The sequence below is a fragment of the Anticarsia gemmatalis genome, chromosome 24, assembly GCF_050436995.1.
Source record: "Anticarsia gemmatalis isolate Benzon Research Colony breed Stoneville strain chromosome 24, ilAntGemm2 primary, whole genome shotgun sequence".
Lineage (NCBI taxonomy): Eukaryota > Metazoa > Arthropoda > Insecta > Lepidoptera > Erebidae > Anticarsia > Anticarsia gemmatalis.
In genome coordinates, this window is record NC_134768.1 from 2,094,163 (window position 1) to 2,156,369 (window position 62,207).

At 34.5% G+C, this 62,207-nt stretch overlaps 1 protein-coding gene across 1 annotated transcript; it reads left to right on the plus strand.

The window, feature by feature from the left end:
* Positions 1-555: 555 nt before the first annotated feature.
* Positions 556-28,352, plus strand: LOC142983723 (homeobox protein Hmx-like). The gene is made up of 4 exons (XM_076130738.1): positions 556-700; positions 10,359-10,673; positions 22,264-22,370; positions 26,371-28,352. Exons 2-4 carry the CDS (start codon positions 10,387-10,389, stop codon positions 27,009-27,011), a joined length of 1,035 nt encoding a protein of 344 aa, XP_075986853.1. The 5' UTR covers positions 556-700; positions 10,359-10,386; the 3' UTR covers positions 27,012-28,352.
* Positions 28,353-62,207: the final 33,855 nt, after the last annotated feature.

Genomic DNA, 62,207 nt, shown 5'->3' on the forward strand with positions numbered 1-62,207 from the left:
TAAATATAATAAAAAAATATTTTATAATTAATAATCTCTTCAACGGTTAATGTAAACGAAATCATATTCAACAAATCAAATCTTCACTTATAACAAATCCAAACAGCAAACACGAAAAGCCCATTCCCATATCATTTAAAGTTAAATAGTTACGTTTATGTAACTAAATACTAATAAAATAGGTAACAGCCGCGCGGCCACATTCTCCATCAGCCATTATGAAGCAGAGTCCACCAAATTTAACAAAAACATGAGAACAGTTTCAACGATTTAAAAGCTAAGCGAGTACCCTTAATTGCGTTAGACACGGTTCTACCCGAGCTACTTGCGCGATCGATTATTTCCCTTAAAACCTACCCTTGTATATACATTTAGGTTCAACTTTACCACGCATGAATAAGAGTGAATTTTGAATGATACAAATAGGGGTTTATCTTTGTATTTTTGTACGAAAAGGATGGGTATAAGGCGTATGGTTGGCTGGTATAAGGGGAGGTACTTTCAAACAGTTACGCCCCAAATCCTAAGGGTAGTTTTGTCAGTAGTAGAGTTGAAGTCAGTGGTGGCTCGGGCACTGTGTGGGCTCGCGACGTGTGTGTTTTGATCCTTCGAGAGCCGGTGGACGGAGTGTCGTGTGTGATATAATGATAGTTCATGTACTGTGTCTGTGTTAAAGGACAAGCTGATATTTATTTAACAGGTATTGTAATTTTTCTGGCTTTTAATTAGTGCTTTTTTGGGAATTGAGGTTATTTTTTTTTTGTGAAAATTGTACCTACTTTAGATTTGATGGAAATTTTGGATTTATTGGTTAGCGTTAGCAAAGGCGGCCTTTTTTATTTTAAATATTAATTGATTTTAAATTTGGGGTTAATTATTTTTTATTTTAATTTATGATTTTTTTTATTATGCTTATTAATAGTTATTACATTTTTTTTTAAATAGCATTCGGCAGTCAAGCGAGTACATTTATTTTATTTATACCAACTATAATTTTAAACATAGCTATTTAGAAATCCGTCGGGTAAAAATCAAGTCTCTAGTTTGTAGGTTATTAATATTTTACACAATGATTGAACGCATATTTTACCATTTACGGTTTCCTATTAATAAAAGCCTAATTTATTAACACAAAAAAAACGAACAAAAAAAGTCTTTTAATAATGATCTGGCTTTATAATATGCTATTAAAATAAAATTTAATTAAAGATCTTATGGTTTGCGTATTACGTTAAGACGCATTTTTAACCTCAAACAAAAGAAATAAACAAAATATATTTCATAATTACATCTAAAGGGTTTAATTAATTTTAAGATCGTTTTTTATACCTCTATAATATTTCACAGACAGCTAAGATTCTTAAATACCTGTATAATATTTTTTTTCATTATAAAAAAAATATTCGTATCTGACGCCAAAAACCTTTTTCATCTATCTTATACCTACTATCCAAGAAGCGTCGGAAAAACTGTGTCGAGATGGACCAATGACATATAGTTAGCTATATGAGAAAGTATTTGACAATAGGGACACAGAATAACGAAGGCCTATGCTCTATAGTGAAGATAAACAAATAAATATCATTGGACAACTCACTCACGGCCATTTGATTCCAAACTAAGCAGAGCTTGTACGGTAACCAAATAACTGATAAACATACTTATATACTTCTAAATACATACTTACATATATAGATAAATTGACATCCAGGCTCAGAACAAGTACTCGTGCTCATCACACAAAGATTTGTCCCGGGTGGGATTCGAAATACTTTCTACTTTTAAAAAATATATAGAAATTAAAAAACTCACAGCATTTTTTTACGTAAGTCCTCGAGATTTACTGTCTTTATACATATAAATATCCAATACAGAGACTAAATTAAAAAAATTGAAACTAAAACTAATATTTTATTATAATATCTAAAAATGCCGCGACCACAACACTACTCCATTAAACAATATTAAAAAATAACTCCACCGATTTGTCAAACAATTAAATGTTGCTATAAATTAATTAATTACTTAAGTGTTAGTTGATAATTACTGTAAATGTCGTATGAGTGGTGTCATGGACTGTAATATACCGGCTCTAGGGACCAACGCGTTTTATTTCAAATAAATTATTCCTTACGGTAGCCATTATCATTTATATTAGTGCCATAGACTATCAATATTGACGTTTAGTAGTTTTTTTCGTCTAGACTGTCAGGCACAGGTACCTAATAGGCTGTTAAGTCTTACTTTTTTAAATAGGTCATTGTTTTGGCTGATGAAAAGAAGTTCTTTTTTTGGCCAGTTGTTTTTTTTTCATTAAGATTTGAAGTCATTTTATATAATAATTTGGACAGCAATGGTATTATATACATAAAATCACGCCTTCTTACCATAGGGGTAGGCAGAGACCAAAGCATATTATCACTAAATAATTTAAAGATAAAGCTACCCGTTGCGTTTGTCAGTTTTAAATTAAAACGCTACGGAAATAAATTTTATGCGATTCACACCTACAGACCGATAGATTAATAAGAAAGGTTTTGTGAAGACTGAAATATGATACCAGGCCTCCGAGTTTGAACTATCGGGCCCTACGCATTGTGTAAGTACCTAACTTAGTCACTTACTTATATACAGTTAACTGTGATATCTTTACTTTGTCATGGTGTCTTCACCACATTATTTAATTACAAATATGTTTAAGTTTAATGATAAAACTTTCATTAGTAAGATCACTTATGTTAAATTATAAAGCAAAGAATTTGAAATACGTAGGCGTCCCTATAGACGTTTGTTTAGATACTTACATTTATCACGTAGACTTTTAAAATATTGCATTTAAAAGAAAATACCCTGTTTATCCTAATTTATATAATAAACTCAAAACAAAATAAATAACGATTTTAAACTCTCGCGACTTGTACACATAATATTATAATGTAACGGGTCTTAAACGCGATTAAAAATTAAAGGTTAGGATACCTTATTTGTTTACCCGACATATCTATCAATGTAATTGCGACCTATGAAAATCTATATCGAATCAAAACTTATCACTAACTAGCTGACCCGCGCAACTTCGCTTGCGTCACATAAGAGAATCATAATTTTCCCCGGTTTTGTAACATTTTTCACTGGTACTCTGCTCCTATAGGTCGTAGCGTGATGATATATAGCCTATAGCCTTCCTCGATAAATGGGCTATCTAACACTGAAAGAATTTTTCAAATCGGGCCAGTAGTTCCCGAAATTAGCGCGTTCAAACAAACAAACAAACTCTTCAGCTTTATAATATTAGTAAGTATAGATCAGCAATAATAACAAGCATACAAAAAAAGAAAATAAACGTCCATTTAGACACATTACATCACTTCTCTTCATACTACGCAGTCGAGTAAAAACCTAGCGGTAATTTTCAACAACAAAATACGTAAACTATATTAGTTACAGTGTTTTTTAATTTATAAATGAGTTTTTAACAGTCGAGTCTGGTCATAAACTGTCATTACAAAGTATAATTTTATATCCCTACACTCACTGTAAGATGCGCAAGGGTGCGTGTCACACCGATACGTTAGGCATAAATTAGGTCGGGGAAAAAGTCTTTTCGCATTATAGTATGTATGTACTTGTAATAAAATCTTTCTCTACACAAAAAAGCTCGATATTTGGGTACCTCACGAGCTCACTGAAAGAAACCTAATGAATCGTGTATTCATTTGTGATTCTTGAAGCCAAAAAGATTTTATTACAAGTTCATACATACTATTATTATTGCGAAAAGACTCTTTTTTTCCCGACCTAATATATTCGGTTCGGCATTAATCACCGATAGCCGCGCGGCGAAACCGAATTTGTAGATGAAACCGATCGGCACAGGACAGCAAGTCAATTCGGTTTTGTTGTTCGGTTTTAAAATTACATTAAAATATCTTAAATAGTTTTGCGTGAAAGAATTTCAAACATCTGTCCAAAATTTAGGATTTATAATAATATTATTATTATTTACTTATACTTTTATGTAGTTTCTATGAAAGAAATTCATCATTACAATCTATAAGTAGTTTTTTTGTGAAAGACATTCATACATTCATCTATCATATTGAAAATGTTCTTAGGTACCATAATTACATGAGAAAATTTTAATACAATAGGTACATCTTTACATTTTCAGTTTACTTTGTCATCTATTTACCGACTCTTTATTCATCTAAGCATAGTTTAATAATACTAAACAATAATAAAGTCAAAGGGGTAACTTCTAATCTGTATAACCATCACAAAGACTAATTTAGCACGTTGACCAAATGTTCCACAAAAAATTAACCGAAAATCCTAATTCTAAAATGTTTTAGTAATCTAACCGAGCGATCGTTGAAACATTCGGTGTAAATTCGGTAGAATTAACACTCTACCGATTAGCATGCAAAGGGTTAGTTTACTACACACTCAGGTTAATGTCCGATGCTATCGGTACAAGTGACCATCTGCTAATCTTGTTACCAGTTTCGGGTTAAAATAGGTTAATACAGTTCAATGTATTAACGGTTTAGTTAGTTTGTTGTTAATTATTATTTATTATAATAATTCCTTTTTAAATAAAGAGCTCATGGCTTAGTTAACAACTGCCGCGCGGGTCGATCTTTGAGGCTAAGCCACGCTTGCCGAGGTTGAACTGTGGATGGGTGACCATCTTATTCATATCGAGTTCCTCCGTGTTTCGGAAGGCACGTTAAATTGTGGGTTCCCGCTGTCGTTTTCCAGTATCTTTGACAGTCGTTAACAGTCAGAAGCTTGAAAGTGACAACCAGTCTTACCGATGGGGATTGTGTTATAACCCAGGTATTGGGTTGTGGAGGTCAGTTAGGCAGTCGCTCCATGTAAAACACTGGTATTCAGCTGCGTCCGGTGAGACTGGAAGCCTACTCCAACATAGCTTGAAAGAAAGGCTAAGCTGATATATAAGTAATTGCTTTTTAAAGAAAATAGAGGCTTAAAGCTTGTTGCACACACCGGTCGGTAAACGATCTGTGGGAAGCAAACTTTGTCGTGGTAATTCGATAGATGGGTGAGACATTTATTGGTATTTGATTTCGTCAAAAGTCGGGTACGTTAAAAGTCGGTTCCGGCTGTTGTTAACTAAAGTAATAGTTGTTAAACCAGGTTAAACACCTTACAGGAGGCTTGAACTACTTTGCCACTGGGATGACCACACGTACCGATACCATAAGATTAAGTACTTAAAGCAAAATAAAATTAGATTTTACTTGACTTTATTGAACAACGATTGAAAGATAACCATGAAAAAAAGTTAAATATGCAAGTTCATCAAGTAAACAGTCGTTAATTAGATTATGGTATTTTGCTTCATGACAATGAAGATGTGTCACAGAATTAAAGACAAAAGGTCATACGATACTTTTAATCACAACACACAACGCAATGGCGGAAGTTATCAAAATAATAAAAAAAACACCAGCTTTGAACTCCCACACTATTATGACAACAGATTAAAAATGTTCAACGTAAACTTTTAATTAAAAAGTTAAAAAGGCGCGGGCGTAAACGCTAATCGATAAAAAGTATCGGTTACGCATCGATTCCGCGTGGTTGAATCGAGAACACCCGCTCTGATTTTATCTATTACGTATTTTGTTACACTAACCGAAATGTTTTACTTTCCCGTGTTTTTGTGTTGAAAACATTCAATTCTTTGGAGACAGCTGTCGCTGTAATCTACACACAGCCTTTCTATGCATATTGTTAAGTTAATAAATAACTTATAATTACATTTGAAATATTAAGAACTAATAAAATGAAATGGTTTCAAAAATATTGGGACATTTTTTATACACATTATTTTGATTTTGTACTAAATTGGTCTTCAAATAATAAAAAGCTGTATAGAAATAGATTATACTTAGTTTTTACGAGGATATTTTTAGTCCAATCATAAAATGAAACTGTAATTAGATACTAAATCCACTCTTTCACTCAAAATTTGATGATTTGAATTGGAGATTGAACAAATTCGACACACAGATACTTTATAACAAAAATTGGCACCAGGACTACTTTATACGAAAAAAAAAACGCTTGCTTGAAGTCGGAGACATAATCTAGTGTTGCATTGTTAAAAAAATAAGCTAACATTGTTAAAATAAATTTAACCTATTACTGTCCCACAGCTGGGTAAGGGTCTCATCCCGGAATCAGGGAGGAGCTAGGCCTTGAGTCCACCACGCTGGCCAAGTGCAGAGACTGGTTATTTGAAGTAAATATAATCATATACTGTTATATCACAATACATAGATATATTATCTCTGATTCATAGTGTTCAGTCATGCGTGCATTTGTATCACTCCATTTAATTATCTAATTACGGCAAACGTAGAGCTTATACACTGAAAATAACTAGTTATATAGGTAGATAGATTATAATAGAAGTTTTATATGATTTTATATTGATGTCAATAGTATTTTAAGTTTGAATAAGGCAGCTTTTTGTAATTATTAATATTTTTCATTTATCGAGTTTGTAGTGACGAGTTTAGTTCAAAATAATCTATACTAATATTATAAAGCTGAAGAGTTTGTTTGTTTGTTTGTTTGAACGCGCTAATCTCAGGAACTACTGGTCCGATTTGAAAAATTCTTTCAGTGTTAGATAGCCCATTTATCGAGGAAGGCTATAGGCTATATATCATCACGCTACGACCAATAGGAGCAGAGCAGCAGTAAAAAATGTTACAATAACGGGGAAAAATTTGACCCATTCTCTCTTACGTGACGCAAGCGAAGTTGCGCGGGTCAGCTAGTTTAATATAAAATGTTTTTTTGCAATTCTTACTTAATGATACACAAAAGAAAGTTGCTCAGCTTATTTAATTTTACGATTGAACGGCAGAGCAATTGTCTTGAAACTTCGCGAAAAGATATATTATATCCTAAAGAAAGACACAGAGTACAGAAATTACATCTTTGAAAAGGCGAAAGTAACTCTGTCCGTTACGCTTTCACGTCTAAACTACTGAACCGATTTGAATAAAATTTGGTACAGAGATAGACCTAACTTTGGGAAATAACATAGGCTACTTTTTATCGCGAAAAAAGGGGAGAAAGGACTAGAAGAGGGAATAAATGTTCACATGGAAATTCTGTCCTAACTTACTTAACCACGCGAACAAAGTCGCAGGAAAAAGTTAATAAGTAAATATAATAAACAATTCCCTAACACACATCGGCGGTAAACCATAAAGAGCTGTATTTACGAGCTGAAAGCGTGACCTACACCCGCCATTTTGTTAAAACGACTGTTTGACACGTTCGCTGTAACTAATTGTAATATTAATACAAGGTGTAAATTAATAAAGCCAGCCATTGTGTGTTTTAATTGTGAATTAGATCGATATCTGGGACTTTATGACAATATTAGGCAGGTTTGTGTTAAAAATTAAAGCAGAATAAAAAGACTTTGCCACGTTGTCGGTTGCACAGATTATAAAAGTAGTTAAAAGTCTTTAAATTATTTGTTTATGTAAGTCAAAGGTTGACGCTTACTATGATCGTCTAAGTTACTAAATAACTGCTTATTCGGAAGGTAGAGCTTATGAGAGAGGCTAGAAATTCTCGGACATTTTCTTTCTTCGCCGAGGACCTAGTTTTTATGGATCATGTGCTATGTCGTCCGCATTTTGCGTAATTGAAAAAGCGCCCTCACTAGATAACCTATAACTGTCAGGACAAGGTTTTAATGGGATCGACGGGATCAAAATTCCTACGGGTATGGGCGTGATAAAATAGTACTATATTCGGACGAAGTCCGGCTAGTCTGCTAGTTTATTTAATAAACAAATCATTGGTTTCTGAGGTCACTTTAGCGGTAGTTTATCTATTCAATAGTGTTTAAATTTATATAAAAATGACAGTTTGAATAGATAAACTACCGCTAAATGTGCCTCAGAAATTGGGCATTAGGCATTTGCTGAAATCACCGTGATAAGGTACCTAACAGTGTTAGAACCAAAGTGTTGTTTTATTAATAAATCCAGTATTTCAAGCAGCTAAAATGAATTATTTCAAGATTGCCAGAGCATACAGTGTAAAATAATTAAAATGGCAACTATTTGTGGGGCGGTGTGAAATTAAAATGCCTTCATTACTTATCGCAATCAGATCGGAACCGCGTGCCAGCGTTTAACTACCGCATACTGAGTTGTACTTTATGTATGTATGTATGTATGTATGTATGTATGTATGTATGTATGTTTGTAAACTGTAGTTATATTACGAAGATGTTTTGCGATGTAGAACAATATTGTAGGTACACATTAATGTGACATTTTGTGCAAATAGATGGATGTTTGTTACTGTTTTGAAGTATAGATAAAATGAATGGATTTGAAGAACATTTTATAGGTTATTTCACTTTTGCAAAGTGAATGAGGTCACAGGTAGAAGCTAGTTTAAATAAATCTTATTCTCAAATATATTGGCAGTTTATTATCCCGAGAAAACATAGAAAGTCTTTATTTGTTGTAATAATTCGGCCAAAATATAATTTAATTTAATCTATTATTATTGCGATAACTAGCAGTTAATGTTTAGATTCAAATATGGACGTAACTTAGAACTCTACAATACTTATCTTAAAGTATTTTATCAATCAGTTTTATCAACAGTTCTAGAAATTGTCTGCAACTATAATAAAACGGTCTCATAACAAATTAAACCAAAAAACCCTACTTTTAAATTACCACCAATAGCAAAAAAAAGCCAAACAACTCGTGTCACTGATGTAAATCTATCCGTAACACGTATTCCATCATTATCCGCGTCATTGTCCGGCGGCTACAAAAAGCCGAGTGAAATAAGCCGGTTGAACATAGGCTTCCATCGAATTGCCCGTTCTCTGCTGCGTTTATCATAAATTGATGTAAACATGTGTATTGCACGACTATTAGTTTTCATATTTCAAACGTTTTACCACAATTTTACAGCTTTTTGTGACGGATATTGGTTAGATAGTGATGTTGTATTGATGTTTTAGTAACGTGTTTGTAAGCTGGCCGGCTGTATGATGAAATAGAAGCTCATTCATTTCATCAATAATATAAAAAGTAAGAATAATATAAAAATGATTCCCATTTTTTTGCTAAGCGCAAACCTCAGGAGCAGTTGAACCAATTTCGCTATTTTTTTATGATATTGTTTTTTATGTTATTCCTTGAAGTACGGGAATGGCTCGCACGGAGAGAAAAAAAAAACGCAAAAAAAAAGTAGTAAAATCGACTGTAATCGGGTCAGCTAGTAACCATTAAGAACAAGCAGCTTTTTAAAAAAATAGTAATAGTAACAATTACTGAATCTACCACTAGCTCGGAATGCGGTAGAGCCTTATGAGAAGAGCTAGCGAGAAGCTCACGGCCACTCTTTTCAATCGCATCAAACAAAAAAGACGGTCCTCAAAATGCCATATTTAAATCCAAAACAAAACAATATCACCAAGCATTATACCATAAACCTATCATCCGAATAATGCTAACGCGATTACTTAAAACCTTTTTTTCCTATAATTCATAATTTATTCAGACAAGGGGGTTTCATCCCTCTGAATATTAGCCGGGGCTCGGGGGACTTGACGAAATAAGCCTAAGAACAATAACGCACTTAAATGTACTGAATTATATATAATATTAAACGTCTTAGAGGGACCAAGTTAACAAACTGCTCTTGTATGTATAAGTTATGTATAAGATAAGCTCTATATTTTGGGATATTGATCTTTAGCTACTTTAAATAGATGTGGACGTTATATTGATCGAGAAATGAAAGCTTTTACTGTAACATTCTTTGGTCTCTTCTTAAACCTTTAGCAAAAAGGTGTGATACTATGAATGAATGAAAACTTTAGAATTTAAGAACTATTTTAACTAAAACTAACTAACTTAACTATTCGGACAGATAACACTAATGTATGTATTTATTGACATTTAAATATTTATAATTTCAACAAATAAACACAGCGCGAGCTAAATAATGCTTTTCAATAAAAGAAAGCTTTCTACATTCTAATTGCACCTCATCAGTAAAAATACTTGAAAATTTGTGCCCATACGTTGTCCGTCTAATGCACCACCAACCGCGAAAGAACACATACATTTTAAACGCTGAAATACATACTTTAAATCTTATTTTGCAGTCCGTAATATAAAAAATAACCTACATTTCTTTCCTTACAAATATTCCTCTGCCTAATGCCAAATGAATCATCTGCAATAGATCGACACAGGCCAATGACGAGACATTTCTTAAAATAACTAAAAAGTCTTAACAATACTAATTTAAAACTCTTGTACCAGGCAAACAGAAAATGCAAGCGTGATCAAAATGGACTCGCCCGTGTCTTCGCAAGACGACAGAGACATCGAAGTGAACGTGGTTTCCGGAGCCAGCAGCCCTGACATCACCTCCTCACCTTCTAGAAAAGACCAGAAGAGTCCGTTCTTTGACTTAAAGAAGGATAAAGAAGAAAAGGCGACAGGCAGTGCTCCTTACACGAGTTTTTCAATCAGTTCTATTTTAAACAGAGCGGAACCGAGGAGAGAGTCGAATGTTCTAGAAGCAGCGTTGGCTGCTAATCATTTTGGAAGTGCCAATGATGCTATGCTTTCTAGGTAAGTCTTTTATTAACTTTTTGTGGTGTAAAGTATGTTTTATCCCTTGCTTTAACGGTGAAGGAACACATCGTTATAAAATCTTAAATGTGCTTAATACATTTATTGGGGGCATGCAAAGTCATCAACCCGCACTATGTTAGGACAGCGTGGTGTACTCAAGGCTTTACTCCTCCCTCGTTTGGTAATACCCTTGCCCAGCTAAAACATAGTATCGGCAAAAAAAAAGTATGTTTACTTAATAGTATCGATTTAGATTTGATGGTTTTTGAAATGGTCTGTTGGTTATTTATGAGTTACTTTTATACACGATATGAATCTTCTTAACTCTAGACTCTAAAATTACACTTGCGACCGACTGGCGACATTACCTGAGGTAGGACATTGGCTATTTGTGATAATTGACTCTCTTCTCCTTGTCTTAATAATTTAAGTTTAACTGTACGTAGAAGCAAAGATTATCGGAGCGTAGTTTCATGCATTTTTGTAGGAGGAAAACACAACTATCCTTAATCTCTTTAAAATAATCCATAGGACATCAAAATCAAGTCAACAATTACTAATATACAAATAGTACTAATTTAAAATCACGCATTGAAAAGTGAACCATCTTGAATGGTAGTACGTGGCGCATTGTAGTCACCTCGCCAGTGAGCGCCGGGCGAGTGAACTGGCCACTTCAGACGGTATAATGTCTGCATCGATCGGCGGTAGACCGCGCCGCACCGGGCTCCATTTCAATGCCGCGTTTATATTGGCTAACTACTTGACTTTACTGTCTGCTGGAATGGGCTAGTGGCTTTAAGGCATGTTGATTTCAAAGTTAAATGTAGTTTTGTATTTTAAGTCGGTTCAGATTAGGTTATGTGGAGGAGAGTGGGATTTTTAAAATGTAGTTTTGTTTGAGTTCGGACCTTATTGATATCGAATTCGAATCTAACACAATAGTGTAATGTACACGTACAAATAATTCGGGGATGTTTAGATTTACCATTTGATGCTCTAATATTCGCTACAACGAATCAACAGAACAATAAAAAAACAACAATGAAATAAAATTGGCTTGCTTAAAGTACCCACATATTTAACGTACATTTTTAAAGTCTTTTGACACTCGTTTTTTTTCCACTTTTAGGTACTTTAGCACTATATTATTAGCACTAACTGAAACTAAAAAACATCTAGTTGCCATGTAAACTTTAGCCCTAAGGCCGTTACAAACGTGCGAACTACGTCATATATAAAATAATCATAGGAATGTGACAATGTGTAGTGAACGAGAGACTCTATATAATGACTTACCCGTGTAAACTTTAGCACTGTAACTTGAACAAGAACTCACTAATTGATTGCTAGTTACTATCATAACTATTTTGGTTGAGTCAGCCTGGGACCACGGCGAGTGCAACCTGCGCCGAAACGTTAGGCATTTTAAGGTAAAATGCGTGTTCGCGTTAATTCCCGTATTCTATTATGCTAGTTACTAGCCAGTGTAAACGCAGCACATTCGGTAGTAAGATCGGTTTAAAGCCAGCCGAGGTAAGTAAGGCGAGTTTGTGGTAATATCCACGTATTAGCCTCTTTGCTGCAGTTAACGAGCTCCCAATCGTTCCGCGGCTTAACGCTTTTTGTTCAACTTGTTCAATCATTAGTGAAGTTATTTATAAGATCTTCATTAACTAGCTTTTATTCGTGACTCTGTTTAAATAGATTTCGTGGGTTAAAATGTATTCTTTGTGTTAGTATAGATACCGTAAAACGGGGTGAATAGAAACAATTTTCAACTTTGTCCTAAAAATTTGTAGCGAATAACTTGTTATTTTTATTGTCGGGTTATTTTATATCATGTCCGGCGCCATGAAGAAAGAGTTAAAACCATATTTGTCCAAAAATATGCATAATTTTACGATATTTTATTAAAAAAATGGTCAATTTCTATTCACCCAGCGATAGGGGTGAATCGAAACGACCAAAGGGGTGAATGGAAAAATTGTGTTTTAAAACGTTTTTTTAGTTAACAATATTGTATCTTTATAGATAAATATACACCTAAAGAGATAAACACTCCAAACAACTCATTAGAAAAGAAATTCCACTTTAAATCCAAAGTTTTGAAAAAAATTTATGGACCATTAAGGCATTCGAGGACGGTTGACTTTGAAGCAATTTTTTGGGTATAAATATCAATTTAAACATTTAAACAATTATGACACCGCAGAGAAGTAATATCGACGTGTAATCATTTCAAATATGAACAAAATTCTTAAACGAGGAGTACTCAAATATTGGGCTTCAAAACTTTCCTGATTTTTTTTCTATTCACCCCGCGAATTCTATTCACCCCGTTTTACGGTAATAAACTTTTCAATCATTAGTAAAGTTATTTATAAGATTTTATTAACTGGCTTCTTCCTGTGGCTGCGTTTGAATGGATTTCTCGGGGGTAAAATGTATTCTATTCTATGTGTTAGTATAGATAATAAACTGTATTGCGTGTACCAAATTTCTTGATTTCAAAAATTTACATACATAAATCTATTTATATTCACAAACTTTCGCATTTATAACATTAGTAAGATAGATAGATAGATAGATAGAAGGCTTAATAAATATGCTGGGTTCTTAGAAATTTTATTTTTCAGTCACGACGCAATGAAAACGGTACTTATATGCGTTTAGGTTTGTGCAAGCAGATATTATTATTTTTTACTAAAACTACTAGTTCAATTTTGATACAGTCTTCAGTGATTTCTGACACGATGCAAGATCGAATTTCAATAGAAATTTTCAAAACAAGCCTGTATTTTGATTACATCTAGACTTTCTAAAACAAACTTAGAGTGTTCATTAAAAAATAAATTGTTTTATAATAGACCGTGGTGTTTCAAGGGCAGATAAATAATCTTCCTACTTATCCCATAAACCAATCGTCATTACGAACATTACTCTCCGAAATCAAACAATTCAACCCTCTACACCACAAAACTACCCTCACATCATTAGGAAACAACCCCAAACAAGTATAAAACGAAAAGAAACCTTTTAATACAAACAAAATTACCCCATCTAATCAACTGTCTTACAAGAATCTTCCCCTTTTACGCCCTAAACCCTCGAAATGGGGTAAAACAGGGTAAAATTGGGCTAAAATAGGGGTAAAGTGGGGTAATATGGACAGATTACCAAGATGGACGATGTTTGACATGACGTGCGACCGTTGTTTTGTTTGTAAATGCTGATGTTTGCACAAATTTGTTTATTTTAATTAGTTTATATTGTGATTGATTTGTGAAAGTTAAGTTTGGTAGACAAAATGACAAATAATGCAATTTGCGATTTGAAGTGAGAATGTGATCATAATAATTGTTTGAATGTTACTTAAAGTTAGGTTACTTTGAGTTAAACATTTAAAACTGGCCATGATTCCTGAAACCCAAGTACTTTGAACCTTTCTTTGTTTAGGATCACAACGATTCAAAATGCTTCAAAATCACAGCTCGCTCCGTTATAATATCACTAGCCCTTCACAAAGAACATAAAACCCCCAAAAATAAGAAGTAATTATCTCGAAATCTCCTTTCGCTATAAAAGTGAAATAAAACCCATCTCCGTAATCAACAACAAAGAAACGGACACCATAAACTCAACATTTGTTACACTAAGCATTTATTCTCACTTTTTCCTGCTTTCCCGCCTTAATTTACAGTGGCGGGACATTTTGTATCTGTGTAAACGATCTGTCACTGCCGCCATCTTGTTCTTAACTTTTTTTATTCTTTTTTTTATTCGTAATTCGTGTTCATCCTTGTTTTGACAGCCAGCTAATTAAGTAAAAAAAGTTTTTAATTCAAAAGATTAGATTAGATGAATTAGGGTGATTTTTTGTGTCGTTACTAATTAAGTAAATGGTTTTCATGTTAATTGGAGGTTTTACTTGATATGAATATTAATATGGCCTAGTTTTGGAGTGCTTTTGATTTAAATGTGCGTTAGTTTTTAATGGTTTGTTTATGCAAATGAATTGTTAAGCACATTGTAAAAATCTAATAATCTAGCTTAAAAACGTTGTTATTTTTATTTCAACCTTGAAATGATTTATTTAATACGGCTTTTTCAGTCATTTATCACATTTACTGTTTTTTAGCAAATAATTTAAAAGCGAACTCCAGCACTAAAATTTACTCTTGTGTTGCGGGGACTTTTAACAAACATACAAACAACGAACACAAAATACAATCAAACACGAAACAACCATTTATAGATCGCGGGTTACAATTGAAGTTTTTTCCTGAAATTCATCGTGTTAGGAGCCTGTGTGTCGTCGGCGACATATTGAATATTGTCGCCGGCTCCTGAGCACAGACCCCAGTATTACGAGTTATTTACGACACTCCGCTGATCCCTCGAGGATGCCTGGTTTTAACCTTTGCCTTATTGATTTTTGTATTCAGGGATACGTGTGCTGTGTAGTTTTTGTGTTCCTGTTGTATTTCAACACATGACCATAATACTATTGTAATAAATAAATTGAAAAAACAATATTTGAAACAAACTTTTATCATGCCTATGAAACAAGAAAATAAGCAAATTATACCCAATTTTTTTGTAATAATAAATAATTTTGTTGTTTGCGAGTTACAAAACGTATAATGACTAAACCTATGACTAAATATTTTTTCCCACACCTACTAAATTCGACTCAAATATTACTACTGCGAATCAATTATGTTATTGATAAAAAAATCCCAAAAAACGCTCTGTAGTCAATATGCCACAAGACCAACAAGCCAAATTGCGTAAATATACTTTTGAAATGTTTTAATATTGTAAATATTTGTGCCTCGTGGTGTTGTTTAAAAGTTAATAGGGCTAAGAACGAGAGGCTCCGATACATCGGATACAGCCACTTACTACCGTTCAATGTAAATAATTTAATGCGGTGATGTACCGTACGAGGTAGAGGCGATAGCGGGGCGGAAATGTAGGGAAGAGTTTTTCTCGATTTCTGTAACTTTGATTGAATTAGATGTAAATTTGTGATGAAGTTTAAAATGGTTATAAAATTAGTGGATAGCTTGTTTGTGTAGTTGTCAATTGTAGTTATAATGTAGAGTAAAGAAAAGTCTAGCTTTTTACAATTCACACTAAGTATGTCGGGAAATTGTTGGTTATATTCATTATTTTTATCGTGTGATGTTCATACTGATGTTGTAGATGCGAAAGTAACTATCTTTTAAACATTACTATTAAACGGTATAGTTAGTTTATTGTTGCTGTAAATAATATAAAATGTCATTGTAAATATTCACTATAAATAAAAACGGTATAACAGATTTGAAATATGATATATTTAATGTGTACAGTGGTAGATAAAATCTAGGGGAAAGGCGCTAACTCCCTAAAACAAAAAATCAAGAAGATAACTGTGAAAAAATGCTATTATAAATGCGAAAAGTATCTCTTTTTTGGCTTAACAAGTTAAATATTTTTCACAATCGCGAAATCTTATGCCTTGTACCCCACCCCTGTCTATTTATATACCATCTCAAGACGAGGGGTGGCTCCTACTTATCGGTTTAGACGATTTCACATAGGGGTGCTGTGATTCTTACAACGGAATGCTCGCCTTACGTCTGAGGGGTCCCGGGTTCCAATCTTTTTGATGTCGTAAATATTTGAGGGGGTTCCGATGTTTTTATAGACATAACATCACACCTTTTTGCGGGTAGGCAGAGATTACGAAATGTGAAAGCTTTCTGATTTATTTTGTTTTATTTCTTACAGTTACTATCTACTATATTTATTTTTATGAGGAAAATGCTAGTAGTCTTATGAATAAAAAGACTTACGATTGAAATATTATTAGTTAAAACCTATAGAAAATAAGTTTCATGTGAAAATCGAACCCACTACAACCGGTACTGACGTAGCAATGTACTAACTATCTTAACGACTGCACCACGCCGCGATAGTCACTTATTGCTAATATATAGTTTAATGAAGATTATTAAGGAGATCAGCTTTCAAGCTAATGTACGTATGACCTCTCGCAAAAAGCTAAAAGGTCGTAAGTGACGATCTGTCTAGTATAACTTAAGCTCTTATTCCATTATCGAGACGTAAATAAGCATTTCTAATTGATGCATAGATCTATTTAGCTTTTTTAGATAACATCACTTTTTTCGAAAAATAATCATATTAGGTTCTCTGATCTCTTTCTACCCTTCTGGGAAAAAGGCGTGATTTTTTGTATATATGTCATAACAACAGTCCGAAAATTGCTAGACAACATCTGCTATTTCTCCCAAAACAAGCCTATCCATATTTGAAGATAATTTCGTCACCAGTCGACATTAAAACGTACTCCAAAAACAAAATACTTCAGCCTTTTACAAACTTAAAAAGCTATTTTGCTCTGGCACCTGTACAAAACCACGTAATGAATCTTAAAAGGAATAGTCTACAGCTTTATCCAGCTCCAACACAAAGCCATTGTGTCCTCAACCGCCCAGTTACTAAACACACTACATCTTGAAAACATCAATGGCAACCTTTTTGAAGCACTCACAATAGACTACTACGGCCAACAAGTTAACAATTTAAAAAGGTACCAAGCTATTGCAAGCAAGTGTAAAGTGTCTCTGTTAGGGGCGAAAAGAATGAGATTCCACTCCACATCGATTTTTATACCCCCAGGGGGGAGGCGGGGTTACGAAGACAGCCAATCAGGGCGCGGTGTGCCAACCAATCAGCGCTGGCGTCGTTCCGTTTCACGCTTGCGTTTTATCTTGTAATGGAATTTGCAGAGTACAGGATTACCGTAGCGAATTGGTAATACGGAGTGTTGCCTTTTTCCACTTTTTCGTGAATACTTTTTTTACTTTCTTTATTGATTTTTCGTGAGTATTTTTGTTATTGGTTTTGCGTGTTTTCTGTATTACGTATTTGTGGATGGTATTAGTGTGAAGGTGGATGAATGTGAATGAAACATAAGTAGTTTGTTCGGATCGCAGCAATTAGCGTTGGTTTCTGATTACATATAATTATTGAACTAGATGTGATTTTAGTTCTTTCTTATATGATTAGCAATAGTTAGTACATTTAGTTGAGTTTAGATGACAATTATAAGTACTAATTACGGTAATTAGGCTTTACTTAATAGGCTGTATGATGCTTATTATAAGATTTTCTTGTCACATGTTAAAACTTAACTTACTCATGTGGAGTGATGGAAAACGTATGTTGTTATACATGTACTGTTCTGCGGATCCGGGTTCAATTCCCAGTTAAGACAACACTTTATATGATACGTAGTGGACTCATGTTACCTGTCTCTCATTACGGGAGAAGTCTCGTGACCAACAATAGGACAGTACAGATGAAAAATAATTATGAGGTGCAATTTAAGGAACTTATTTTGTTTATCCAAAATCCAAAGTTATTAAAAAAGAACATTATTATCTAAAAAAAACGTCTTCGTAATAACACCCTTTCAATATCATTTCATAACATAAAGCTATCTCCATCTCGGAATAAGCTTTTCACATCACTATTTCTTTCAAGTGACAAATCGCAACAAAGACTTTTTAAAATAAGCGCTGAATATTTTTCATTTGGCTGTTATTTCCTCGATGCATCGAACAATAAAGCGTTATCGATAAAAGCGGCTATCGTTATTGTTATCGAGATATCGATATGTGGCGTCGATTATTTCAAGTCTCGGGAGTGTGGTTTTCACTCGGAAATGTGGAATAGTATTGTGAAAAAGAGGTTGCTTGTGTGGATAGATAAAATAGTTGTTTATAGAGATGTTTATTGGTATTTTTGAAGCACTTTATTTTAAAGTTGAAGAATTACTTTTCTGTGAAAATTAAATTCATTTAGCGATATTCTATGAAGTTGAGTTTATGCTTTTTAGAAATCACATAATGTTATATAATTACAAGCCCTTTAGTAGACTTAATGGTTTTTTTACTAATTTGTATTATAACATGACCCGCTTCACGTTTTTTGTAAGATGGTGTATATGTATGTAATTCGTCCGTGTTCCGCCTTTTTCAAGGGGAGTGCCTTATTTTCTTCATACTTATAAATAAGTTAACAACGCATTTTATTAACGAATTTAAAAAAATCTTGATTCTAATTCGTAAGTCAGGTCAGAACCATTAAAGAATACTTAAATTATAGGTATTCTAAACAAGCAGAGTCGAAAATAAAAGCTAGTTTTAAAAAAATACCTATAAACTGTAGCCTAGTATTTTAGTTGAACGTACCGAATAAAATATGTACGGAGTTTTAGTAATGATCGTAGGCATTTGCTACGTGGTTACGCCGTAGCGCGTAGCTGTTACGTAGCACTCAACGCGCTACGCTCGTTAGTGTTGTGAACAAAGACTACGAATATAATTTTAATTTCTGTTTTACTTTATTTTCCGTACTTTAGTTTCAACATAGCTTTTTGATTTCATCACTTTTGTTCTATCTGTATGTATAAGCAACTTTAAACAATTTGTTTCACCCAGAAATCGTACTTTAGGTCCTCTTGTTACTAGTTTTTCTGTCTCAGACCACAGAAAACTAGTCAAAAATGCAAGTTTATTTATATATGACTGGCATCGTCCCTTGTCTTCGTCTGCATTAAAGGGTAATATGTTAACGGATTGAGATTGCATTAACACATTACCCTTTTTCCAATTTATACTAAACTAGCTGACCCGCGCAACTTCACTTACATAATTATCTCCGTTTTAGTAACATTTTTTACTGGTACTCTGCTCCTATTTGTCGTAGCGTAATGATATATAGCCTATAGCCTTCCTCGATAAATGGGCTATCTAACATTGAAAGAATTTTCCAAATCGGACCAGTAGTTCCTGAAATTAGCGCGTTCAAAGAAACAAACAAACAAACTCTTCAGCTTTATAATATTAGTATAGATTACTTCAGTTTATGTAAACATCTTACTAAATTTAAACTAAACAGCAATAACTTAAGCCCCAAAGAAACCTAAAGTACCTAAAAATAAAACTCTTAACAAAAACCGTAACTAAAAATAAAATCGTAAAACTCCGAACTCCATCGACACACTCCCCGCACTACTACCGTCTCTAGAGCATAGTGGTGCAATCTCTTTAGCAACAATCGATATTTATACGTGGATAGCGATCGACGGTAAGCGAGAAAGCTTGTTCGCAACAATGGGGACTACTCTAAAACCTAACATTTCGCCGTGGTTCCGTACAAAGTGATTTATCGATGCTTTTCACATCACTATTGTCGTTTGAAAGTCTTGGTTTTTTTTTTAGTTTATTTCGGTTGTTATTTTTCTAAGTGTCTGTTGGGAATTTGAGAGTCATTTTTTGCAACATATTTATTAGATTCTATAAAGATCTTGAAGGTCTCCAACCCGCAATTGGTCAGCGTGGTGGATTCAAGGCCTAACCCCTCCTTCATTACGGGAGGAGACCCTTGCCCAGCAGTGAGACAGTAATGGGTTAAATTGATTTATTCTATACTAGCTGACCCGCGCAACTTCGCTTGCGTCACATAAGAGAGAATGGGTCAGAATTTTCCATGTTTTTGTAACACTTTTTACTGGTACCTACTCTGCTCCTATTGGTCGTAGCGTGATGATATAAAATATGCTTTTTTTCACGAAAAATATTCTCAAAATTATTTATATCTCTTAGTATAACGAAGTCGCGCTAAGACATATCCGCCATTAAAACAGTTGCCATGGCAACGGAATTTTGTTAATTCAATGTCAATATAATATTGATTTTTCGCGACTTCGTTGAATTTTCTGAATTTTCCCGGGAAATGCGTCATTTTCCCGGGGTAAAAAGTAGCCTATGTCCTTTCTCGGGTTTCAAAATATCTCCATACCAAATTTCATGCAAATTGGTTCAGTAGTTTAGACGTGATTGAGTAGCAGACAGACAGACAGACAGACAGACAGACAGACAGAGTTACTTTCGCATTTATAATATTAGTATGGATAGTATGGATAAAGATCTATAAAGATGCTTTGTCGCGCTTTTTTAAGTATAAGAGCGAAAACAAAAAAATATTTGTTGATTTCTAATTCCAATGTAATTTTCTGTTAAAAACAGTTAAGTGACAATAAAATAATTTGTACTCGAAGTTCAATTGATACAAACATCCGTTGTTGTATTTTGTTTAAAGTACAAAAAGTACTATATTTTAACTCATTTCTGTCCCTCTGCTGAAAAGTGTCTCCTTTCGAATTCAGTGTTAGGCCTTGAGTCAATCACGCTGGCTAAGTGCGGGTTGGGTACTTGGTACGCCCTCAAGAAATGCGTTAAACAATTTTTCAAAGCATGCAAGGTTGCATCACGATGTTTTCCTTCACCGTTGGAACAAGTGATAATTACTTCTAATACACACATAACTTGTAAAAGTCATTGGTGTGTTGCCTGGGGTTCAAACTGTCGACCACTTGCATGGGAGGTGCCAAGTTATATCACTCGGCTATCACTGCTAAAAATTGCAATATAATAATCTATACTAAAAGTATAAAGCTGAAGAGTTTGTTTGTATGGACGCGCTAATCTCAGAAACTACTAGTCCGATTTGAAAAAAATCTTAAAGTGTTAGATAGCCCATTTATTGAGGAAGGCTGTAGGCAATATATCATCACGCTACGACCAAAAGGAGCAGAGTACCAGTAATATTAAATATATGTATTACAACAAAAAATAAGTAATTTACAAGCTACCATTACCACTTCTTTGGTGTATGACCAAGCTTTCCCAATGACCTTCATATGTGTATATATTTAAGGGTGTTCCTAAATACGCTTAAAATAGTTTAAGCGGCATTTTAACGCGTTCCGTGTTGGTTTCAGATTTCATAGTGTAGGCTCGTGTTAGTTCAATTATATACTGAAAATAGTAAACGTGATTTTTGTGCGTAATACTTAACACGATTCAATGCATCGACCCTTATTTTTATATTTTTATCCGTAAAAAAATATACAAGCTTTATCTTACACATATTATTATGTATGTTACTATCGTAGATACAAAACTATATCAGTCGTTTTTCCCATTAGTAATAACGGAAATTTTAAGTTATTTTTTTCCCAAATAATTTTGAAATGCGTCGTTTATGTTTGTCGTTTGTGTTTTTACATGTTATTAAAATATATATTTCATCTATAAATAGAAAAATAAATTTTAACCATCAATGGCCTAATGCTGGGCAAGAATCTCTTACCGGAACGAGAGAAGAGAGGCCTTGAGTCCATTTCATTTATTATTTTTGTAGTTTTAACGAAATTCTATATTTATTATTCGTCCTTACCGTGCTTTGGAGAGCACGTAAAATCGTCGGCCCTGCGACCTTTCACTGGTCGTGTCGGTTATCCGTCCCACCAGGCTATGAAAGTAAAGGAATAGAGAGTGTACCTGTGTATTGTGGACACACTTGGACACTATAAACCAAGTCCTGCATCTTTGGCCAGTTCCAATGAAACTACCCGCCATAACCGGATCGGCAGGGACATTATTATAATTCTTATTACTTCTAAATACTAGTATAAACCTAACATTATCGTATTTGTTCACAGGTTGGGGTTAATATCTCAGTGGAGCGCTCTCGCCGGCAGATACGGAGGCCTCGTGCCGGCGCCCTGGTATTGGCAACGACCACAGGACAGAACCACACCACCTAGAGGTAAATACTATTACTATATCAATTCATTCAATATTCTTCATACATAACATCCAATAGCCCCTTTACACACACACTCTATCGCCCATGAAACAACAATGGCGCGTGAAAGACCGCGCGTGTAAAGGTAAGACCAGTAGCGCTACCATGAGTTGGTAACTATAGTCTCCCGGAGACACTGTAGTTCTCGTAAAACTCGAACCGCGCCTCTAGCGGATAGTTAAGGTACCAAAATTGCTACCATGGGTCGCCATATTTAATAACGTGTAGTTAAATTAAACAACAGTGAATGTAGATTGGCTTTGTCGTTCATTCTTTCCCTATTTGAGCCCACTGTTGTAGTTGCGTTCTCACGTTAACTACTCTAGTTTTTAACTACGCCAACTCATGGTAGGGCTACTGTTAAGCCCGCCAACAAAATCGCAAGCGAAGACCGCGCCGATTTCCCACACGTAATACTGTACGCTCCTAAGAACGTGCGCTAGAGTGTGTGTGTAAAGGCGGCCATTTTGTCAGCATACAAGAATTAAGTACTTGATACGCTCAAATTAAGAAGTGTTCACCAGTCGATAAATGATGACGATGCCGAAGTACCTGTGGCCGGCCTAGTCCAAATCGAAGAATGTTTGTTGTTCATCATAGATCGCCGTACATAGGAGATAACGCAAAGCCGTCGGTGTGTGACCTTTAAACAGAGCATAGTCGAACTATTAGGGTTTGCTTTAGAAATTAATAGATTTTAACTACATAATGTCCTAGAGCCATGAAAACATCCTTTCGGAATGAGGAGGAAATTAGGCCTTGAGTCCACCACTAGGAGAGTCTGCATTCCTTCAAAAACAATTTTGAATAATTCTCAGGCATGCATGCATAATGGCTCTGCAATGTTTCCCTTCAAATAAGTGACTTTATAAATAGCAATGAATAGTCGAAAAGCGAAAACAAAACGTATTAACTTCCCGCCATTTATACAAAATGTCACATCAATATCCCGCTCAACAATCCTAATTACACATCAAAACTAATTTGAATTGTAAAAAACCATTATACAGTTAACAATATAAAGTCAGAACGTATTCATTTAATCCTGCCCACCGGACATTGAATCAGTGTTGTAACTCGATACGTGCAGAATCGATTAGTCTCCGACGCCCCACTAGTGCGGTAATCTGTTACGGTTGCTGACATTATTTGTTATCTGTGGTCAATAGTGATGGCTGATTGATGGACTGGTTTTTTTATAATCGATTTATTGGTTTGCAAATTGGTGGACTAACCTTAATTTGTTGTTACACTTATGGATGTGAATTTAGCAAGGGAAGTTTGTAAGGATCGTATCAAGTAACGTTCTTTGGTCTCTGCTTACCCCTATGAGAAGACGGGATTTCATGAATGTATACTGCTTTTAAAATAAGGACTGGAAACTACCCTATAAAACCTGTTTGTTAACCTAACTAACTAACAGTAAACTTTTGTATTTTATTTAAAGAATAGGCTATAACTGTATAAGTAATAGAAAAGATTTTACACCCTTATCTATCCTTTATGGACGATAGTTTCCCGTATCTGTTTTGAAAAGCGCAATTTATATCACTCTGTAATTCAATTATGACAAAAATAGCTATCAATATTACTTCAATAAGTTAGGTTCAGTAATAATAAGTGCACAACGAAATAACACAATCCCTACATAAAACTAAAGATTTTAGTTACTCAACAATTATCAGATACCTAATACTTAGCAGTCATCCAAATTACTTGACTTACACAATAGTGTCAAAACTCATACAAAAAAAAAACGCTATTGAATAGATAAACTACCGCTAAATGTACTCAGAAACCGGGCATAAGTAGGACACAGTAATAGATAAACACCAAAATAACAACTCAATATCCATACGAAACTAAATCACATTAAAATCTCACAAAACTCATTTGCATACAAACATTACGCAATCACAAACGCGACTTCTAACTTGTTCCAAACGAGGGCTGACATCAAAAACCGAACAATACCGTCAAAGCTAGACATACCGCTAAACAAGCAATCACCATAACATCCATGCTCACCCCGCACCCAGCTTTAATTTCCCAAAACCCATCTCAGTGACGAAACAAAAGCGTAGCCATTTCACGCGTACCAACCAAACAATACCTCCGGCGAAATAACAAACATATACCTGTCTCTCTCCCACTCGTACGCTTCGAATCTAAGAGTGTTCGCGCCAAATGCGGTGTCGCGTTCCATGTTAGCGATGTCGCGCGGTCGTTTTCATTTTCGAATGCGGTTTATACGGAACGTTGTTTTGTTTGATTGCTCGGCTTTTTTTTTCTTCTTTTTTTTTAATTTTTTTTTTGATCATTGACAGTTGTAAGTTCAAAGTTTGTGAACTTCAAACGTTTTAGATTTTGTACGAGGAACGCGTGAACGAATTTGACGGAAGAATTTTAGGGCGGAGTCTCTTTGTGTTGGTGACAAAGACGAAAAATATAGCACCATTTCGATTTGGACTTCAGATAATACCCATGCAGTTTATGTTCACTTTTACTGATAAAACATAAGAATCCATTAGTTGCTCACCAATATACAGCAATGATTTGTATTCTGCATTAAACAATACAGGTAATAACTCTTGCATAAGACACTAACTGTATTAAATAATGCATCTAGCTTCGCTCGCAAACTCATAAACTGCTTAACTAGTAAGCGTTTGTGTAAACAGCAAGCGAACGGTAACAAAGGATTACTCGACACGGCTTCGAAAATCAATGCAAATCACACATCACTAGGACCAGTTATCATGACCTCTCTACTTCACCTAATCATACGACAACAGAGCTCAAGTTATACTAGACACCCGTTATTGTACGACAAATTAACAAGAGCTTTCAAATCATCGCGTGTCTTTATAATATACAGGTCTATAATAATAGGCAGGGTTATTTTAGCTTTGAAACGTTCGAAGCAATTAGAACTCTATTTTTGTAGCGTTTGAGTGCAAATTTGAATGTATCGAATTTCTAATACCATGTGCAAGCGTAGGTGACAATTGACAAGCGTGTTCCATTTTTGAATTTTACGTTTTGAACGCGAATGTTTTGACACTTGATATGAAATAGGGGTGTGGCTCTTTCATTGTTAGAATCGAGATTAAAACTCGACTAAAGAGAAAATCTCTTCATGTGATTAATTGCTCTGCTTTTACGAACAAACAGGGAGAGAGACATCTTTACTTAGAAACTAAAGCTAGCTGCGATACTTTTTTGTTATACCGTTCAAAAAACGATTCAGTTTTAAAACTTATAAAAAACTATTTGAATAAAGTTAATATACCAAATACATAATTTCTAAATAACTTCCCTGAAATATAAAGAAAGGTTCCATAGTACCTGAAGATTATGTTCTATATACTCAATCTAATTACCCGTGTAAAATACACTCGACTAAGCATCAATAGTAAGAACTAATTAACTAACTAGTACAAATACGTGTTACCAAATTAGTCGACTATTAGAAACCGTATTTTATCGCTAAACTTACATTCTGTGTAAAGTCAATAGAGCTTAAAAACAAATCACGGAGGATTACATTAGTGAGGTTTCTTTGCGGCCAGAATCAGAACGGAGTAGAGTAGTAACAAATATATCCAATTACTGTTAGTCGATTTAATCCGAATACTAATTGTACAACGCCTACGATTGGGCAATTTGACGGATTTCCTTTTTACCTTATGTGTACATTAAATAGTTTTGTCCTGATTGATTTAGTTCATATTAATACGGTATAGCTGTAGAAAGGTAGTGTTTGTATTCAATAAGGAATTATCGCAGTAGAGTACTATTTTGTAATAATTTGATATGAGTCTTGTTTATACTAAAACAATAACTTGCAATTAATTTTCGATTATTTCCCCCCATGATTTTCTACACGGCGCTGTCCCTTAAAACATTATGATCATAAGCCTATGTTGATAATCAAACTAATAACCGCATCTTGTTACAGATGACTCAATAACCAACGAGGAAGGCTCAGCGGGCGGGTCCCCTCGCGCCAGGAGCCCGGCCCGCGCCCCCACCCCTCCCTCGCCCTCCCGCTCTTCACCGCGCTCCCCTCGCCTGCACCCCGCGCTCTACCCACAACAACCAGACGTCCAGGACTCAGACCCTGATGTCGATGAAAGCGATGACTTCGACAAAGACGAGAAAAGAGACCCTAACGCCAACCTTGGAAAGAGAAAGAAGAAAACCAGGACTGTCTTCTCCAGATCCCAAGTGTTTCAACTAGAACAAACGTTTGACATGAAACGGTACTTGAGCAGTTCCGAACGCGCCGGCCTGGCCGCCTCCCTCCACTTAACCGAAACGCAAGTCAAGATCTGGTTTCAAAATAGACGGAATAAGTGGAAGAGGCAGTTGGCAGCAGAGCTGGAGGCTGCTAACATGGCCCATGCCGCTCAGCGTTTGGTCCGAGTGCCGATATTGTACCACGAGTCGCGGCCGACGTCGATCCCTCATACGCCGTTGCCGATGCATCCTCAGTTCAATGAGCCTGGGGTTTACTTCCCTACGCAGGCTCCTCAGCAGCTGCAGCCTCTGCCAGCGTCTCCTGTGACTTCCAGGGCTCCGTTATCGAGCCTCGTGTAGTGTTCACTTGAGCCCGCGCGCGCTGATAGCGATGGACAGTACTGAGTGCGTACCGCGGGTCTAGTCATATGAGTGTTGATTGCCAAATCGTTCAAATGTAATATGTATAGGTCGGGTTAAGAGTCTGTGCGCGTTCAGGTGGAGCTGGTTGATGTTTGAAGGAAACGAGTGAAATAGTGACGTTGTGTGTGAATTGAAATGGTGGTAAAAGAATGGATTTTAAGTTCGACAATGCATGTCACGGCTTGATGTTGAAAGCAAAAAGGATTATGTTTAATAAAGCGAATTAATGAAGATAGAAATTGTATATTTCACGAATGGTTGCTTTTTTATGTTCAATATAAAGATAGTAAATTCAGTCACAGTAACTTCGGTTAAAATAAGCTGTGGTTTGGTGAAAATTCGGCGGTTATCGCCCGGTAATACCTTTAAATCGTTCCACTATAATTATCTTCGTTCCAATCTAGGCAACTTGTTGATTTAAACCCTGTAAGGCAATTCAGAAAGAAGCTTTTATTGTCAGACCTAGCCGTAAAGCCTTCTAATCTAATCTGAACGCGCCCAGACAATTTTATTTACGTATTAGATAAATAGCAAGACAATTCACTAAATGTAACGTACAAAAATCAATGTCATTCCATGTTGTATTATAATGTACATAAGAATATGTTTTAAAGTAACCCTTTGTGTATTTATTTATTATAATAGGTTTTGTAAATAATAGCTAAAAGAACTGACTTCATTTTCTCGTAATAAGACTACTTTTCTTTTACTTTTGGTCTGTCTAGTCCGTCGGAATCGAATTGTTTTCATAGAGCTAAATATTTTCAATTCAAATAAGAAAATACTTATAAATAAAATAGTTATATAGTTTTTAAATGCTTTGTTTTAACTGCTAGTGTTTCAGTAGGAACTTTAAACAACTTCTAAATCTTAACTGTCTTTCATTCTCATTTGTAAATGGACATTTTAAAATTAAACGAAATAAAATTACGTAGATCAAACATTCCATGTTAATGAAAGAATGCTCATTATTGTACATATTCTTTTTAGATTTATAAAATTAATTGTGTTATTGTTTTTTAGTATTTTCACATCACTATTATATAAACTTTTCAGAGAATCGACTAACTTCTAATCGATTGTTTTAATTTTGTATTATAAAAATGTGTTGCCATGTCGCTTCAATGTAATTCTGTAATATTGCTAGCCTAAATAAATTAATAATTAAAACGATGCTTAATTCTAAAATATTAATGTTATTTATTGATAGTAGTTGAATTATCTTCGTAATTGTAATATTATGATAACGCTGAGGTAAGGCGAGGAAATAAAACGAGTATGCAATAATTGTGTCGTTTATTTTTATCCTTTATTCCAAACATACATTATAGGTATTTAATTACCTGTATGATCAATTCATACCTATACGATTAGGGACATTTTAAAAGTTTTCAGTGCAGTCTGTATTCCTTTGTTGAAGACTAATAAAGAACTCAACATTAACATCATTGTATAATTATTAATATTACAAGTGCTAATGATGGAAACTAGACGAAATTTTAGTCGTCTTTTTGAAGTTATCAACACTGAGGTATACGGATATAATAACTATAGCTTCTATTAGTCAAAATTACCCACATAATAGGCGCTTTTAAGACTAAAAAGTACTTACCAAGCAATACGGATATAATCTATAGTTTCTTTAAGTCAAAATTAACCACATAATAGGCCTTTTTTAAGACTTTTAACGATCAAGCCTTAAAAATACCACCCACTCACTTAATTAAAACAGAAAACACATAAAATAATGAAATGACATCGTGATTAGTGTCGCGTGTATTTATTATCTGTGGATCGCCATGGCGGAGGGTGGCTAAACGCTGGCACGCGGCAGGCGCCTCCGCTAACACGTCACATCCGCTTCCGGGCCGGAGCCCGCGCATCCGGACCGGATGTGGTGAGCTGTTTTACATGCCCACTGTGTTTAATGGAGGGAAAGTGTGGGAGTTTTGATGGAAGGCTTTTTAAGGCTGCCGTTTTTTCCCTAAGGGGTAGTTTTTACAATATTTCGCAAATTTTGCTGAAGTACTTTGAGGATGAGCAAATTTGTTTAATTGGCACCAGAAAATAAGAAAAATTTTCAGGTGCCAATTATTAGTTAATTCAAATTCAAATTCAAAATATCCTTTATTTCGTAAACTTTTTACAAAGTATTTGAAATAGTCACGAATTTGTATTTCTTTTGTCCGTTTCGGAAAAGCTGGTTGCTCGTGAGAAGAAACAGCAAGAAACTCACGGCTTGCTCTTTTAAATGTCAATTTGCTTGATACAATTTAGTATTGATGATTTTCTGTGTACACTCAAAAAAAAGCTGAATAAATCTAATTTAAAATTTAAGCTAATAAAAATAGTAATAAACTTCAAAAGGAAACTTATTGGTAGGACACAGTAAAACATTGTACATTAAAACTAAATTCAAATCCAAATTTTCAGTAAATGTGTTTTGGTAAGTACATCCACCGAAACAGGCATAGCAATCATTGATGATAGTAATGAAACTAATGCGCAAAAGTTAGACCGTCGCCGTCGTTCGTTTTTTCTTCCGTCGGATCAAAAGTCCTTTTATTTGACAGGCAATTCTTAGCATGAGAAGACCAAGATTTTTTTGCATTCAGTCTGCTCCCAAGTATGGTACAGTTTAGTTTTAGTAAATATTGTAAGTAAAAAATAGAAACATTTACACTGACTAAGTCATTATAGCCGTAGCCAGAAAACACAGGCATGTAACAGATTTTAGGAACTGTAAGTATGAAACAGCGTAGTTAAGGAAATGTCGTCGCAGATCGCAAACATAGTCCACGAAAACCTGAAACAAATAATCAAATGACAAGTATTTAATTTATCAATCAATTCACCAAACAGCTGATAAAATTAAATATCAGATAATTCATTAATAACTAATTATAAATGCATTCCGTAAACGACTACAATAACTCTCACATTTTCATGATCAAACTGAATAAAACAAATTGTAATAAACTTGTTTTCACCAATAATTTCAACGCTCATTAATCAGTCGTTATTAATTAATAATATCAATGATCATCATTAAAACTGACCATTCCCGGATATATCAATTTAATTAAACGATTCGCGATATTAATTCGATTATTACCCGTCGTAAAAATGTTACAAAACATTCTGTTTTCCCGCGCAAACGACGCGTCGTCACGAAACGCCATTACCATAAAGCAATTTGGATTTTATCGCTAAGTAATAGAGATTACATTGGTTTATCACGACAATCCTCTAATTACCGCCATGCATCCGGAAAAGGCACGCCAACATCTCATTTCATAAAGTCGACCTTATAATTGTGTCTATATGACACAATTTTAAAAGTTCACATTAGCATTTTAATTGTGTTTTACATTTTGTGGTCAGAGAAAAGTGAACTTTGCATAGATAATAGAGGGCTTAAAGTATGTCGTGTTGTTTGTCAGCGCCATCTATTGCTTTATTAGATGAAGTTTGTGTGGAATCTCAATTTAATTAAAAATTGTGGGTGTTTATCGCGATAGTGGCGCGTGCTTGGTAAGTAGCGGCACGGTCCGATTGTCGCGGTCGGCTTGCGCTCGGCTCGCGTTCGGCACACTTCGGGAATTCTCGTTGTTTTTATCAACTGTCACTTAATTATCGAAATTGAAATTGGAGCGCGCGGCCATGCTTCTCAGTTTTTATTAAGTGCAGCTGTTTCTTTGATTTTCATTTGCTAAAGTGCCTGGTTGCAGTGGGTAATAGCGGGTTATTTTTAATGAGAATTATTTTGTTAGGTATAGTTTTCATGTGTTGAGTAATTTTGTTTGTGTGTTGAGGTTTTTAGTAACAATGAAGATCTGGAGTCTGGTATAGACGGAGGCTTACAAGAGAGATTGCTACTATAAATAAGTCCTTTGCTCTATATTTGGTATCTCGTATCTTTTTTCTGAACAACGATGACTAAAGTCCAAGAAAGAGCGTAAAATTCTTATGACACTCATTGATCTACATCAGAACCATAAGAGATAACCTAAAAGGAGAATGGGCACTCCTGGGCGGTCGGCGGCCATTAATGAAAGTAGTGTCAAATTAAAGTAATGATAACTAGGAACAACTTTTACTAAGAACGTTTCGCTGCAATCCTTTCAGGAAACAATATATTGACATGTAAATATAATGGAATTTAATAGAACAAATACAATTATTTCGTGTCTGTAATGCATTTAATGCTGTGTAATAACGTTACATCTTCTTATAACGATTGCAATGCCATCAAAATGAACAATAATCGTAACTCGTATCTATCTATCATATGGTTCACCTAGTTTCAAAGTTGTTCAAGCCGCCCGAATGTTATCTTAGTTGACAACAACCGGGACCGACTTTTTACGTGCCCTCGGAAGCACGGAGAAGCTCAGTTCAAATACCACAATGCGGTCACCCATCTATAGAATGACCGCGCCAACGGTTGCTTAACCAACAGATCGTTTACCGACCAGTGAGCGCAACTGGCTATGAACGCCTCGTTTTTAAGCTGAGCATTCAAGACAGATAAGTCGTCTCAGTGAATATATTATAGAAGAGCAAGATGTTTACTTGTTACGATATTTATATATTTACATGTTATGATTGTTCGAATATTAATAATGTCTACATTTGTATGCAATAATATAAACAGTACTTTTTATTTAATCTCCAAATATAAGCCAAAAATATGTTTTTATACTATTAAAAGTGCTCGAAAACAAAAATGTATTTTGTTCGTCATATAAGTGCGTCGCGGCAATAAAACTTCTACACGGTAATTATAGGACTAAACTACATTAAAAAACCAAAAAATCAAGTTTGGCCGCGGATCGCCCAGGCTCCATACTATTTTGCCCATTCTCCTTTAAACCCTAAACCGTAAGTTTGAACTTATACCTACTTATTTGAAATAATTAACGGTCACAACTACCCTCAAAAAATAATATCGAAATAGTTAAAAATATCCTTTATGATGCCCCAGAGTGTCATATTGTTTACATTAACCTTTTAATTGCTTTAAAAGCGCCCCAAAAACTCTACACTATCAATTAATAACATGTTAAGAGGTAATTTACGTGAACTGTCAGTTTGTAACAGATAACGCAACGCAACGCCATAATGGCTAGCTCGGTGACACACGCCCAAATTTAAATGTCCGTGGAAAAATGCGGAACTAATAAAAAAACTATGAGGAATAATAAAATTTAAAGATGCATTTTTGTGTATGACACTAGCGCTTTGAAAACACTTTTTAATTTAGCCGGGTTATACTTACGTCGTGTTTGTATTTAAAAAGGTAATTATTCAAATTTAGAACGGCAGATGCGTTTCGAATAATCGATTTTGTTTTTGGGACGTTCTTTAAACTAAATTAATTAGGCATAATGATACGTTTCCTGCAATGAAATTTGAATCTTATTTCTTGAGCAATAAAGTCCATATTACTTTTGGTATAATTTTGTTATGGTTGTCAAAAGATAAGAAATGCGATTTTGAATTGAATTTAAGCTTGTCGTTCAGAAATGGGAATTTCTGATGAGTATTTTAAAGGGGTTTTAAAAGATCGTATTAAATAGATTATATTATTATTAAGTATATTACGTAAGTACTTTGAGTCCCTAACCCGCAGTTCTCCAACGTGGTGGATTTAGGGCTGTGGGACAGTAACGTGTTTAAAAATTGTTATTAAACTAGATTGTCTACTTTTAAAAATAATAGGTTATGTTTATCCTAAGAAATAATGTTTTTCAGCCTGACTGAAAACAAATTTATTCTCATGGAAAGAATAGACTCCCGAAGAAGAAAAAGTAGCTAAGTTAGTCAAAGATGTGACAATTTTTAATTAACGCTAGATGACTTTATATTTACCAAAATTATAACTATAATTTTAATTTTTAATATTGTCTATGGTACCGCGAAGTTAATGATGTGTTAAATAAGAGCGGTGTGTCAAAAATAACAATTATTTAGTTTAATGACCCTTGAAATACAATGATACTAGAAATTAATGAAAAACACATTAATAGCCTCATCAATTATATTTTTTTTGGAGTGTATTAGGGAGACATGACATTCCCGGATTAAGAATTGCTCTTGTGTCGCGGGGACTTTTACAAACATACAAACAACGGACACAAAGCACGACCAGACCCGTAACAATTATTTATGGAACGCACAAATAATTGTGCCGTCTGGGAATCGATTCCACGACGTCTCCTATGGTATTGGCGTTGCGTCCTAAACCACTGCACCACGGAGGCCGTGGAGCAGTGGTTACTCATATAAAAATAACGCTATTGAATAGATAAACTACCGCTAAATGTACTCAGAAACCGGAGAACAGTCTTCTTTAAAAACACCTCTACAATTAACCCGTATGTGATCGTCGATATAAAACCGGGGGACAGTCCTTCCTCTACAACTTGCATATGATTGGCTATATACAAACAGTTACCTAGTAGGTACACGAACGAAGCGATGAAGTAAATAATACGAGTATATAATAATCGGTAAATAGCAGTAACGAGCGAATGTCGTGCCACCTCTGCGTTCACAATCGACTCGCTCGCACTCATTAAGGTCAAGTTTTATTCAACTACTAGCTGACCCGCGACTTCGTCCGCGTGGAAACCCTTCCCGTGTAAATCCCGATCCCACTTCTCTTTCGTAACTATCTGGAAACTGCGATTTGAAATATCTTTAGCAGCATCTGGAAACAGCATTGCATATTTCTTTTCTCGCGCCTTTATCGCGAATATCTCGAAACATTGTTTTGGTAGATAACGGCATTAAAGTTAGAGGACGGCAGCCGAGAGCTCTGGGATAAATAGCTTATGTGTTATACTGGGTCTTCAGCTACCTACATACCAAATTTCATCGTAATCGTTTCAGTAGTATTTGCGTGAAAGAGTAACAAACATCCAGACATGCATTCACACAAACTTTACTTCAAAAACCAACAGGCGATTTATATGGTCACCCATCCACAGACCAACCTCGGCAAGCGTATCTTCACTTCACAAATCTTATCGGCTGTTGTTAACTAAGCCATGAGCTATCTAATATATAAAATTCTCGCGTCACAGTTTTCGTTGCCATACTCCTCCGAAACGGCTTAACCGATTTTGATGAATTTTTTTGTGCTTATCCGGTATCTATGAGAATCGGCCAACATCTATTTTTCATACTCCTAAGTGACACTATTTTTTTTTATTTATATGGCAAAACAACGTTTGCCGGGTCAGCTAGTATATGTATGTATTTTTCAGCAAAATATAATAAATAAAAAGATGATACAAATATAATCGCTTCCCCTTATGCCAGGGGTAATTTTCACCCACTTCTAATAACCGGAGTGGTTCTGTGTGGCGGCTCGCCGATCGACCCATTACCGACCATTTACAGACCTTACACACTTATATTATAACATTAGACAAATAAACACATTATTTATGATATTTTTACATTCGATGCTGATGAAAATCATCTTAAGTTTATATACTATTAACGCCCGCGGATCACGAAAAAATATTCTGGGGTAAAAAGAAAAAAATGTTTGTAATTCTAGGTTATAGGAGTAACTATCTGTGTATGAAATTTCATCAAAATTCGTTTTGTAGTTTTGGCGTGATTAAGCTCTTCCTAAAACAACTATTTCTGTGTTTAAAAAGTATTGAAACAATGCCCTAATTCTTTATAAACTTACAATGACTATTATTTTACAAGAAATGGTTTCTAAAACCCTGTCTATGTGTACAGTAATGCTTAAGGACAAATTTTAGACAAACAACAACAAATTTACATAATTATGTAGTACAAATGAACATTTATAAAAATGTCATATGAATTATCACAAATTACGCTCTATAATCCGATAGTCTTATCACACGTGACACGACAAGATAATTAATAAAAGTCTTGTCCCGGCAGGTGTGAGAGCTCTCTAAGCTCTCTCTAATGGCGGGAAACTAACAATTGTTTATTGACTTTATCGGTTTTACGCGCCCTTTTTAATCTATGGTCAGCTTTTGATAGCCTATATTTTATTTAATGATCTAAATGTCTTTATTCAATACTATTATTTGACGTTTGTGTTAGACTTATGAATAAAATGTGTATTAAATTTATAAATCGTTATAGATTTTAAGCCTTTCTAGAAATACAAAGGTTGTGTTTTAAGATGTTTGAAATCATGACAATATAGACATATTAGGTAGTTATATTTTTATTTGGTATCTTTTTCACCCCTTACTGCATGAGACTAACATTGTTAACGGCGAGAGCGAAACGAGCAATGTATGATACAATAAGTTATCAGGTATTTATTACCAACATACAGCCTTGCTCATAAGTATTAGGCACCCCCATAAAACACGTGCAACACATTCAGTATTTAAAAATTGACGAATCCTTTTATCAATATGCTAGGCGGCGTTATCAATAGGAAATTTGAAACAAAGGATTGCGAATTCTAAGGTGTCATAAAACGTCTGGTCGACATTTTGTCAATTATGTCATTTTTTCAAATAATTTTGTTTTTTGAATCAGTCTTCTTTCATTACTCGTAGTGACAAGAGGCTATTATTTGCGACTTATTTGTAAATTAGATACAGTCTATTTTACGAAATGCCTAAATTAACTCAAGTGAGTGTGGAAAATCGGATAAAAATTCAAGCTCTACATGAACAAGGCAAGTCTCAGATAGAGATTGCCAGAATGGTGAAGTGTTCTCGCTGTGCAGTGCAAACTGCTATCAAAAGGTTTGCCGAGACTGGTTCTCACGCGGACAAACCGAGAACAGGTAGAAATTATAAGACAACAGCGCGACAAGACCGATTACTTATTCGTAATTCCCTCAGAAATCGCAAAAAAACTTCTTCTGAGCTCGCTGCAGATCTTTCAGAGACTATTGGAAGATCAATCAGTGCTCCAACAGTAAGAAGAAGACTTGCGAAAGCTGGTTTAAAAGGCTGCAAAGCGAGGAAGAAGCCATTGCTCTCCGCCAGCAACATAAAGAGCCGCTTAGAATGGGCTCTGAGACACCAACATTTAACTGAGGAAGATTGGTCCAATGTTGTGTGGTCCGATGAATCTAACTTTGAGGTAAGTTTTATACCATTAATGTTAAATATCAACACGCATTTCGCTTTCAACAGTTTAATTTTAGAAAAAATATGTCAAATTTTAAATCAAGTTTATTTCGGTAATTTTTCAGATTTTTGGAACGCCTGGTGTAGTTTTTGTGCGACGGCGTGTCGGTGAAGAATACCACCCAAGTTGTGTGGTGCCTACCGTCAAACACGGAGGCGGGAGCATTATGATCTGGGGCTGCATGTCTGCCGATGGAGTGGGCGAAATGTTCGTTTGCGAAGGTCGCATGAACAGCCAAAAGTACATAAATGTACTGGAAAGCGCGTTGATGCCTTCTATGACCCGCATTTTCGGCGACACAAACTTAGATGGTGTCAAATTCCAGCAGGATAATGCTCCCTGTCACACATCGGCAGTCACAACGCGTTGGTTCCGAGAGAACAACGTTGACTTGCTAGATTGGCCGGCACAGTCTCCAGATCTCAACCCCATTGAGCAACTTTGGGGTATATTAAAGCGCAAGATACGTGAGCACACCATAACATCAAAATCGGCGTTAAAAAACGCTTTAATGGAAGAGTGGGATGCCATCACTGCAGATGAATGCAAGAAACTTGTACGAAGCCTGCCTAGCAGGATTGCTGCAGTGATCAAAGCGAAGGGCAGACACACAAAATATTAGTATATTTTATAATTATTTATTAATAAATGAATAATTATTACCAAATTCGTTTCATTTTTCAACCTAATTATTCATAAGACTCAAAATTATAGGGTGCCTAATACTTATGAGCAAGGCTGTACCGAAATAAAAAAATCCTTTGCTTTTAAAATTGTATTAATGAATTCAAATGCATTTAGATACAACACCGGCTGGTACGACTGAAACCAGTGAAACCGAAGGGTATCGTATTATATCCCAGGTAACAGCAGTCGCTCCATGTAAAATACTGGTACTCAGCTGCATCCGGTGAGACTGGAAGCCGACTCCAACATAGTTGAAAGAAGGGCTAGTCTGATGATACAATTTTGCTGGTACAATTTTTTTATCCTACTAATATTATAAATGCGAAAGTTTGTGAGAATGTAACTGTTTCACGCAAATACTACTGAATCGATCACGATGAAATTTGGTATGTAGGTAGCTGAAGACCCAGAATAACACATACGCTTTTTATCCCGTGAGATCGGGATTTACACGGGAAGGGTTTTCACGCGAAGTCGCGAGCGGCCTTTAGTTCGATTTAAAATATTCATCCATTCAAATTGCGGTTAAAAACAAACATCACTACTTTCTAGCTACTCACCCCCTAACCCAAAACTACCACTTAATACTACCCCTACATTTATCGAGTTATCGGTTCAACCTATATGTCTGCCTACCCGCTGTACAAACACGCAGAAGACCGTTATTATACCGTTATCTGGTGGTTAGATCGCTGGATAATGAATTTGGGACCGAAATGTGCGCACGCGCCGGTTAGGGATGCTTAATTAATGGTGGGTGTGTGTGCGTGCGTGTGTTTGTAGTTTTAGTATTTAATTTTTTTTGAAGTACACTGATTGGGTAGTAATTTTATTGTGCCTATGGATTCGCATATGGTTTTTGCTAAATTTAGTTTTTTTTGTGTTTCAAATAATTTGAGCGTGAAAAGGCCTTTTTGAAATAAAATTCCTGTATGTTAGATGTCCATCTTATTCTTAGCGATGAATTGTGTAACTTCTCTACCATCTATCTTATAACTAAAGATGTTGAGTAATTTTATACAATTTCTGATACCATAACCCTTTTCAATTAACTGTAATAATGTAGACATTTTTTATCAATCGTCGTTAGCCTCAAGGGCGAGTCCTGCGCATCGCATACAAAACACACACAGATTCTGAGAACACCATATGTTTAACGAAATTTGACCGAAACTTTTAATTAAACACCCGATATAAACAGGAATTAAATTAAAAAACATAATTTTAAATAATTTATGGCGGATCATCACGGCATGTTTTCAAAAAAACATTATTTTTACCTCATAATTAATTTATTACGCATATATAAAGGGTGTAACCTCAAATTCTGTTTGACGTAAAAATTTTGACGTTAATTTGATAAATAAAAACATGTATTTGTTGTTTTCGAAGAAATTTGAAAGTTAAACTCCTTTTTTAAACGATTGACCTATTTTTTTTTATGTTTGACACATCCTGTTGTCGTTCGGAAATCGTCCCGGTTGTTTTGATAAATAATTAATTAAGTATGAATATTAATTAGGTTTAATTAATTGATATTCATTGAACTAATAAAATTGGGAATTTAAACTCTTTGTGTAAACCGCGCAATTAAAACTGTTTTTAACACCGTTTGCATGTTTTTTCTAAATTAATTTTATTCTTACAAAAGTTTTGTTTGAATTTTTTTTTATTCGGCTGTGAGATCTTTTACATTAAAAAAATGGTAATTTAAATTGCAATTTAATAATTTGCAAACAAAATTATTATTGTTCTTTGTTTGTCGTATGGTTAGTGGTCAACCTAGTGTCAAAGTTGTTCAAGCCGCCCGAAGGCCTTTGAATTATTAAGAACTCGATTATTGCTTACAACTCAGTTTTTAATAATAATTACTTATCATGCAAGGAAGTTTACATTTTGTTTCGTTTTGAAACCGGACGGCAAAAGCTATGCCTTCATCGCATCACACCACGAAACCGTGCCGAATCCTAATTTCTATTAACATTATAAATGCGAAAGTTTGTTAGAATGCATGTATATTGTATAATTGTTGCTCTTTCATGCAAAAACAAATTGACAGGTAGTTTGCAACCTGGATTAACACAAAGGATAGTTTAACCCTTATCGCTCCACTAACACAAAGTACCAAAAGTTTATAATAAAACAATTAATATTCCGTCCACATTGTTTTGTCTGCGCATACATAATGTGAGACAAGATATACATGTAATTAGACAATAAATTAACTATAACCGATGCGGGGAAGATAGTGGGCGAGGGAGCCGTCTTTGTAGGGCGTAGGCCGTTCGACCATATACGGTGCGTGGATCTGAGCCTCTTATTAAACTCTTCGTCTAATATTTATTTATGGCGCATCAGTTTCTCGTGTGGTATCGAGTTTAAGCTGCTGGCTGAGGTGGTTCTGCGGCTGTCATTTTCAAAGATCTTAGTCCGTCGTTACCGGTAGTCAGAAGCTTGAAAGTCTGACATCCAGTATCGGTATCGTGTTATAACCCAGGTAACTGGGTTGTGGAGGTCGGATAGGCAGTCGCTCCGTGTAAAATACTACTATTCAGCTGCACCCGGTGAGACTGGAAGCCGACTCCAATATAGTTGGAACGTTCTTGGGTACCAGTAAGTAGAGTGTTAGGCCCCGTTTAAAAATCACGGAGATCACATAAAGCCGTCGGTCCTTAAGTAACAGTCGTTAAGCCACGTCAAAGGCCTTCGGGCGGCTTGAACAACTTTGATACTAGGTTGACCACTAAACATACGACAGGAAGGAGTCGCCCTCAATGAAGTCGTACAGTTAACTTCATACAAACACCTACTTAATACAAAGTTTGTATGTATGTATGTATGAGCACGCGCAACTGAGCCAATTACGAATACAGCGCGATGAGACCACAGATAATCACAATATGTTGTTGATCACATCTTTATATTGTACCTCATTATTTATCACTTATGACTTTACGATGATTAGTGCAAAATGTAGGTTATTGAATGGAAATATTAAAATTAATAAATGTTGAAACATCTCGTAATTCTACAGCAATTGGTATTCTTTTTTAAGGTCGACTTACTATGATAATTCAGAGATATGATATGTTTGCAATTATTTTGCTACAATCTAGAGTGTCTCTGAGACGCGGTCGGTAGTGTATGCGACTGCCGTGCAAAGATCCCAGGTTCGAATCTTGAGTGTCTGACCGAAAAACTTCTCCGAGATTTTGTGTAAAAAAAATCTTATTTTGCTCATAATTGCACTTCGTCGTCAAATAAGCTCATAAACAAGATTTAGTTTTAAAGTCGTTAGTTGGCTTTTTTTAAACATTGTATCAAAATTACTACAGTATGTCAGAAAGTTATTACCATTGCAAAGTACTATACATAAAGGCGAAACGCTTTTCAAAGAATGTTACCCAAGGTAATTTAAAGAAAATCTTAAAAATAGGTTAAATGCGTAATTTAGCATTCGCATATTTATGTCTTTCAATAATTAAGTAAAAGTAAGTAGTTATAGCCTCGCATAATTTGAATTTGAGGTCCAAAAATGATGCTTTATTCCATTAACACGGAAACACAAAAACGTTAGGTTTTATCTAAACATCAGCGCAACTAAACGCGGTGTCAAACTGACGACAATAACAACGGCCATTTTAAAAACATACGATTCCTATTTCAAATTTTAGAACTGAATGTACGGTAATAGGAAAGTACGGGGATGAATTAGATAAGAGTATTTAGATATTTTTTGTAACTAATGTTTGTCGCAATACTTTTTTTTGTTTAATTTTGTGATTTTGTATATTTGGTTGCTCCTATTACTTGGTAGAGTCTAGTGCTATGCGTGTACCTTTTTTGGCTTCATTCGCATTAATATATCTAAAATCGTAAATTAAGACAAGACTGCCGCAAAAAGTAATAAGTTTTATTATTATTTATGGGTACTTAGTTACCTAATAACTGCGTTATTTTTTTCTTTTTTTATTCCACATGTGTACACGTACATGCATTTTTGATCTCAAAAACATGATGAACAGGGCCTGTAAACAAATCATCAATCATAAAATTCAACCGCGAAAAGTTACTAAAATATGGTGAAACTGTCAACAATACACCGATTTAAATCAGCGACAAAAACGATTGAACGACACTCAACCAAACGATATTTATTACAATTCAGCAAAATGCCAAAAACCACGGACTAATTACGACAATTGAAACAAATAACCGTCCACTAAATAATTTAAACCAATATTAATCAGCGAATTAAAATAACACCACAGAATACGTACTTATGCAAAAAAGAACCAATATAAATTGGTATGTATTATGCCTTACCGAAGGGTATCGAGTTCTAACCCAGGTTACTAGGTTATGGAGGTCCGATAAGCAGTCGCTCCATCTAAAACACAAAATAATATATTCAGCTGCACCTGGTGAGATTGGAAGACGACATTTCCATTCCATTCCATATAATATCCGGGATTAAATGTCAGTCGAACAAGAATATAAGGCATGCTTATAGGATACTTCCTAATATGTCAAAATAGAATAGGAAAAAGTCATAAACAAATACCTTCAATAACAGGCCTTCAAATTAATTTGGAGACAAGAAAGCTTTTTAACTAAAATGGGCTGATTCCGCAAAATAAAGAAACAGTGTTGAATCTTTGTTTATCTGTAAATATAAAACATTATCTTTTCTGAGCAGATATAATGCATAATTTAAACGCCGTATGTAAAAACTCAATGATTTCGAAAGTAGGTTGGTTCCTGTTTGCATAAGTAGGTCCAAATATAAAATGGCGGCACAATATATCGGTAATTGTGTGGCTTTTCATGACGGACGTTAATTGGCGCTTGCTTTTATAAATTTTGATCATTTTCATTTAATTATTCGTGCGATAGACAGCCCGCCAAATTGACTGTTTAATTACGCTAATACGATAACGAATATGCTATTTATTAATTGTCGTTTTACGACTTATGTTATGGCGCTGAAAGCCTTTGTGAGTGTTGTATATTAACTTTCAAACTTGGAAAGTATAATAAAATAAAGAATTTTTATTTTTTTATTTATGTTTTGTGTAAATGTTTTGTTTGTTTCACTAGTGCTGATTCCGTAGCCTATGTATAAGGTAGAGATTATTTAACGTCTTCTTAAATGCAAATACATACACTTAACTTAGCTTTTTACCTTGTCTAACAGCTGAAAATTATTTAAATTCATTCATTATATTTCAAACTAAAACATTAAAATGGTAACGACAAAAAATAAATTCTATTAAAATAAAAATGTCAAGTATTTTCTTAAACCGTACCAACGAGGGAGTGTCCAATGACACCTCGCTGTTTTGAAATAAGAACACCGCGTTCGCAATTCGAAACTACGAATTACATGTTTAAAAAATGTAGGGAGCTGTATTTTTCTTTTTTGCTTATATTCAATACCAACATAACAATGCAGTTGGAAAGATTAGTTTTATTTTAAAATAGACTTTATATCAAAGAAATAAAGTGATAATTGAATTGTAAGGATGGTAAATATAACTTGGTCGAATTATTCAAAGCCGTTTATTTTTCCTTTTGTCGAGTATTAACACGTCGATTTGGGCGTTAAATTCCTTTTTTGATAAATGAATAGGTAAATAGTGTTGTATCGTGTTACAAAGCTTCTAAATCATAGATATTTAGTCGATTATAGACTTAGTAATACTACTCTAACAGCTTTGGAATAAAGTTTATTTTATTTTTTAAATTTATTTGTAACTTTAGGGCCCTTTTATAGTGTCACTCGATTGAAATGAGAATGAAATCGTTTTATATTTAAAAATGCATTAGTTTGTTCTTTGTGTTGTTTTTTTTATTGATTTAGAGATGAATCGGTGTCAGTTTATAAACGGTAGGCAATGTATTAAAGATACTCTCATACTGATATAGTTAAGATGGGGTCTTGTTTCGTAGTTTTTTATACATTTTAAATGAGCATAGGAAGGTGTTTTAAATATGATTTAAGTTTAAAGACTATCGTTTACAGATTTCAATTGTATCTTCATAGTGGTTTCATCTTTATTTTACCGTCGGCAGGAGATTTTTCAAACTTAAAATATTATGAATGGATGTTTGTTATTAATCACGCCAAAATTTTGACGAGTAAGATTTGGCATTGGCATTTGGCACACTGATAGTTTGAATACGTAGAATACCTAGTTCTTACCCTAGAAAAATATTCACGCAAACGAAGTCACGAGCAAAACCTAGTCTTGTAATAAACCAAACAACAATTCTACAACTTTTTTGTAGGTTCACGTAACATTCCAAATTCGAAATTCAAATTTAGAGCATTAACTCAACATTTTTAAATGACAATAGTGATGCGCCGTCACGGCCAGTCGATTATAAAACTATAATTAGTTACATTAATATCGAGTTAGATACCGAGTGAAATGTCACTGTTTAATGTTAGGGGTGACAATGTTAGCTTTTATTTTAATTGTCAGGATGTTTGACAGCTGTTGGGCTTTTAGAGGTTATTTTTTTATATTGTTTTTTTTTTTTGTATTTTTGCGTAGGTATGTTTAGGTCTAAAAATATGGACGGATGCAGGATTTAACAAAAACATTACATTATAAAATAAGACTATAAGTAATTTATAGAAACAAAATATAAAAGTATAAATCTTGCTTTGACTAAATTGTATTTTATAAAATGTTCAATACCTACAAATTTCTTTAACAACGAATTTCAACAGATGCGATGATTCAGAAAGAAAGAAAACACTTTATAAGCCTTTCATAACTTCATATATTTTTATGAATAAGAGGAAAAGTCTTTAAGAACTCAACAGAAGGTAGGTTCACGAATAAACAAAAAAAAAGCAAAGCCTAAACCACAAACTACCTGTTTTATTACCTAATACTTTAAATAAGAATTTTATATTATTATGTACAAACGAAAAAGAAAAATATAATTAAAATAAGTTAAACTAACTTCCTAAAGTAAAAAAGAACAGAACCCACGACCTTCCAATTAGCCTGGCGACTTCTCTACCCACTGCACTTAAACAGCCTGTGTTATCAGTAAACGTATGGATGAGTTCTAACAATTAATGCGCGAGCCTCTACCGCCATTAATTCTGCCCACCCTCTAATGTAACACGTTTGAAATTATATTCACTATGGACTTGGGAACAAATTGTTAATTAATCAGTTGATAGAAAGAAATATTTTAATTTACTTTTTTAGTTCGGATTATACCGAAGGGTATCGTGTTATATCCCAGGTAACTGGGTTCCGGAGGTCAGATAGGCAGTCGCTCCATGTAAAACACTGGTATTCAGCTGCATTCGGTGAGACTGGAAGCCGACTCTAACATAGTTTGGAAAAAGGCTAAGCTGATATAATATATAGTTCGGATTTGTTCTTGACTGCGACTTCGTAGGCGTCTAAAGTATTTATTAAATAGCGAATCCGGGTTTTGAACTATTTGTGCACCAAATTTTATCAAAATCTGTTGTGTAGTTTCTGCGTAAAAAAGTAACAAACACACTAAAACATATCTATCTTCACAAACTTTCAATTATCGTCAAAAATTATTGATATTTCAGACAATTTATACAAAATCTTATTGAATTATACGTTATAACCTTTTTTAATAATACAATAATATTATAACAACGATTACATTATACCTAGTAATCTAATTAAAATCATATACATATTTTTTTAAAAGTATTATAACTAACTAGCTGACCGGCGCAACTTCACATAAGAGAGAATGGGTCATAATTTTCCCCGTTTTTGTAACATTTTCGTTGCTACTCCACCCCTAATGGCTTTAGCGTGATGGTATATAGCCTTCCTCAATAAATGGGCTATCTAACACTGAAAGAATTTTTAAAATCGGACCAGTAGATCCTGAGATTAGCGCGTTCAAACAAACAAACTCTCCAGCTTTACAATATTAGTATAGACTAGCTGACCCGCGCAACTTCGCTTGCGTCACATAAGAGAGAATGGGTCAAGATTGACCCCGTTTTTGTAACATTTTTCACCCGTACTCTGCTCCTATTGGTAGTAGCGTGATGATATATAGCCTATAACCTTCCTCGATAAATGGACTATCTAACACTGAAAGAATTTTTTAAATCGGACCAGTAGTTCCTGAGATTAGCGCGTTCAAACAAACAAACAATCAAACAAACAAACAAACTCTTCAGCTTTACAATATTAGTATAGATAATTTCATATTTTTTTTATATTGGTACAAACAGAACATAAATCCGTCTAGATTTTATTTTGTGTACACCACGAGCAAAGAGACGCATCAAGTTTCTTAAAGTATGTGGTAATAATATTAACAGTACATTAAACAATTTGAACCTAACTTCAAACTTAATTTAACTTAACTTAAGCACCCCCAAAATTATCAGTTAAAAGTTAAATGAATACAGTTGCTAAGTCAAAACATTTCCAATCTAATTGTATTTTTATTTAAATGTAACCTTCTTTTAACGTTAGGGGAATATTTCAAACGGTGAACTACTGATAACATCTGCCTACCCCTACATTGCCGTGATGATATTTTAATGAAATAAACATTTTACATGCATAATATTACGCCTTTTCCCCGTAGAGGTAGGCAGAGAGTAAAGAACGTCACTTGGTACGATCCTTACAAACTTCCCTTGCCTCATTCACATCCATACATCTTGTTATACAGGACTGCCGGTTACGAGTACTACGCACCTGACCTTTTATTTTTATCTAAATTAATTGTTTTTTTACTTTTCGAAGTTATGTGTGTATTAGAAATAATTATTACTTGCTCTAATGGCGAAGGAAAACATCATGACGAAACCTTGCATGTCTAAAAAAATTGTTTAAGTAATACATTTATTGAGGGCAATGCAAAGTCCCCAACCCGCACCTAGCCAGCGTGGTGGACTCTAGGCCTTACCCCTCCCTCATTAGGGAGGAAACCCTTGCCCAGCATTGGGACAGTAATGGGTTCAAAAAAATGTTTCTTAGACATTTGGTAGGTACTTTTTAGGGTCGATAATAGGGTTTAATAGTTTAATTAATGACTAACATAATAATATTAGTATTCGTACTGTAACAATAAAAAAGGCTCTTGGTATATATATATTTTGTTTTAAATCGATATTTATATAGTCATGTATTGGTTCATTATACCTATATAATAAAATATTCTCAAACAATTTTTGATTTAAATAATCCGTCCTATAAAAGGATTCAAATAAAACGGGCTTAACTTTATAACATTTTTGAAAGCAGATAAAAAACTGTGAGATTATTTTTAATTTATTATTATTGAACCTACTACTGAATAATAGGTTTCGATTATTATGACTATCTAAAGCATTTTCTCTACTATTTACTGTAAGGTGTAAGTCTCATGTGTCCTTAATTTTTAGCTTTAGCCTTTCTTCCAAACTATGTTCAAGTCGGCTTCCAGTCTCACCAGATGCAGCTGAATACCAGTGTTTTACATGGAGCGACTGCCTATCTGACCTCCGCAACCCAGGTAATAACACGATACCCTTCGGTCAGAGTTCGTGCTTCTGACTATTTTTAACGACTGTCAAATATCTTCGAAAATGACAGCCGGGACCCACAATTTAACGCGCCTTCTGAAACACGGAGGAACTCGATATGTTTAAGATGGTCACTCATCCACAGGATAATATCGGCACGCGTAGCTTAACCTCATAGATGGATCCGCGCGGCTGTTGTTAACTAAGCCATGAGCTCTTCCTCATTACTGTTATGCCATACAATCATTCGATGTACAAGTAGATAGGTTAGGTAATAAGCAGTGTGACCAACCAAATCTCTGTTTCAGAAAATCGACTAATCAAAAATCATTTGCGCTGGCAACATTAGTGCAATGGGAGTGTGGGAGTGTGCGAGCCATAAATACGGCGGGCTAATGACTGCATAACTGATATTTACGTGCCTATGTACTGCCGTTTATGTAGGCCGCGTTTGATACCCGACTTTACAATGTAAGGTAAAATAAAAAATATTAAAAAAACTAGCTAACCCGCGCAAATTCGCTTGCGTCACATAAGAGAGAATTGGTCAAAATTTTCCCCACTTTTTAAACATTTTTTACTGTTACTCTGCTCCTATTGGTCGTAGCGTGATGATATATAGCCTATAGCCTTCCTCGATAAATGGACTACCTAACACTGAAATAATTTTTCAAATCGGACCAGTACTTCCTGAGATTAGCGCGTTCAAACAAACAAACAAACAAACTCTTCAGCTTTATAATATTAGTATAGATTACCCGTTAATGTCCCACTGCTGGGCAAAGGCCGCTCCCAAGTGTACAGGAGAGGCTTAAAACCATTTATTTTAAAAAGACAACTCCTGCATTAATTTCTCTTGTGTTGACTTCTACAAACATACAAACAACGGACACAAAGTACGACCAGACCCGAATCAATTATTTGTGGATAGAAAAATAATTGCTCCATGTGGGAATCGAATCCACGACCTCCCGACGCAATGGTATTGGCGTGGCGATTTAAACATATTTCGTCTTGTCGTCCTAGAAAGGAATTTTATCATTAAACTAGCTGACCCGCGCAACTTCGCTTGCGTGACATAAGAGAGAACGGGTCAAGAATTTCCCCGTTTTTGTTACATTTTTTATTGCTACTCTGCTCCTATTGGTCGTAGCGTGATGATATATAGCCTATAGCCTCCCTCGATAAATGGACTACCTAACACAGAAATAATTTTTCAAATCGGAAAAGTAGTTCCTGAGATTAGCAATCCTGAAACCCAAAAACGAATCAGAATAACCTTGTAAGTATTGAATGCTATTTCGTTACAGCGAGCAGACTTTACACTGAACCCATAGAAGCGAGCCGAAAGTAATATATGTTGAACAAAAAATCCACATTCAGCACAGTTATCATTGTAAAACGAATTAAAAGAGCTCGCCTGAAAGTATGGTTTCGGCAAAGGATTGAATAAAAATGATAAAAATGATATATGATGGGCGCCGGCCTGATGTGGAAATACTTCGGCTTATAGACGTGGGCTATGTCGAGAGAGAGCTGACGATAGTTTTTTAAATATTCGTATATTTGCTAAACAAAACGGCTTGCTTTTATTTGAAGGTAATCAAATTATCTTCGTAAATTATTATCAATAGTTAGGTGTTTGTTAAATTTGAAAATACTCTGTAAATAATACCAATTATTAGGTATATTATATAATTATATAATGAATAAATTTATTAAATATAAAAAAAAAATCTTCATTCAACATTTTGTCTAAATTTTCATATCATGATATCTGATGTCATACTTTACATTCAAATTTGTTCAGCGGTTTAGGAGAAAAAGTGCAATAGACTGACATACTTTTTTATTACAAAATTTGTTTGTATAAGATGTGTTGGTTCACACAATACACAATTGGTGGCACAATCACTAAAATGTAAAATTGCGTGGATTTGTATTTATTAATATTCAGAAATAATGTAAAATAAACTTCAATTATACTTGTTATATAATAATATAATCAAAGGAAATAAGGATTTAAAGACTACTAAAGAATCCAAGATATTTCTGATTTATCGACATGTTATAGTACATCACTAAGCCATATTTAGTAAATTGAGCTCCTTTCTCACTAGCCGAACTTCAATTTAGTTATTAAATCAGTTTTACATACATTTTGATGATAAAATTATATTTATATAACAATCATGAAATAAATATAACCTACAAATATATACATACGAATAAATTAAACGAAAATTCTACGAAAAATTACCCGAATAAGTTCTCATTTTTTTGTTTAATTACAGGAAATGAAAATTAATTGATTTTATATAAATATTAAATTTTTCAAATAAAGTAAATTATGTGACCATATTAATGATTAAAATACGTTTTTTTATGATAAGATTAATAATTTTATCATAAAAAAAATATCTACTAAAGACAAATAAGTATTCTTTAAAAATAGCAACGAAAATTCCCAAGCCCAATTTTCCTAATCTCGAAAAATTTATATCAACAAATTACTTTATCATTTCAGGTTTCAGAGTAAACAAATACATACAAAATACCTAAATACCAAGCCACGTCAAAGGCCTTCGGGCGGCTTGAACAACTTTGACACTAGGTTGACCACTAACCATACGACGTATGTATATACCATACCAATTATATCAGCTTAGCCTTTTTCCAAACTATGTTGGAGTCGGCTTCCAGTCTCACCGGATGCAGCTGAATACCAGTGTTTTACATGTAGCGACTACCTATCTGACCTCCACAACCCGGTTACCTGGGACAACACGATACCCTTCGGTAAGACTGGTTGTCAGACTTTCAAGCTTCTGACAACTGTTAACGACTGTCAAAGATCTTGGAAAATGACAGCCGGGACCCATAATTTAACGTGCCTTCCGAAACACGGAGGAACTCGATATGTGTTAGATGATCATCCATCAACAGAACAACCTCGGCAAACGTAGTTTAACCTCAGAGATCAATCCGCGCGGCTATCGTTAGATAAGCCACGAGCTTAGTATATACCATTCCAAATACATCTATACTAATATTCTAAAGCTGAAGAGTTTGTTTGTTTGTTTGTTTGAACGCGCTAATCTCGGGAACTACTGCTCCGATTTGAAAAATTCTTTCAGTGTTAGATAGCCCATTTATCGAGGAATCTATAGGCTATATATCATTTTTATCATTTTTATTCAATCCTTTGCCGAAACCATACTTTCAGGCGAGCTCTTTTAATTCGTTTTACAATGATAACTGTGCTGAATGTGGATTTTTTGTTCAACATATATTACTTTCGGCTCGCTTCTATGGGTTCAGTGTAAAGTCTGCTCGCTGTAACGAAATTGCATTCGATACTTACTAAGTTATTCTGATACGATTTTGGGTTACAGGATTGCTAATCTCAGGAACTACTTTTCCGATTTGAAAGATTATTTCAGTGTTAGGTAGTCCATTTATCGAGGAAGGCTATAGGCTATTTATCATCACGCTACGATCAATAGGAGCAGAGTAGCAATAAAAAATGTTATAAAAACGGGGAAAATTATGATTCTCTTATGTGACGCAAGCGAAGTTGCGCGGGTCAGCTAGTACAAAATATACACACAAACCTTTAAAAAGTATTCGCCCAGTGTGCAAGTCTCTCATCACACTCGCGCACTCGAAGCCAGCGTCAAAAGAATTAAAAAGTGCCCCACTCGGGCTTCGAATGGGTTGCAAAAAATACTCACTGACGGAGTAACGTTATTAACAGAGCTTTGAGCCCGGATTATGTTCTCTTCTCGAAATATTGCGGCTACTACCAAATATATCGGGATTTGTTGTGTAATTTGCGATTTTTTCCAAGTTGAGTAAAGAATTTTGCGAGTTTTTAGTCGATATGACGATTCATTTCTTTATTGTTGGTTCTTTTTATTGGTGTTATCTTTCGAACTTGTAAATTCACTGAAGTGTATTTTTTGTTTATGATAAATTCCTATATTGGATCTAAAACATACATAAAAAAAATGTATAATATCGCGACAAATTGAGAACCTCCTCCTTTTTTTGAAGTCAGTTAATGAATAATTTTGATAGTTAAAATTTGATGTCGTTTTGTGCTTTACTCTTGTAATATGATATTACTTAATCGACTTTTGCATTTGAGGATAAATATGTAGAGTATATAATTATGTTTGTAACTTTTTCAGGCAAGCACTGCTCAATGTTTTAGCGAAGTTGTAAGTAGTAGTTCGCCACGGTATCATATTTTTTGTTGCGTTATCATTACGTCATGATTGTGTCGAACCAGGCATGTGTTTTTACTAAATACAATTCAATTTAACAATATTTTTCTTAGTTTAAGTTACTAATACATAATTTTTTAATCCTCAAAAGAAAGAAAAGGTCGCAAACCCACTTCATAATCATAACTACAAAATACGATTATCTAAACAACATCAATATCAACAAAATATAATCCAATTTTGCAACCATCAAAATCAAACACAAAAAAATTGCACAGTAGCGAAATATTACAAATAGCAGTAGAAAACAATCCATCGCAGTACAGACAAACAGACAAACAGACAGACAGACAGACAACTGTCTACACTAAACAATGAGTACTTGCCGACAAAAGACCCGATCAGTGCACAGATAAAATCATATTTTTCATACACATCGATTTATTAATAGTTTAAAACATAAGAAATGGCGATTTTTGGAACAATTTGTGAAAAAATGTAAAATGTTGTAAGTTTTGTAGTTTGGGAATTGTTATTACTTATATAACTTAACTATTATAAAGGTATAAAACTTACAAATGTATCATAGGGATGTATTTAAAGGTTTTTAATAATTTAAAAGCAGCTCACAGAAAAAATCGAAATTACATTTACCTGAAAAAGTCTTACGTCTCTCCTTATTGCAATTATTTTCGATGGTAATTTAAAGAAATAAAAATAAACCATATTCTAAACTTTCTTAACACACTATATTAAATATTATATCAATAAAGTCCTTACAAAATATCTTCATTCTGCTCTCCGCTCCGCTACCCTCTCTCTCCTATCCCTTGCCCCAAAACCCGGGGGAGCGTTAAGGGCTCTTCACACGAGTTATTAGCCCTTTTGTACAGTGCTCTTATATTTCACGCACCGCTGACGGCGCGGCGGCGTGGCGGCGGCGGGCGGCCGGCGGCGTGTGGGCTGCCCTTTGTGGACTAATGGACGATATCGATTGCTAATGACTCTCGTTTTAACTAGTTGATCTTTGCTATTGTGATGTTTTATTTAAATTATGTAGGTCAATTATTAACCTGCGTCCAATGTTGATGATGCTTTCACGAACGCGATTGTAAAGTTCCAAACTATTTCGTCAGGGTTGGTCTTTTCCTGATAGGTTTCTAATATTTTAAGGGAAGCGCATATAGCTTAAAAATTTACGCTAATTTAAGTATAAAAGAAGTAATGAAAAGCCTCCTTCAGTTTTATTTTCAATAACATAATAAGAGAAAATCTCCAGAAGGAGATGTAGAGACTCCAAAACAGTTAAAGACTTGGTGTTCTTTAGGCTAGATTTTATGGTGCCTCAAGGTCATTCCGATGCAAAGAAATTTGGCTCGATTTTGTTTTGCAAGAATTCTTCTAAATTTTATTTAATGCTACTGGTACTTTTGTTTCGTTTACCACCCACAGATTCGTAATAGGTACAAGTAAGTTATTTTTTACGACGGTTGCGTAAGTAATATAGGTAATTCAATACAAAACATTCAACTTTTCCGCATCGCATCTCAAAAACTACCGAAAACTAATACCATTGATGTTTAATCACTCAAAAATGAGAACAAAAATTTAAAATAAAAGAAATACTAACAAAATAAAAACTCCTATTGTTAACAAATCAAATAAACGGATTGAGAACGGCTAATTTAACAAAACTAGAATCAATGGCGCGTAAAATTGCAAATGTTTGTCTATTGCCGCAAGATGGCCGCTTGACAGTTGGTGAAAGCGCGCCAAAAACCCTTTGGGAGCTGTCAAAGTAAAGCAGATGGCGGTAATTTGCAATAATCACGTTTGTATTGTTATTTATTGTAGTGTAATAATTGTTTGGACAGAATAACTGTAGATGTGAGGACTCAATGAGTTTAATTAGGTTTGAAATAATGGCTATTTTAATGGAGAAATGGTGACAGTTATGTCGATGACAGCTGGTTGGAAATAAAAACTATTTGGTGAAACATTTTGTAGACCTTAGGTGCGGAGTGGCATATCTACCAATAAATTGGGGTCTGCGATTAACGTAGGGAATTACATTATTTCAGTTAATTAGAATGAGACCATAGGTTTTTTTTTAGCTTTTCAGTAGTAATGCGGGATGGTACCTATTTATGTATTTCACTTGGTGCAGTAAAAGTAGAGCTACCATTAGTTTCAACAGTTCTTTTCCTTAGTTTTTACCTCTAAAACAAAATCATTTGCTTATTAAAAGGTCCAAATATAAGTTGGTTCTTAACAGTCGTAACCATAGAAAACAGAATAAAATCTACTTCACAGAACAGAATACATTATTTTTCTACACGTTTTTTGTTATCTATGGTTTGGTATTTCTTTATAATTAAATCTATAACTTGTTCGGAAAGGGGTGTAGAGCTTTACGAAAAGAACTAGAAAGACTACCATTTATTTAAACAAAGCCTCCATTTTGAAATATACGTCGAAATCCGTGTACTTTGAAGAAATTAAATCCATAACCTAGTTCGGAAAGGACCGTAGAGCTTAACAAAAAGAACTAGAAACCACCATTTATTTAAACAAAGCCACCATTTTGAAATACACATCGAAATCCAGAAGGAACACAAAAAACAAAATAAAATCGAAAAAAAAGCGAAACATACATCCAAAAACTGGAAACCGCACGCAAAAAATATGTAACACATTAATTAAAAGGCAAAATATCGGTTACATTGTTAAAAATCGGATGTGTTCCTAGTTAGCGGCGCTTTGAAGTCGTAATTACACGCTCCGGGCACGTGTTGTGTGTACGTGATTTTAACAACTATAGATCGTTAAGACGACTTTACATTGATTTAAAACCCTTTCTTAGCTGTAGATAAATGAAGTATTCAGCGTGTAAACTTTTCTTTATTTCCTGTAGATAAGGTACTGTTTTTTTTACTGATAAAGAAGTTCCTTAGATAAACGATCGGTTAGATAAGTAATATTTATTTTGTCAATTTATCTTTATAAGTATATAGTATATTTAGAAGTATATAAGTATGTTTATCAGTTATTTGGTTACCATAGTACAAGCTCTGTTTAGTTTGGAATCAAATGACCGTGTGTGAGTTGTCCAATAATATAATAATAATATTTATTTATTTCTACTTCTTTAGGTGATTGGTAATATTGCAGCATAGATGGTTTTCGATTCTAAGTTGGGTCAAAAATTTATTTTTAAGTTTGTTATCAAGATATTCTTACCGATTGCAAGGAATAAAGAAGTTGAAGAGTAGACCTACGTGCCTCGGAGAGCACGTAAAGCCCTCGGTCCTGGGCCTGACCTCTCACTGGTCGTGTCGGTTTAGCCGTCCCACTGGGCTATGAGAGAGAGTATATAGGTACACTATGAACAAAGTTCTGTACAGTTTCCATTAAAACCACCGGTGCCGAACGTCGACTAGGAGGAATTCAGCTTTTGGCGAAAATATTCCGTTAACTGTATTTAAAGAACAGTATAATTTCGAGTTCAAAGAAATAGTATCAATTGAACTGAAGGTGTTGGAAAAGATTGTGATGCAAACTTGCCAGCCTGATATTTCTTTACAACAGTTCTTGAAGGTATGTAAAGTCACCAGCACTTGGCCAGCGTGGTGGACTCGAAGCCTAGCCCCTCCCTCATCACGGGAGGAGACACCTGAGTAGTGGGACAGTAATTGCTTAAATTTATTTTAACAGTATATTAATTAGAACCTGTTTATATGTAAGCATCTTAATATTATTTAGGTCATACGTGATGTTCGATATTTATGAAGCGCTTGATCTCTTACGATTTATACAATAAACGTGTATTTGTATTTACAAGTATGTTCTGTTAATATAATAATGGTAGATTGTGAGATAATTAGTTTTTACACGAGTAGTTTTACTAACTTGTTTCTTTATCATATATTTTACCTTTACCTATTTACAGTTTATTATAATTTAAAAAGTATTTGCACCGAAACCTAACTTTAATTAGTATTTTTTGGCTTATTATTTTCTTTTAGACTTGGGTGATTCCATTTTATTTCTTTAAATAAAGATAGGTAAGTATTAGATTGAGAAAAAAGTCTTTTCGCATTATAGTATGTATGAACTTGTAATAAAATCTCTTTGGCTTCAAGAATCACAAATGAGTACACGGTTCATTAGGTTTCTTTCAGTGAGCTCGTGAGGTAGCTAAATATCGAGCTTTTTTGTGTAGAGAAAAGGTTTTATTAAAAGTTCATACATACTATAATGCGAAAAGACTTTTTCCCCGACCTAATATTAGATATTGTCCGGTCGCGGTCTCATGCATCGGTCTCCTATCTCCGTCTCGGTTGCGAATTGCCACCTTTCAACTAAGTTGTCGCACTACAGTGTGTTCTATAGCAACTATATTATTTCAACTTATTTTCAAGATAAAACTCCACAAAGTAAATAGCGTTTTAACTGTCAACAGTACATAGTTTTGACTATCAAATCACGCTACTGGTCAAATCACGCCCTTGAAGTAACACTAAATATTTATAACCAGACAAAGCTATTAAGATAAGCAAATAATCAGTGATCTACAAACAAATTGGGCTCGTACATTATCATAACAGCGGGGTTACGCTTAGTAAGGCATAGCGTACACTGACGACATGCCTGGGGATCCCTCGGCATCCCTACAAAAAGTGATCGAATTGTAGCGCGACTTCGCTTGCAACATAAGAGAGAATGCGTCAAATTGTCCCCGTTTTTGTAACATTTTTTACTCGTACTCTGCTCCTGTTGGTTGTAGCGTGATGATATATAGCCTATAGCCTTCCTCGATAAATGGGCTATCTAACACTGAAAGAATTTTTCAAATCGGAGCAGTAGTTCTTGAGATTAGCGCGTTCAAACAAACAAACAAACTCTTCAGCTAGTATAGATGTAGATCATGAGTGACCCTTATTATGCAGCTGACGTAATCCTGTTTACTCTATTATAAAAGTACATAGAATAAATTATAATCTACATCTATTCTATCATGCCAAGATTCTTTACACAATTTTGGACCTATAGGCATTCCGCATTAAACAGTTGGCGTGAGGCACAAGCACTGTCTTGTCTAGACATCCCAAACACAAACTAACCTTTCTAACAGTTACCGACATGTCCACAAAAATTGCCAACACACACTTAAGAATACCACAAAAGTACACGCCGTAGAAAACCTCTTACATGAAAGAGTACCGAGGGATCCCTTGGCATGCCATGACGTGCCGTGGGTGCCAGTGACCGTCGCTCCTAACCCCGGTAAGTACGCTAACCCTCGCTAGGTACCGTTCGGTAGCGAGTGCCGCGTACAGTTACATGATTTAGCAATTACAGACCCTCGAGCGGATTTTTAATCTGAGGTTAATGGACCCATGTGATTATGTGTAGGTATTGAGATGAATTATGCTCTGTGTGGGGTGAACAAGAGGTTTTTTTGAGTTTCGTAGGTGAATGTGTGTTGGTATAATATTTGTTCTGTTAATGATGATATTTATTGGTTTAAAAATAAATGTTTAGGTTTGGTACGAGTGTGTGCTAGACTTTTTGTGTAATATATTATTTTACGTCAAAATCGAAAATTGACAGTATTTAATGTACTTTCAAACATATTAACGTTTATTGATTTTGCTCTACATTTTACAAAGCTACCAAAACTTACTCATAGTGTCCCTAAAATTATATTTTTCATAACAAAAACACTCAACTACTCCATAATTGACTTGTCTCCTAAATCCAAAGTGGTAATTTCTCAAAAACCCCTCAAATATTGTGTTATATTTACAGCATAACCACATGCTACCAACAATAATAAAACAGCGACCACATTTATAAAAAGATTATCTAAACAACTGTGCAAAAACATGTCCAATTTTATGGATCAAAGTACGGGGGGGTAAGGGTGGGGGTGGAGCACAAGCGGAGCGACAAGCGGGGCGACGAGCGGCGCGAGTAGCGGAATTACCCAAATGTAGAGAGAGTTTGACATTAGCTGTCTGTTTTATAAATTAATTGTTGCTGTGGTAGTGCTGTGTATGAAAAAGGCTTTAGTAGGTATTGAAAAAGGCTAACTGAAGTTTTAAGAAGGTTCTATTGTAATTCGTTTTCAGGCTCTATTGGTTCATCATTTATTAAATATAATTTTTATGTTCATGTTACAAGAATAAGTAATGACAAACAATTAAGAACTTTATAACAGTTCATGAAAACGGCATTGCTGCAAATTAGAACCAAAAATATAAGAAATTTCTAGAACACTAAACCCTTTCATTGGTATTAACTTAACACCTAAATAAATTGACTGCCTCCGTGGCGCAGTGGTTTAGGTCGCCACGCCGATACCACTGCAACGGGAGGTCGTGGGTTCGATTCCCACACGGAGCAATTATTTGTGCGATCCACAAATAATTGCTTCGGGTCTGGTTGTACTTTGTGTCCGTTGTTTGTATGTTTGTAAAAGTCCCCGCGACACAAGAGCAATTCTTAGTGCGGGAGTTGTCTTCAAAAAAAAAAAAAAAAAAAAAAAAGAAAAAAAAAAAAAAAAAAAAAAATTAAAAAAAACTTCTAAAATTCTTAAAATAAGCAATTTTACTGACACTTGAAACTTATTAACTTAAAATTCATGCTTCGAATACGCTCACGCTACCAGTTGCACTAACCCCACACCCTAACCATGAGGGGATGTGTCCTTAGGGGTGTATTCCCAGCAGACAGGGGTAGTTAATGATTATAAACACTAGTTAAATGATCGAATGGATGATGTCTCTTTAGTTAAGTGCGTAGTATGGCGGGGAACACGTTGGGTGCAGCTAGATGTAGTGGTCTATTGTTATATAGTTTGTTTAAGGTATAGTTTTTGTTGTATTTACATACGTGTAGCATAGTTTAAGATTATATATCAGCTTAGCCTTTCTTCCAAACTATGTTGGAGTTTTTTCAGTCTCACCGGATGTAGTTGGATACCAGTGTTTTACATGGAGCGACTACCTATCTGACCTCCACAACCCAGTTACCTGGGATATTACACGATACCCGATTTTGCATTTATAACAAAAAGTGGATGAGTGTAAACTTTGAGATACTTTCTCCCGTCGCGAATGTGCCAATGAAAGTGTTTATTACCTATTTCTAAAATATTTGTAATTGAGGAGCCCGTGGCTTAGTTAACAACAGCCGCGCGGATCGATCTCTGAGGTTAAGCCAACTCTGCCACATCGAATAATTGTGTGTAGCACGTTAAATTGTGGGTCCCGGCTGTTACTTTCAAAGATCTTTGACAGTCGTTAACGTTACCGTTAGATATCAATAACCTACGTTTTAATAAAATCTTATAGTCTATTTGTTTCTAAAATAAAATAAGCTATAAATAAAAGCTAATTAAACCAAGCAATCCTTTACAATCGTTTACAAATAACTTCAAACAATATCCTTTAACGAAATCAAACAAAAATGTACTAAATATATGAAAAGAGCGTATAATTGTTAACCCATTCATCCCCTAACGAGCGGGGGCGGCCTGCCACCAATTATCTCTGCCTACCCTCCTTGTGCCACGAGGAAAACATCTATATTGTAATGGCTACCCACGCACTTTGTAACCAACTAAGTATATTCGGTGTTGCTTCTTATTTAATAAAGATTTTATATGTGGTGGATTGAAGTTACTTTTAACTACTTTCTTCCTATCGTATGGTTAGTGATCAACCTAGTGTCAAAGTTGTTCAAGCCGCCCGAAGGCGTTTAACGTGGCTTAACGACTGTTATCTTTATTGACAACAACCGGGACCGACTTTTTACGTGCCCTCCGAAGCACAGAGAAGGTCAAAGTTCCAGTTCAAATACCACTATGCGGTCTCCCATCTCTCGAATGACTGCGCCAAGGTTTGCTTAACCCAACTGGCTATGGGCGCCTCAACAACTTGTCAAAATTCATACATACACAAATATTTGTCCTGTGTGGAAATTGAACCCACGACCTTTCGGTCAATGGTAGTGGCGGCGTGGCGACCACCATAACCAGGTAGGCCGCTTTTTTTTACAATAGGAAGGAAAAATCTCATAAATCGAGACATGGCAGTCTATATTTCAATAAACAAACTCACAAAACGATTATTTTCTTCTAATTTTGTGATAAATTTAAGCTATTGTAGCAATTCTGAGAATTGAACGTTAACAATTAGGTAGTTAGTGTTTTCGATTGTATTTTGTTGTTTAAGTCTTTGTGTTTGTACAATTATTGTTTTGTTACTAAAACAATACAAGTTTTGTATAAAGAGTAAAATTTATACTTTAATATTATTTGTTTCTCATAACTTTATTAGGAAAATATATTTTTATACTAATACATTTTCTCAAGCATTTTCGGATGAGACGGTAAATAGGTACCTATGCCAAAAACTATTGAATTTAATTACAAATGACAAAATATCACCAATTAGGTAGTTAAAAAAGGTAATCTAAAATGCTCGAGTTACGTATCTTTTCGTAAAAAAATTATGTTGAAATTGTAATAATTACTGTCTGAAACAATTCTTAATAGGCACTTATACTGATACTTACAAAATACAATAATAGTGACGTCACTACACCGTATTTCGTGGCATTTATATACAAAAACTAGCTGTCCCGGCAAACGGCAAACGTTGTTTAGGCATATAAATTAAAAAAATATGTTTGAGGCCGACACCCTTATCACTTATCAATATCACTTAGCGCTATGAAAAATAGATAGCAGCCGTTTCTCAAACTTACTGAATATGCAAATAAAATTTGGTAAAATTCGGTCAAGCCGTTTCGGAGGAGTAAGGTAACATTGTGTTTTTGGCATTTCATAAAGAGTTGCTAATTTGTCTGGTATTCAACAACCCTATTAAAATAATTGCAATGATAATAAAATTTGTCGAACAAAAACAAAATGTCGATACAATCGGATACACCCCTCTCAAATCAAATGTAAGCATTGAATCATAAACAAACATCTCGATTTGTATCCGAACGGGCTTATTCTAAATTCAAATAGACAATGGCTGAAGGGAAACATTAGAGATTTGTAGCCGCAGCGCACACTGACGTGTTGCTATTAGGGATATTAATTTATTATTTCAAGAATAAAGGAAAAAATATGAGGCTCATTAAATGGTTGTATTGTTGAAATAAACTGATCAATATACTATTATTATCAATGATAAAATTATTGCTTTACCTATACTATACTAAATCGTAAAATTTTCTAATAAAAAACATACAGTCGAATTGAGAACCTCCTCCTTTTTTTTAAGTCGGTTAAAAATATGTTCTGATTGCCCACAAACACGGTTCTGGTTCACAATATTCTAAGTATGTAACTAAATACAAAATTATTTACTCTACTATACTGTTTGTAATCATTATTAACATTGGTATTAAGGGCATTATAATATAACTGTTCTTTAAAATAACCCAATGAGCAGAAATAGTTAGAATTTCAAACAGAAGACAGTAAATTAGAAAATATTTTACACAATTCATTATTTGTTATAACAATAAAAATAAATAAAAGAAGCAATCTCTAAGTGTACGTCGTTCCTAACCGGAGCTATTACACGAGCGGTTGGCCAAATGGCGCGAAATCCGACCCGCCACAGACTAAACAATAACGTTAATGTGTTCTGTTTAGAAACGAGGTCGGTCTATTATCTGTGGACTTTTTAGTGCTTTGCTAAATGATGATGGCTAAGTTTTAATTCATTTGTGTTTTAGAATTTAGTTTTGTTATAATTGAGTCGTTATATTCTCTCTGGTGAAGACAATTAGTCTGGTGGCTATGACGTCACAGGGTTTTATTTAAGAATACTTTTTAAACTTTATAGTATTTGCTGCTTGAAATTATTTTTCAGCAGCATAAGAATCTAGATTTATATGGCCGAAAAGACGGATACTTAACTGTCTTTTGGATAAACTATGAATATAACAATTAGATAACATCAAGAAAGGATTTTATGTTCTTTAAATAAAAGTTCTTTTATGTTTTCAATTTTATAAACGTATTTTTTTATTCAGGGTTTAGAAGTCACATAATTATACATCGTCTAATAAGATTGTAACTAACCTTTCTAATTAAACTACAGTATAAAATAATAACTTTAATTAAAACAATACGCGAACCCTAAAACATCAAATAAATAAAATCTTGTTCGAGTGTTGCCAGCACGAAATAGCCGTTTAATGAGTGTTGCCACCCTCTCAGTTAGGGCGAGGGTTCCGTAATACGTGACGATTTGATTACTTTATTAAGTCATACTCTTTTGGATGTTAATGTAGTGGCTAGATTCATATTAATAGATTATTTTTTCAGTTGATTTTTTGATTTAGATGTTTTGATGTATGAAATTAAGACTTATGTAGGTATTTGTATGGAAAAGTAAAACACTAAGGTATGTGTGAAGTGTATTTTTATAAAAGCGTGAAGATTTTGTAAAATGCACAATTTAAGAAATAGCACCTTTTAAAATATTTATTTGTTACATTTGTTACAGATTAATCAATAATGTAATATTAAAATACACTTTTAAACGTTAAACTAAACTATGTAAAAGGTTATTCAAAATAATTTCTAACAAAAAATACACTCGCATAAAAGATATGACAACCCACAGTCCTTGAAACAAAATATAGGCCTAGTCATAACTTATCGTCGTAAGAACATAACATATATTTCCTCAAAGAAAGCCCTAAAATGTCCACTAATCAGTCCATTTTGTGTACAAAAGCGGGCCCCTAAATTGGTTCCATTAAAGAGATATCCTAATTCCCAGTAGTGAATGACAAAAACATCATAAAATTGCAGCGCGGCTTTTGGCTCGAATTACCCTTAAGAATTATTAGTTCTGAGGGTCTGGACCAGTTTGGGAAACTGTTGTTGACTCCTGTACTGTAATTTTAGTTTCGAAATCGCTACAGTTCCGTAAAAAAAACTGAAATGTCGTTCCAGTCTTATTTTTTTAAATATTATAAGTTTAGGGGAGAGACCTTTCCTCAGCAGTGGGACACAGAATGAGGCTAGAAAAAAAAGACAAAATGAAGACATTATTTTTGCTAATGCATGCATATTGTATTTGCATAAAAAACATCACATATTTTATAACGATTTTAGAATCAAGCCTTTCCCAATTTAAGATCAGATTTTTGGTTGTTAAACCTTCACATCTACTTAACCACATAATTGTCGTTTCAGTACGTGATGATTATAATCATAACATTATTATACAACTCGCAGCACCAAATTATTGCAATATCACTATCAATAAAATTCAAAAAGGCACTAGTACTAAGACATTCAATAGACCAGTCAGACAATACTAAACCATTGTCAAAAGACAGCAACATAAAAAGATTCCCAAACAGAATACTCCCGAAGCAGTATTCAACCCCAACCCTCTTCCCTCTCGGCCATCTGTCGCCACAATGCGCACTTATTCCTACACGTTTACTATTTTATCAAATCTAATACTACCC

What these genes read in the sequence shown, in the direction of transcription:
- LOC142983723 (XM_076130738.1), top strand. Translation starts at nt 10,387, where the DNA reads ATGGACTCGCCCGTGTCTTCGCAAGACGACAGAGACATCGAAGTGAAC. An exon ending in AATGATGCTATGCTTTCTAG is followed by an intron (nt 10,674 to 22,263) that starts GTAAGTCTTTTA and finishes ATTTGTTCACAG; the next exon opens with GTTGGGGTTAATATCTCAGT. An exon ending in CAGAACCACACCACCTAGAG is followed by an intron (nt 22,371 to 26,370) that starts GTAAATACTATT and finishes ATCTTGTTACAG; the next exon opens with ATGACTCAATAACCAACGAG.